Genomic DNA, 72089 nt, shown 5'->3' with positions numbered 1-72089 from the left:
CTCGTCGCGATCATCTTCTACCCCCCTAAAAGAAACAAGGTTACGTCCCCGTAACCATACATACCTGATTAAAAAGAAAAGGGTAACGCTCTTTCATAACTTCCTCTGGTTCCCATGTAGCTTCCTCAGTCTCGTGGTTAGACCAAAGGATCTTAAGCAAAACTGTCTCACCACTCCTAGTCTTTCTAACCTTTCAGTCAAGAATCTTCTTAGGCACCTCAAGATATGATAAGGACTCATCTAGCTCTAAGTTCTCTGCCTCTAACACATGTGACGGGTCACTCACATACTTCCGTAGCTGCGATACATGAAACACATTATGCACTCTTTCTAGCGCAGCTGGTAAAGCCAGACGATATGCAACTTCCCCAACTCGCTCTAAGATCTCATAAGGCCCGATAAACTTCTGACTTAGCTTGCCTTTCTTCCCAAATCTCATAACCCCATGCATAGGAGACACTTTCAAAAGAACCTTGTCCCCAACCTAAAACTCTATGTTCCGGCGATGTAGATCTGCATAACTCTTTTGCCTATCCTGAGCTGCCCTCATCCGTTCCCTGATCATCTTAATCTGTTCCACCATCTCATGCACCATCTCTGGTCCTAAAACCACTGCCTCAGCACTATCGTCCCAACAATTCGGACTCCTACATCTCCTCTCATACAAAGCCTCAAACGGTGCCATACCAATACTAGTGTGATAGCTGTTATTATAAGAAAATTCTATCAAGTCCAACCTCTGTTCCCAGCTACCACCAAAGTCCATCACACAAGCTCGCAACATATCCTCAAGAGTCTTGATTGTTCTCTCAGTCTGTCCGTCTGTCGCAGGATGAAATGTTGTACTCATCTTCAAAGTTGTTCCCAACGATTCCTGCAACTCTTTCCAAAACCTTGATATAAATCTCGCATCTCTGTCAGACACTATGTCCTTAGGGACTCCATGTAACTTAAGCACGTTCTTTCGATAGGCCATAGACAATTGTGCTTTGGTCCATGTATCTTTCATTGGAACAAAGTGAGCCGACTTGGTCAGTCGATCCACTATTACCCAAATCATGTTATTACCTTGTTGACTCTTTGGCAAACCCACGATAAAATCCATGGAAATGGATTCCCACTTCCACTCAGGTACCGTTAAAGACTGAATCTTACCTTGTGGTCATCGCTGTTCCCCCTTAACTCTCTGGCATGTCAAACAACGGGCCACAAACTCAGCAGTCTCTTTCTTCATTCCAGGGCACCAAAACGTGTTCTTCAAATCTTTGTACAACTTATCTCCACCTGGATGAACTGAATATGGTGTGCAATGCGCCTCTGTCATGATAGTCTTTTTCAACTCCTCATCATTAGGAACACACCACCTACCATCAAACCTCAAACTACCATCTGTGTGAATGGAGAATCGAGACACTGTCCCCTTCTCTACTCCAGCTCTCCACTCCACTATCTTAGGATCCAACGCCTGCTTACCTCGAATGTCATCATAAAACTCAAGCTGCACTGTCATATCACGCATGGCATCTCCTTTCTGCATCATATGTATCCCAAACCTCGCTACCTCATCTCTCAGCCTCATCAAAGATAGAGTGCGCATACGAGAATGTACACTCTTCCTACTCAAAGCATAAGCAACTACATTGGCCTTCCCTTCATGGTAGATAATTTCCATGTCATAATCGCCAATCAGCTCCATCCACCTCCTCTGTCTCATGTTCAACTCCTTTTGAGTGAAAATATTCTTGAGACTCTTGTGATCAGAAAATACCTTAAAGATTGCTCCATAAAGGTAATGTCTCCATATCTTGAGAGCAAACACCACTGCACCCAACTCTAGATCATGAGTAGGGTAGTTCTTCTCATAAGGCTTCAATTGCCTAGAAGCATAGGCAATCACTTTACCGTTCTGCATCAACACACATCCCAACCCGTTCTTTGAGGCATCTGTATAAACCTCAAAGTTCTCGATCCCTTCAGTAATGCTAAGACAGAGCTGGGTCAAACGCTCCTTTAATGTTTGGAACGCCGTCTCACAACTCTCATCCCAACGAAACCTGTTCTCTTTCCTCATCAACGCTGTCATAGGTCTAGCTATCTTGGAGAAATCTTTCACGAACCGTCTCAGTAGTACCCAGCTAAACCCGAAAACTCCCGATCTCAAAGAACATTCTTTGGTGCTTCCCACTTTGTCACTGCCTCAATCTTCGCCGGATCCACAACTACTCCCTCCTTAGAGATCACATGCCTCAGAAAAGCAACTTTCTCCAACCAGAACTCACACTTGGATAGCTTAGCATATAGCTCATGCTCCTTCAAAGTCTGGAACACAACCCTCAGATGCTCCTCATGCTCATCCTTAGTCTTGGAGTAGACTAAGATATCATCGATAAACACCACTACAAACTTGTCCAAAAACTGTCTAAAGATCCTATTCATCAAATCCATAAACATTGCCGGTGCATTGGACAACCCAAACGGCATCACCACATACTCATAATGGCCATACCTCGACGTGAAAGCTGTCTTTGGTATGTCCACCTCTCTAATCTTCACTTGATGGTACCCCGATCTCAAATCAATCTTAGAAAAGACTGATGCACCACTCAACTGATCAAACAAGTCATCTATCCTTGGCAAAGGATACTTGTTCTTCACCGTCACTTGGTTCAGCTCCCTGTAATCTATGCACAACCTCAAACTCCCATCCTTCTTCTTCACGAAAAGAACTGGTGCTCCCCACGGCGATACACTAGGTCTAATGTATCCCTTCTCTATCAAATCATCCAACTGTTTCCTAAGCTCCTCCATCTCCTTAGGACCCATACGGTACGGTGCCTTAGAGATTGGCCCCGTCCCTGGTTTCAACTCTACTGTGAAATCTATCTCTCTTCTCGGCGGCAACCCCGGAATCTCCTCTGGAAACACATCCTCAAACTCTCCCACCACTGGTATCTTATCAACTGTCGGACCCTCTATCCGGTCATCTCTCACATGGCACAATATCAAAGGACATCCCTTCCTCTCAGATATGACTTCAAAGTGACAGCTGCAATCAACTTAACTTTGGGTTTGACTAGAAACCCACGATAAGACACACTAACACCCTTAGGACCTCTTAAAGACATTTTCTTTTGATGACAGTCTATCTTAGCTTTATACTTTCCCAGCCAATCCATCCCAACTATCATCTCAAAACCGTCAAAAGGAAACTCTAGCAAGTCTACAGGGAAATCAACTTGCCCAACTATCATAGGTACATCCCTATATAACCTCCCACAAGATACAGACACACCCGAAGGTATAAAAACTGGCTCACTTACAGACTCATATACCCTCAAACCCAACCGTTTAACATGACTCGAAGATACAAACGACTGAGAAGCCCCCGAATCAAACAAAACAAAGGTATGAATACCATTAACAAGAAAAGTACCGGTGATAACGTGTGCATCCTCCTCACCGCTTTCTTCTCCATCATGAATAACTTTCCATCGGTCTTCCGTCCACCTCCCGGACAAGATCTTGGCTGATGTGGTCGGCTTAGCACCCGACCCTTGATTGTTGTTGTTGTTCGTTGGTGGTTTCGATAAGAATTACCGCCGTTGCGGTTGCCTCCACTCTGGTAGCTCTGACTTCCCCGGTTTGGCCATGACCCAGCCGGTCTATTGCTCGCATAGCTCTGCGCAGGTCTCTGGAAAGTTCCCGATGCACTTGTGCACTCATGTCTCTTGTGACCTACCCCACCACAACTATAGCAGGTCACTCCCCAACTACCACTAACACTTCCATGACCACGCCCAAAGGAAGCCCCAGCACTGAACCCTGACCCAGAAGAAAACCCTTTAGACTGATTGTGGTTGCCTTTCTTGTGATTAGATTGGCCACCACTCTCGCTCTCAGACTTCCTTTTCTCACCACCTGACCTCTCCTGAGCCATCTCTACCAACCTCTCAGCTCTCCCAGCCCTCTCATAAGCTTCCTTAACATCAGTAAGGACTCCCACAGGTAACTTATCCATAATCTTAGGGGTCAACCCCCTCTCAAACCTCAGCGCCAGATTCTCCTCAATCAAACCCATATCCTCAGCATACCTAGACTTGTCATTGAACTGCCTGTAGTACTCGGCCACAGACATCTCAGCGGTCATCTTAAAACTGTCAAACTCTTCCTTCAACTTACTCCCAACATGCCCCGGTACAAACTCTTTTCTCATAGCCCTACGAAACTCTTCCCAAGGTATAGCAGGTAAACCTTGGTTCACATACAACTCCTTAGCACTCACTTTCACTGTATCCCACCACTTACCAGCTGCCTCCCTCAGATAGAATGTAGCCTGTTCCACTCTCATCTCATCAGGGCAGTGAACCAAATCTAATATGTTCTCCATCTCTCTAAGCCAGCTATCAAGAAGGTTCGGCTCCCCAACTCCCCTTGTACTCTTTCGGGTTAAACCTCGCTATATAGAGGCTGATTTTAGAGTGATCAACCTCTTTCTCCTTATCCTTATCCTTATCCTTCCCCACAGTCTTTAAAGCCTCAGTAAGAGCATCCTGATGCTCCAACATCTTAACGATGTCATCTATGTTCATAAGCTCAGCTCTCGCATACAAAGCAGTCTTCTTGGGCGGCATCTTGAAACTATAACAGAAAAAGGGGTGGATATAAACATACGCGCCAAAACCTAAAAACACGAAAACACGATGCCCAGACCCTACTCGATCGAGTTCCCAAACGTACTCGATCGAGTACCAGGCTACTCGATCGAGTGCCAACTATACTCGATCGAGTGCCCCAACATCAGACCCCAAACAGACCTTCTGATCTCTAACATACTCGACCGAGTAGCTAGGCTACTCGATCGAGTGACCCCCTACTCGATCGAGTGCCCAAAAACACGATTCTGGACTCAAAATCGTCAAAAACCCACCCGATCAAGTCAGTCCCACTCGATCGAGTCATGCTAACTCAGAAACGCTACCCTCATGCTATATCATATGCTAACATGCTAAAAACTTTATAAAACCAACGTTATATCATAACTAAGCATATAACGCTACGTATCTTTTCATACGATCTACGAAATCATTATATCATGTTATTAAACGCCACATTGTAAACATCCAACATGTTTTCATTCCAACAGCAATTCTACATATATCATCAACCTTTCTTTCACATTCTCAACTTCCTACCGCAAACACCCAACAGTTACACACACTTCATCACATTCACACACAAGCTAACCAAACAACGCATTCGACCTTGACATACACCCCACATGTGACCGGTTCAAAATTGTAGGGCGAGTTCGCGACTTCAGGACGTCTCCCAAGCCTTTGCATTAGCTCCTACAACCTTTACCCCGGGTTCATTGTAATTGACTCCCTATGTTCATTAGGTTCATTGGTTACAGGTTTTAGGATCGTCGCTCTGATACCATTTGTAACATCCCATACTCCAAGTGCCTTACCAGGACCACTCAGGTATGAAGATATTACCATCTCGGTTACCCGAGGCATGATATTCATAAGACAATAACGAAACAACTTAAATAATATAACTTTAGTGAAAAGTACAACTGAAAACAAATCCCAAAATACGGGTACAAGTTCTTAAAACCAACTGTCTACTGAAATACTGAAATGTCATAAAACTAAAAGACTAGAGTGGAAGACTTCTATCGTCAGACGGTGGCACCTCCCAGCTATCCCAGTACTCAACTCAAACCTGCTCAATTACTGCTCACCATCCCCGAATGGATCACCGCAGGTTTACAAAACAACAACCGGGGTCAGTACTAATCACACAACTCAATATATATCAACAATAAGATAAACAAACAGCTTAACTGTCACACACACAACCATACCAATTCCAACAATCTCAATCACCGACTGTCCACTTGACCAGCCCTGCCAGTGGGGGACCGCAGCCGTACCCACCAAATCCCCGCTCCTCATAATGAGCGATAACCCTGTCCATCAGTGTGCACATTCCCTTCCGTGGCGGGTTCCACGAAGGACGAAACTAGGGCGTGAAGCCACTCCCGCAAGTGACCCCACTCAGCCGAGGACACGCCTCGAGAACCAGAGACAAACAATCACAATCAACAAACCGTCACCATACAATTACTATCTTATTTAATCAACCACAACACATCAACAATCATCCCATTATGGGACTAATACTGAGTAGGAAATCCTACCTGGAAAGCACACTATCAGACGGTCTCTACAGCTGTATCAAAAAGCTTCTTCTACGAAACCTCCTCCTATCATACAACAAACAAATGCTACCAAATCACAAACTACTCAAAAACCCCCAAATCCCTAGATTGGGGTTTAACCATTTTAAAGGAAAGACAACAAAAAGGGTACATAGATCTTACCCTCGACGCAAGGATCTCAACGGTATAACCAACGATGAAAACCGACCTTCCAAACTCCGGGATTTGCTAACAATGCGATTAAGATGATGAACGTACTTGCTTTCTCTCTTTGACAGTAAATTAGGTTTTGCAAAAGTGTTTAGTATAATGACGAAGAAGGTTATATATCTTAATCGCATAATTAACAAAACCCGAGAAAAACTCCCCGTAAACCGGCTACTCGATCGAGTACCCAAGGTACTCGATCGAGTACCCCCTTACTCGATCGAGTATCCTAGTTACTCGATCGAGTACCCAACAGGTCAGAAACTATTTTAAAACGCAACTTACCCTTACTCGACAGAGTAAGGCCTACTCGATAGAGTACCCAAAGACTCATAAATACGGAGTATTACAGTTCTATTTCGAACCTCCTTTATGATAGACCAGATATTAGTAAACTGAACAATCATGAGATGCTGCTTCTGATGTCTTACCTTAACCCGGAGCGGACCGAGAGGGTGGTCTTTAATGCTCCTGCCATGGTCTCAGGCCGGCCTTGCCTTGATGGCTACTTCCACTACCCGGTACTTGAGTTGTGGTGCTATCGCCACTCGGCTAGCTGAAAAGCTAGCCTCCTTTGAGGCTTCTTCTGAGTATGTTCCTCTGGCTACACCGGTGCTTATTATGGACCGAGACTACTACCTCGACCTGAAATGGTTGAGAACTTTAGCTGATGGCAGCCTAGCTTGGAGGGTGTGGGGCATGAGCAGGATGAATATTCCGGCTCCTAAGCACTTCCCACCGACAGAGTCGTTAGACCCGGTGGTAGTAGCTGTGGACTCCGATGAGGAGGAGGAGGATGATGATGGACCTCGATAGTTGCGGACGTACCTCATTGATGACACGATCCTCCAGGTGATGCCCGAGCCGAAGAAGGGGGAGAACGCGGCGGCAGTGGAGGAGAGGCTCAGGTTGGGGAGAGAACCCATCGAGTGAGGGAGAGGACCGCTGAGACTAGACCGCGACCGGCAGCACCACCGCAGCAGCACCCTTTTCCTTGTTACCCCTACCTCGACACCCCGGAGACGCGTTCGAGCTACTTGGCAGAGAGAGTGTCATCCACCTTGACACTCCGGAACATGCATGAGATGGCGTATGCTCAAGGGATTGGCACCGAGGGACCGCATCCGGTGTGGTGGAGCGGAGTTGGGGACTATAGTGGGGTTTTCCACTCTTACGGGGTGGATCAGTCAGCTTGGGGGACACCTCAGTCCTTTGCTTTTGGTGGCTTGACCCCATGGTATGTGAGTCCTGGAGCTGGAGCGGCGGTTGATGCGGGTATTGGGTCATCGGGAGCGGGCACCTCAGGAGGAGATGGTGGTGGAGATGAGCTGATGGAGGAGCAGCAGCAGCAGCAACAGGAGTAATACTCCTATTCGTTATCCTTGTTTATGGTCGATGGTGTTGGATGTTGGTAGTTGTTGTTAGTTAGAACTTTTATTTTGGATTTATACGGATGGCCATAAGGCCGAATTTTCTGGTTTGACCTTGTTACAGGATTGATTTTGGGGGTCGGGAAGTCATCCCGACTCGCGTTATGTGATGATTATATATATATGTGGTGTTATGACAGGATTTTCCAAGATTTTGACTTGTAGGTACTCGACAGAGTACCCCATACTCGGTCGAGTAGTTGCAGGTGTGACAGAAATGAGGTATTCTGATCTCAGGGCTACTCGATTGAGTAGCCAAGACATTCGATCGAGTAGCGGGCACTCGATCGAGTACCGCTATATACTCGATCGAGTATCACTATTACAGGAACGTTTCACTAACTAAAATTGTTTAATGGTTATATAATTACATGTTTGGTATTTAACATGGTTATTAATGATTAGTAACATGTTTGAACCGTTCATTTCATATGTTGGAAGTCGTGCTTGGTTTTTAGAGGCGTATTTGTAACGAATCGTGAAGTTGTAATTGTTTTATGGCATTCATTTTACATCCGTATTGTCTACTAGTTATATTTCACCGGGAGTGCGTCCTTTCATATATACAAATGCAAATGATACACACATGCCTTCTTGACGGTGGCTAGTTATTCGAATATGGTTGCATATATCTTTATGGTTTACTGGTTGTACGAGTAATATGAGTAATGTCAATAATGAATAATATAGTTTGGATATATGTCAAGATGTAAGTAGTAAGTAACATATGTGTAGTAATTTGATGGTGAACTTCAGGGACGGAGTTCCTTTTTAGAGGGGAAGAGTAATGTCGCAAAATAAAAAAGGCCGATTTTGAAATTATGTTGTTTGTTTATAATGTTTTTTTTACGACTTTGGTCACATTTCTTGTATGGGAGTATAATTGTTTGCACTTGTTAGTGGAAGTAACTTGTATGTCAAAGTAATGTTGTGTCGGTTGGTATTTCAAGTACTAGCTCGTAGAGGTCGATCTATATCAAGCGTTAGACAGTGATGATGATGACATGGGGGATGGTATTTCCGGGGAGTAGTAACCTATGCGAAAAAAAAAGAGATAGATAGTGATGTTGTTTCGTTTCCGTTTTGTGTGCCTTGGTTGGGTGAGTTTAACTTCGGGGACGAAGTTCTTTTTAAGGGGGGAAGACTGTAATACCCGCCCTTTTAGAGACTCTTTGACCAACGTTGACTGACCTCGGGAGCGGTAATAGTCCTTAGAAGTGCGTGCCAAAGTTACCTTGGGTTGTGAGTTATGTGTGGTACTCGATAGAGTAGAGGCTACTCGATCGAGTAGCTTGGATACTCGATCGAGTAGGGGACACTCGATCGAGTGGAGTATGTGGGCCACTCGATCGAGTAACGGGTTTTCAGCGAGGGTTTATAATCGCGTTTTGTTAAATCCGCAAATCATTTCCGCCTCATTTCTTCAGATCCTTAGGACGCCTCTTCCCCTTCCCTTCACCATATAACCTCCATGGAAGCCTTTGAAGGTTATTGTGCCTTAGGAGAGCATAGCTTGAGTCGGGTAGCGGTCTTTTGCCAGGTTTCTTCTTGTAGGTATGTCGTCATCATCATCCGTATCCTTGTCTTTGCAGTTAAGGTTTGTTTGGTAGTGATAGATGATTGTGGTGTGGATATAGGTGTTGCTTGATTGCTGGATATTTCGTATGTTGGCATGGAGTGGTTGCAGTTGCTTAAAGGTAGGTTCGCCTACTCAGTTTCTGTGGATAGTCTAGTGTGTCGATTGTCGTGTCATTGTTGTTGTATTGTGGTTGTGTTTGTGTGGCAGCGTATATGCGGTAGTCGGTTGGTATATACAGTTTGTTGGTTGTGGTTGTATTGCAGCTGTCTGTGATTGTTTGTCTCTGGTTCTCGAGGTGCGTCCTCGGCTGAGTGGAGTCACTTGCGGGAGTGGCTTCACGCCCTAGTTTCTCCCTCCGTGGAACCCGCCACGGGAGGGGATGTGCACATTAATGGGACAGAGTTATCGCTCGGTATGATGAGCGGGGATTTGATGGGTACGGCTGCGGTCCCCCACTGTGTAACGCCCCGAAATTTCGGATCATTAATATATTTCGAAAATAATTAATTAATCAAGTAAAATTTGACATTAATATATTTAAAGTAAAAATAATTCAAAGAAATATAATTTTATTATATTTTGAAGAAAAGTATTTATTTTGATAGTTTTGAAATGTTTAAAAATAGTTTAAACCGTGTAAAATCTTTTTTTTCGAAATAAGGGCGTATCGGGGGGAAAATGACAATTCTTTTGAACGTTGGGTAAACGAATTTGGAAATGGGTAGTATGAATATTCAATTTTCTTGTAATCTCGTGTTTAAGAACTTTGGTCTTGACGGAATTTGCGTTTGACTTACGGTTTTAATTATTATCGAAACGAGTCAAAACCGACTCGTAAAATCCCGACTCGATCCCGCTCTTTCCTTTCCTTTCTTCCTTTCCCGCGGACCAGCCCCCTTCCCCTTCATTTTTTTTTATGATTTTTCCCCTTATTGTCTTCCTCATATTCCAAAACACCATTTTCATACCTTCAAGCTTAAAATCGACACAATTCCTTCATTTCTTATCGGTTTTTCACGAAATTTACCTTTCCGGAATCCCCTCGTCGCGATCTACAACTTGGTATAATTTAATTTCAGTTTTCTTGAAGTTGTTTTAAGATGAAATTTCGGTATTTTCGGTATTTGTGCTTATTATTGTGTTTTAATTGTTTATTTAGGTGAAGGATTGGAAGACGAGTTCGGGGACTCGTATATTGTAGAGGATAGCGGCTAGTTGTTGTTAGGGTTTGGGTTTTGAGGTGCTAATTGCTCTTTTTCTAGCTTAAGGTAACATATTTCGAGTTACTCGACGAAAGATCGTCACATGCTGAGTTGTTTTTGTATGTTTGGTGATTTTTGTTTGAGTAGTAGTTTTCACATGTTAAAATTTGTTGTATGGATGCTAATTTATGCCTTTTGTTAGTTTAAATTAGCAAAGTGGAATTGGGAACGGTTAATTAGTGTTCAGACGGTCTTTTACTAAACAAAAATGGAGAAAAAATGGTGGTGTAGGGGACGGCCAGCAGGCGGCAGGCCCACGGTAGCCACGGCCGGCCTTGGGGTTGGCCCGGGTTGGTCCGTGCTTGTTTCGCGGTTTTTCGTACAATATTGGTCATTCTAGGTTGATTAATGCTATAATTAATATAAGTAACAAATGGGTAGTATTTTGGAATTGAATCATAATAGTAATAAAAATTATGTTAATGGTAAAATTGTGCTTATATTAATAGTTATCACATGTTAGGATAGTTTACAAAATGAATTTTATAGAGATAATTGTAATGCTTTGTTGATTGTGCCGAAAACTGAGCCTTAGTCCCTTTGACTGACGCGATGTCAGTTAATTGAGTGATTGGTCAGCCGCAATTTGACCCGCACTGCCGCAGGTCAGGGGTTGCGGGTAAAAATTCGGTTGAATGATTTATATAATCGGCCTTTTTCTTGTTTTAGGCCATTTATCAAGCTTTAGTTCACATGTATAGCTTATTGAATTTAATAGTGTCTTGTATTGTAGAAATGGCCCTAGTTTTCCCTAAAGCCTTTAATATTGTTAAAATTTCTAGAATTGGAAATTAGTATTGAATTCTTATTGAGGATTCTTTGGTTTATCTCATTTGAATAGACATTTATATAGCCTTTCACATGATAGAATGTTAGCATTTAGGTTGGTAAGTTGGACTTTTTGCCCTCTTATGGTTAAGTGGGTGTCTTACTTGACTTGTGTGGTGAGTCTTGTGTGGTGTGGGCTAAAGTATTCAAGCTGGGACTAGCTGGGACTAGGTCCTAGGTGAGTATTTCGGCCTTCATCATAGATAGGTCTTTATAGTCTTTGACGAGTATATGTTCACTGCTTGATAGCCTTTGTGTTCCTGACTAGTGGATGTTTATCCAAGTTGGGGCATGACCTTAGTTACTTATTTTGATAGTAAGTGGTCAGCTTAAGTACTAGCCAACCCTTTGGTGGTGTCCTTAGGGTACTCACTTCACTTTGTTTTAAAAAAAAGTTGTGGGTCTTGGGTGCGGTGGTGTGTATCCGCATGTCTAGGTCTCATGATTTTAGTCTAGGGTTGTGTTGTCTCTTGGCCATGTTTTATTAATATTAACCGCTGAGCCAAGATACCGGTTCGATTACCTTCCCTACCTCGTGGTATAGACTCGAGTTACAAAGTGACTATTGACGGGGCTAAGAACTTATGCCTGTCTTTGATATATTACCCTTTCTTGTATGGTGATTTTATGAACTGTAATAGGTGAGATGTAAGCGATTACTTGATAAAGTTTGGATTACTATTTGAATTATATGATTCACATGATAGTTTAGTTGGTCAGTTTAGGGGTCATAGGTCAGAATTACATGATAATTACATTGTTTATCATACTGCTTACATGTTTTACTACATGTTACATTAATTTTGACGATTCGTGGCTGGGAGGACTCGAAGTTACTCCCCACTGAATTGTGGCTTTCGTGTTTGTATAAAATGCGATTGACAGGTTGTTGATGCTTAGTTGGGGTCACAGACGAGCTAGTGAGCAAGGAACCTTGGACCTAGTTTGGCTTTCTTTTGTAGAAACCTTTTATCTTTTGGTTATGTATATAACCTTTTAACTTTTGGTTTTGTATATAATTTGAAGGGACATATGTCTCCCTTTTCTATTTTGGGTTGTATCATTATGTATTTTCTTACCTTTAGCGGCGTTAAGTAAGTTAGATTGTTAGCAATTGCAGGTTTTGGCACCCGTCTATTGGGAACGTTGGAAATGTTGTGAATGGTTTAGTTAGAATTTTTTTTGAAATTGCAGGTTTTACCTAGTTGAACCATTTACAAACATATCCTACCAGTTTTTCCGTAGAATCTACGCAGTTAAGTAATTAGATAACGCTAAGTTTTAAGGGTGTCACAGTTGGTATCAGAGCCTATTGCTCCCGACGCACGTTTGTGCACCCCACTTAAAATCACTTGACCTTTAAATAATAAACTTGAGAGAAGGGTAGGATGGGTAGAATTAGGATTTTATGTGGTAGTCTGTTTGTGATTGCTAATTGTTAGGTACTAATTAATTTTCTCTTTTGTAAGGTGGCTCAGCCAAGAAGGGACATTGATGATGCTATCTTATTAGTTCTTACTCAAATTCTCCAAAATCAATAAAATCAGCAGAATCAACAAGCTCCTCCTCTTCCTCCTTCCCATTTCTTCCTAAAACTTCTTTTGTTTTTCTTTTGGTGCCTCTTTATCCTTTATTTCAATCTCGTTGCCTATTCGTCTTTCTAATTCCTCTTCTCTCGCCTAGGTAACCATTCTTCTATTCTTTCTCCCGATTCATCCTTGGTTCGTTTTCTTCTTTTAATGAGGGTCCTTGAGGACACCTTCCTTTTATTCCGCTGGAAAGTACCCTCGGTCAAGAGAACCCGGTTTTGAGAGAATGTTTTTAACTGAGCCTCGTACGTTGGGGTGAGTGAATGTATCATTGGAGGGCGTGAACGAGTTGAGAAATTGATTGTTTAAGGTTTGAGTTGTATAGGAGAATATAACTTGGGATCCTTTGGTTAGTCTTGTTAGTTGTGTTTGATATGGGAGCCTAGTGAGTTGAGAAACACCTTGGGATTTATGACTAATGAGAGCTTGTTTGTTATAGATGATTGAGCATGGGTACTACCATAGCACATAAGATGGAATGAATCTAAGCTACTTCATTTGAGAGTCTCGATATTTCTTGTGGAGAATTAAAGGAATGATAGTTAGCCCTAATCCTTGTAGGCCTTGAAAGGAATACAATAGGACATTGATGTTGCTTAACGGATTGGTATTGTACTTTGGAATTAGTTAGTTTGTTAAACCTTTTAAGTTGACCAAATCTAGTAAAGAGTAGCCCTTGTTGACCTTTCGAAATTTGAGGACACGTGGTTGACCTTAGTAATCATATCTGGATTTGGGAATTATGGTGGAATGTTGTTCGATGTAGTTCGTGAGTTCAAGGATGTGATTCCAATTTATGGTATCGGAGATTAGAAGTATTAAGTGGTGAGATGATGGAGTAGACAAGCTATGGTACTTGGGGATGACATAGTAAGTGAAGTTCAATGACGAGAATTGTAAAGGAGATACTTTGGGACATGGGTAGTAACAAATGAATTTGTGTAGTGAATTGATTTTGGCTCTTAGAACCAATTGAGTTGAGGAATACCTACCATTGTGGAGCCCTTGTTAGTCTTATAATTTGGTAGACTTTTGGGGCTTTGATGAGCACCTTAGTGGTTTAACCTTATCATATCGATCATAAGCTTTGATGAGTGTTTGGTAAGCGGTAACCCTTTCATTGTGCCGCTTCTATTCTCCTTTCCTTCTCTTTAACGTTCGTTGAACCTTGTTTTTATGCCAAATTTTACGTATCTTCTTCTTGCCCGAGATATCTTCTTAACTCGAATACCTCTTATTTATGTCAACCGTTATCTTTACTGACCGACTCCTTAGTCTCTTAACTTGTCAGATTCATGCACCCTTCGGAAATGTTTTACCGTTACTCTATTCCTTTATCACTCCTTATCTCCTTAGTATAGTTGGTACTTTGTTGACCATGTTTACAGAATCAGTGAGATGTGACTTGAGGATATTGGATTGACTAAGTAGTCGAGTTTGTGATTGGCTTCTATAATCACTTTGGAGATGAGGGTTTGATAATGTATATGTTACCGTGTGAGAAATGTTAAAGGTGGGATTATTAGTTGGTCTTAGTGAGCGATATCGATTACTATTGAGGTAATGGATTGGTTGACACCAATTGTTAGGTTAAAGAACATAGTATCACTTATAGTTTTAGGAACTTTGAGGTGATAAAGTGTTGTTACAATTAAGACCTTGTTCCTTGGGAATTTGATGGTAAGTAAGTTTTAGGATGACATATTTGAAAAAAATATTCCTTGAGATGTTGATGACCATAATGGTTTGGTGATGTGATTTGGTATTTTAGTTGACTCTTGAGAGTTCTTGAGTTGAGAGAGACTTAGTGTGGAGAAGAATTTGTTAAACCTATAGATTTATAGACCTTGAGGTCGCATTGGGTACTTGAGATGATGGGAAGATGTTGTAGCTGAGTGTAGATCCGCTTTTGGCAATCCTTAATAAGCGAAAGGATAGAAAACTTGAGATCCTATTGAATTTTTCAGAGTTTGGGGTTGGTATGTTACTGCCTTGTTTTGAAATGAGAATCTTGTGGAATATTTGAGGAACTTTCTCTTGGAGTTTATAGCTTGGTATTGGGATTCTTGATTGAAGGTTTACTTTTGAGGAAACCATAGTTGACACTAGTTGGATACGAATATAGCTTTGTTGGAAGCTTTGACCTTAGGCTTGTGGAAGTTGCTTCTGGATGTTTGAGGATTTGGAACGATGAGATCACGCTTATAGTGGAATACCTTGTTTCAGGGAATGGATTAGGATGAGGTAACATAAGCAATTGAGGAAACCCTTGGGAGTATTGTGATTATGAGTTTTGTTGTTAGGAAGTTTTGGAACCGTTTTGGGTGTTGTTGTAGTTTGTGATAAAAGTGTTGGGCATTTCCTTGTTGTCTGATTTTCCTTCTTCCTTGATCATGAGCATTACTGCTCATACCTCTTTTCCTTACTTCATCAAACTCCCCTCATAAGTTTGATGTCGGTAACCTATGAAACTCCGTCTTTGACACCCATTTAGGTTCGACTTCAATTCTTACCTCATGATATTCATACAACTCTTTTGATTATTATTCATATTATAGAACTTTAAACTAAAAGTTTGAAAATGCTTTTATGATTTTCAATGGTTTTAACACTAGTGAATGTTAAATCTCGTTGTTGGAGACGTCCCAATAATGGGTTTTCTCATTTATTGGTGTAGAAATATTTTTATATCTTGATATGAATATGGATGTTCTTGTCTGATCAACAAGAGTATCACCGTTTCATTGAAAAGATACCTATATTTTCTTATAACTATAATTTCTCCTTCTAAGTTTCGAGGGCGAAACTTTTTAAAAGGAGGGGTGATTGTAACGCCCCGAAATTTCGGATCATTAATATATTTCGAAAATAATTAATTAGTCAAGTAAAATTTGACATTAATATATTTAAAGTAAAAATAATTCAAAGAAATATAATTTTATTATATTTTGAAGAAAAGTATTTATTTTGATAGTTTTGAAATGTTTAAAAATAGTTTAAACCGTGTAAAATCTTTTATTTCGAAATAAGGGCGTATCGGGGGGAAAATGACAATTCTTTTGAACGTTGGGTAAACGAATTTGGAAATGGGTCGTATGAATATTCAATTTTCTTGTAATCTCGTGTTTAAGAACTTTGGTCTTGACGGAATTTGCGTTTGACTTACGGTTTTAATTATTATCGAAACGAGTCAAAACCGACTCGTAAAATCCCGACTCGATCCCGCTCTTTCCTTTCCTTTCTTCCTTTCCCGCGGACCAGCCCCCTTCCCCTTCATTTTTTTTCTGATTTTTCCCCTTATCGTCTTCCTCATATTCCAAAACACCATTTTCATACCTTCAAGCTTAAAATCGACACAATTCCTTCATTTCTTATCGGTTTTTCACGAAATTTACCTTTCCGGAATCCCCTCGTCGCGATCTACAACTTGGTATAATTTAATTTCAGTTTTCTTGAAGTTGTTTTAAGATGAAATTTCGATATTTTCGGTATTTGTGCTTATTATTGTGTTTTAATTGTTTATTTAGGTGAAGGATTGGAAGACGAGTTCGGGGACTCGTATATTGTAGAGGATAGCGGCTAGTTGTTGTTAGGGTTTGGGTTTTGAGGTGCTAATTGCTCTTTTTCTAGCTTAAGGTAACATATTTCGAGTTACTCGACGAAAGATCGTCACATGCTGAGTTTTTTTTGTATGTTTGGTGATTTTTGTTTAAGTAGTAGTTTTCACATGTTAAAATTTGTTGTATGGATGCTAATTTATGCCTTTTGTTAGTTTAAATTAGCAAAGTGGAATTGGGAACGATTAATTAGTGTTCAGACGGTCTTTTACTAAACAAAAATGGAGAAAAATTGGTGGTGTAGGGGACGGCCAGCAGGCGACAGGCCCACGGCAGCCACGGCCGGCCTTGGGGTTGGCCCGGGTTGGTCCGTGCTTGTTTCGCGGTTTTTCGTACAATATTGGTCATTCTAGGTTGATTAATGCTATAATTAATATAAGTAACAAATGGGTAGTATTTTGGAATTGAATCATACTAGTAATAAAAATTATGTTAATGGTAAAATTGTGCTTATATTAATAGTTATCACATGTTAGGATAGTTTACAAAATGAATTTTATAGAGATAATTGTAATGCTTTGTTGATTGTGCCGAAAACTGAGCCTTAGTCCCTTTGACTGACGCGATGTCAGTTAATTGAGTGATTGGTCAGCCGCAATTTGACCCGCACTGCGCAGGTCAGGGGTTGCGGGTAAAAATTCGGTTGAATGATTTAGATAATCGGCCTTTTTCTTGTTTTAGGCCATTTATCAAGCTTTAGTTCACATGTATAGCTTATTGAATTTAATAGTGTCTTGTATTGTAGAAATGGCCCTAGTTTCCCCTAAAGCCTTTAATATTGTTAAAATTTCTAGAATTGGAAATTAGTATTGAATTCTTATTGAGGATTCTGTTGGTTTATCTGCTGAATAGACATTTATATAGCCTTTCACATGATAGAATGTTAGCATTTAGGTTGGTAAGTTGGACTTTTTGCCCTCTTATGGTTAAGTGGGTGTCTTACTTGACTTGTGTGGTGAGTCTTGTGTGGTGTGGGCTAAAGTATTCAAGCTGGGACTAGCTGGGACTAGGTCCTAGGTGAGTATTTCGGCCTTCATCATAGATAGGTCTTTATAGTCTTTGACGAGTATATGTTCACTGCTTGATAGCCTTTGTGTTCCTGACTAGTGGATGTTTATCCAAGTTGGGGCATGACCTCAGTTACTTATGTTGATAGTAAGTGGTCAGCTTAAGTACTAGCCAACCCTTTGGTGGTGTCCTTAGGGTACTCACTTCACTTTGTTTTAAAAAAAAGTTGTGGGTCTTGGGTGCGGTGGTGTGTATCCGCATGTCTAGGTCTGCGCAGATTTTAGGCTAGGGTTGTGTTGTCTCTTGGCCATGTTTTATTAATATTAACCGCTGAGCCAAGATACCGGTTCGATTACCTTCCCTACCTCGTGGTATAGACTCGAGTTACAAAGTGACTATTGACGGGGCTAAGAACTTATGCCTGTCTTTGATATATTGCCCTTTCTTGTATGGTGATTTTATGAATCGTAATAGGTGAGATGTAAGCGGTTCTGATTGATAAAGTTTGGATTACTATTTGAATTATATGATTCACATGATAGTTTAGTTGGTCAGTTTAGGGGTCATAGGTCAGAATTACATGATAATTACATTGTTTATCATACTGCTTACATGTTTTACTACATGTTACATTAATTTTGACGATTCGTGGCTGGGAGGACTCGAAGTTACTCCCCACTGAATTGTGGCTTTCGTGTTTGTATAAAATGCGATTGACAGGTTGTTGATGCTTAGTTGGGGTCACAGACGAGCTAGTGAGCAAGGAACCTTGGACCTAGTTTGGCTTTCTTTTGTAGAAACCTTTTATCTTTTGGTTATGTATATAACCTTTTAACTTTTGGTTTTGTATATAATTTGAAGGGACATATGTCTCCCTTTTCTATTTTGGGTTGTATCATTATGTATTTTCTTACCTTTAGCGGCGTTAAGTAAGTTAGATTGTTAGCAATTGCAGGTTTTGGCACCCGTCTATTGGGAACGTTGGAAATGTTGTGAATGGTTTAGTTAGAAATTTTTTTGAAATTGCAGGTTTTACCTAGTTGAACCATTTACAAACATATCCTACCAGTTTTTCCGTAGAATCTACGCAGTTAAGTAATTAGATAACGCTAAGTTTTAAGGGTGTCACACACTGGCAGGGCTGGTCCAGTGGACAGTCGGTGACGGAGATTGATTGGAGTGGGTGGGTGTGCTTGTGTGTGTGACTGATTGTGTTGTGTCGTGTTGATAGATGTTGTTGGTTTTGTCATGTCTTATCTCAGTACTGACCTTGTGTGGTTGTCTTGTTGTTTTATGTGTCTGCCGTGATCCCTTATGGTGAGCAGTCTGTCTTAGCAGGTGTTGATGTTGTCGATAGCTGGAGTCCGGGCAGGGATGAGTCTTCACGAGATTTGATAGTAATAGAGTGTAGCCAATGAGTTGTATCTTTATTCTGTTAAGTTGGTTGTAACGCTTGTAATATAACTATAATTGTTCTTTTATCGACTTTTGATGATTACTTACCTCGGGCAACCGAGATGGTAACGCCTTTATATGCTAAGGAAGGCCTAGTTAAGGCTCCTATGAATATGGGGGTGTTACAAGGTCGCTGTGAGAAATTCTGCAAGAATTGGCTGGCCTGTCTCCTTTGGTCTCGGTGGCACGTCTCTTGGCTGCTGAGTATGTCAGCCCGCTTAAGTTTGAGCCGACTGTTATCACGTTTATGATTTTGGTGCATGTGGGTGGGTTTGCAGGCTTGGTGGAGCCTACCTTATCCCACTGCTTGCCCCCACGTGGTAATAGGTGGCTCAACTTTCCTTGTTCGTACAGGCGCTTGATCTCTCTTCGTAATGTGTAGCAATCCTCAGTGTTGTGCCCAATATCACGGTGAAACTCACACTTCTTCTTGCGATCCTTTCTCCATGCTTACTCTCCCACTAGTGGCTCCCTGAGTGCCTTCAAGATTCCTCCGATACCTGTAGTGAATCCATATTCTACCAGAGTGGGGAGTTGCTGATTTTCCTCGATTCTGTTGACTCCCCTTCCATATGGCTTGTATCTCTCATCCTTCTTGCTGGTGGTTTGCTTTCTTCCCGATTTCTCCACGGCTGAGGTACTAGAAATACTTGGCGTACTTAGTAAGCTGGCTCTGGCTAGGATATCTTCCTCCAATCTGATTGCGGCAGCTGCCTTCTCCTGCACTACCTCGAAACTATGGCAGGGATGCATAGTTAGCTGCTTGTATAGGTCGGAGTCGTGGTGGAGGCCTCTTCTGAAGGCTTCTACTGCTGTTGAGACATCGCATCTTGTACTGCTACCTTCTCATTGTTGAATCTAGTATTGTACTCTCCAATGGTCTCTCCTACCCCTTGGACGATCCTGTACAGGTCTCCTGCATGTTTCTGTGATTTTCTGCTGCTTGCGAACTGTTGAGTGAATGCGTTCACCAATTCAGCAAATGTAGATATTGACACAAGTTGGGCGTGCTCACAAACCATCGAAGTCTTTGGTCTGTTAGGGTGGACCCAAACCCTTTGCACATGCAAGCCTCCTGACACCGCCCTACACCGTTACACAAGATCTTCTCGCTTGATCGGCTTATATGATCAAAGGGATCTGCTGTGCCATCGAAGAGGGGCATAATTGGATTTGTGAATCCCTTTGGCATGGCTGTGATGGATATGGTGTCCACGAATGGTGAGTCGGCAAAGCCGTCTAGTCTTTGCTTTCTCGAGTGGGGGTGGCAACCACAGGGACCCCGCTTCGCATTTCTTTTAACTCCAAATCTTCTTTGATTTGTTATCTTTGCTGAATCTGGGGTCCGCGTGTCGGCCGCTCTTTCTTCAGTTCAATATACTTGCCTCCCGATCCGAGTTCTTGAAGGTTACGATGTGTTCCACCTTAGAGGAGTTGTTGTAACGACCGTCCCCCGCCGATCCATTTCTTTGGTTTGACTCGGATCCTGCTCCAGGTGTCTGATCGACCGTGGCGGGGCTGCTGACGGGGATGCCACCTGCTCGTGCTTTCACACAGCTAGCCACAGGCCAGTTACCCGACGTGAGGTATCCCAGCCCTTGTGAGGTTATTCTTCCATCTGATGGTATTGTGGACAGATCCAATCTGGTCATTAGTTCAGCCGGTATCTGTAGAAGTGGATTCCTGCTGCCTGATGCCCCATGCGTCAGATCTATTAGTGGAGACCTTCCCACGTCTGCCCTGCTCGCTGGGGTGGCAGACTGCTCTTTCAGGATGTCTATCTTTGCCCAGAGCTCTCTGTCCCTCTTTCTTGCTTCAGCTTCAGCTTTCTTCTGGTCTTCTCTCATGTTTTCCATGGCTTTCTGAATATTTTCTACGCCGGTGAGTAAGATTTGTGTGGGACTAGGTGGCGGGGTGAGGCATGAACTTGCTGCTCCCTTATCTGATCTGGCTTGGGCCGCGACAGCAGGAGTCCTAGGAGGTAGAGAGGTTTTTGCTGTAGGTATGATTCTTGAGGTGTTTCCGGGAGCCTGTGCAGCCACTGTTGATGTTGAGTAGAGGGCGGTGGTGGCGATGGTTATCTGCTCCCTGATACGGCGTCCGATGCTTGCTTATCCATTGTGTATCTAGAGTATCAACGATTGACGACCACAATGCCCCACGGTGGGCGTCAAACTGTTTAGGTATTTTTTACCAAGTTGATTGATTTGGGTCAATGCGGTCTTACTTGTTGGCTGGTCGTATGATTGTTCGTGTGTTGATGCGTGAATAAAGAAATAAAGTACGGAATGTAAATTAACACGTGAGATTTGGTGACGCGAAAAACCCGATGTGGGAACAACCGCTGGAGGGACGGTACCCTGCCAAATATTGCACTATAATTGAATAGGAGGATGATTACAACTGAAACGTAAAGCTAATCCTACTGGCGTGAGGCGTCAGGCCTGCAAGATCTTGGACGGATGTATATTTGGGTAGAAGAATATGCTAATGCCGTGGTGTTGATGTGTGGATGCGTTGTTGAATGTCCTTCTTAATTTGCTTCCTTGGCTATTTATAGGGTAAGAACCCTAGATATGTCCTACTTTGATTATGGAAAGGGAATATAATTTCCATAAGAACTCTTTCCAAACTCGGCCGCCTTCTCCAATTCTCTATGATCTCCCTAACTTCTCCCTAACTTCTCTTTCCTTAATCCGGACATCTCCTCTGATGGGCCCGTGGTCTTCTTTCAGTCCGCTCCCCCTTTTCCCAATTACGGGCTTCCTTCCTCCTTATCACTCCTCCCATAGCCTTTTATTTCATTAAATGGGCCTTCCTTATTATGCTATTTTTAGCCCAAACACCGACACTTATCAAAAAGTTGGTCAAGAAGCTTACGTACTTTCTCTTTGGAGTAAGTTCTAGCCTTGGCCTTTAGATGATTTACCTCATTGTCGGAATCGGATTCGAAATCATCGGGATTAGTCATGAGGCATCTTAGGTGTTCATTTTTTGAAGTTTTTGAGACTTTGTCCTTAAGATGACTTGTAAGACACATTTTAGCCTCTAGCTCCTCCTCGATGAGTTCCTCATCTTCCTCGGAGTCCGGACATTCCCCAAATAGCACTCATGACTCTATGTTTATAGTCCTTTTTAACTTTATCTCGTCTTTCCTTGGATTTGATCTCATCCCACTTGGGACATTCCTTAATTTGGTGAGTTTTATCACCACATTTAAAGCATCCCACGGTGGAATTAGGTCGTTTCTTAGGAAAGCGTTTTTTTGAGTGATTATTAGTGAACCTTTTGTTTCCTTGACCATTGACTAACCCGGCTAGATTCCTTGAGAACATAGCAAACTCGTCTTCCTCCTCATCTTCTCCATCACTTGGAGAGGATGTGAGGGCGAGACTCTTTCCCTTTGAGGACTCACTAGAATGCTTGTCGAGATTAAACTCATGAGCCATTAGTGATCCCATTAGTTCATGAAGAGATAGGGTTGACAAATCTTTAGCTTCCTCTATGGCGGTAACTTTGGGTTGCCACTTAGAGGTTAGACTACGAAGGATTTTTCGAATGATGTCCTCAGACTCGAAATTCCTTCCTAGACTCTTTAGCTCATTAATAATACATGAGAAACGAGAAGAAAAGCTATTTATGGACTCGTCCTTTGACATTCTAAACATCTCATATTGTTGCATGAGAAGGTCAATACGGTGTTTTCTAACTTGGGAAGTTCCCTCATAAGCAAGTACAAGAGAGTCCCAAATAGATTTTGCCGTGGGACATCCAGAGATTCGACTAACTTCCCCCTCACCAACACAACGTTGAAGAATCGACATGGCTTTGGAGTTCTTTTCGGCAAGTTTAAAGTCATTTTCATTGTAATCCTTTTCCTTTTTTGTTTTGGTGAAACAGTTTAATATATCGGTTTCCTCAATGACAAGAGATCCATTTTGGATGATGGTCCAACATTGATAGTCTATATTTTTGATGTAATGTTCCATTTTGAGTTTCCACCATCCAAAATTCGCACCGGTAAAGACCAGGATCTTGGAGTGTTTCTCGGAATCCATTACCCACGAATCAAACTCTTAAGGCGATTAGCCTCGATCAAGAGCACGAGGCTCTGATACCAATTGAAGAGTTTATGGATTCAAGTACCTAAGAAGGAGAGGGGGTGAATTAGGTACTATTTAAAAATTTTAACTTAAACTTTATTGAATTAAAGTAAGTTGTTGGATGTAAGAGATAGAAAAATACTTCGAATAATATTGAGAGATTAAACGAGTATTAAAATGGACGTTTGCTAAAGTAGGAAGGTAACAATAGTTGTGACTGTTGCTATTTGTCTCAGTTTATGGAGTACAGACTGCAGACCAAATGTGACAGTTTGAGGAACTGTTACTTCAAGAGTTAAGCAAAGGAAATGCAAACATACTAAAGAGCAGCGGAATAAACAAATAAAATCAAACACGATATTTTTGAATTAGTTCGGCAAGAACTCAAGTGCCTACGTCCAATCTACTTTTTATTGATTAATTTTAGTGATCTACTCCGACTACTAAAAACCCGTACAATAAAAAGACCAACAACCTACTCTAGTTGTGACACAAGTTCAAGAACTACTCCGTCCTAGAACAAGGTGACTTGTAACCTACTCCGGTTGCCAAAGAGTTATAGACTACTCCGTTCTAAACTCTACACACTAACTTAGAACGTTATATGTATCAAGTTTCCACAAACTTATTCTTGACAAGAATTGATATGGACAACTTTTACAAGATCAAATGGTTCATAAGTGAGAGAGTTTAGTACTTTAAAGTAACAGTGACTATGATTGTAACACTTGAAGACTTTTTAAGACTTTGCAAAACAATGACTCGGTTTTAAAACTTTGAAAACAATTTTTGCAAACTTAAATGAATTCTCAGGAAAAACTCTTGAGGAAATGAAGGGATGAGGCACGCCTTTTATAGGGAGAGCAAGCAAGGTAGGTGTTTTGTGTGGATTTTGCGCAAGGCGAAATCAGGTCAGGGTAGACATGTGCAAGGTTAACTAGCTCTAGATAGTCTGTTGGTCAAGTCGTCAGGGTATAATATAAAGCTGTAAATAAAATAACAACAACAATAATAAGACAAGTAATTTTGTACGTAGAAAACCATTGAATGGGAAAAAACCACGGGCACCAAGCCAGGAGAGGATTTCACTATGTAATTTGGGAGAATAATTATATGATAATAACAATGCTTATTTTTCTCTATGTATTGCGTATGCTTCTTCTTGTGTGTGAATGAGCCATCTCCAATATCTTCAAAGTATTCTTTATATAGGCTTCTTCCCTGAACGGCTGCTTGATACGGTATTAAGTGCAGATTATTCTCCATTATTACCAGTAATAATTGCCAATTATTCCTCCCTTAATTACTGCATTTACTGCGAAATCTTCACACTTAATGCTGCGTATATAATTCCTTTATAATACGCGTATATGGTCTAATATCGTCCTGATATTTTGACCGTTGTCCCTCTATGACCTGGCGCCTATCTTCATGTGTCCTGATAGCCTGACACCTTGATGGCTTGGTAGTCAGGTTCAGACGAGATACTGATCAGGAAGGTCTGCGGATTTCCATGTCTAATAATTGCCCCTTATCTCCTTATTTGCAGCGTGCCAGGACGAAAAAATGAGGAGATAACTTTATTTTTAGGAAGATTACCCAACGGTTAACTTTTGCCTAGTCAGTTTCCTGTAACGGCTATTTTACCGCATTTGATGACGCGTGTTATATTTACTGCAACTTCCTTAATGATCATCCACTTCCTTTGCGGCGAAACCCTAATCTTCCTCATTATAAATACTTGCGTGTTTCATTCAGTTGAACTCACCAAAGCAATTTCTTCTTATTTTCTCTCTTTAATAATCTCTCTTCAGTTTTCTTAATTCCCAACTCTTCAATCTTTAATCAATTCTTCACAATCTTTCAAATAATGGCTGCAAAAAAGAAGTTTACTAGGGCAGCGGTTCCTGCAACTCCTCCTCCTCATAATCCTGAGGAAACTTCTTCTGAAAATCTGCCTACTTCTTCTGCTACTCCATCTCCCACAATTAGTAAGCCGAGTGATTCTCCATTGGAGATGATCTCAATATTCCATGGTGATTTTCAATTCAAGCCTACGAAGGCTTTAAATGAGGATCAGTCTCCTGCAAACCGTTTGAAACCTGAGTTTGAGAAGATTTTGTAGGATAAGGGGATCATCCTGCCGATCTTTGAAGTCCGGATCCCTGAGAATTCTCCCATCAGGGCCGACTGGGCTTGTCCTGGTTGGTTCTGTATTCATGATTGGGCTTTCAGGGCAGGCTGTAAGCTTCCTTTTTTTCCTCTTATGGTTGAGGTTATTAAGGAGATCGGTGTTCCATCTTATCACTTAATGCTAATGGTGTGGAAGGTCGTATGTTCCATTGAGAACCTCCGTAAAAAACACAATATTTCTTTTTCTCTTGATGATTTGAAGACTTGTTATGCTGTTAAAACAAACAGTCCTGGCCGTATAAGTTTTAAGGTCAGGGCGTCTACTACTTCTCTTTTGAGTAACTTGGACAGCGACCATGATGAAGGCTGGGCTGCTGGGTACATGCTTGTCAGGACCAATTCTGTGGGTCCTAACTTGGCGTATTTGAATCATGAGGCTTGCGTTGATGGTGAGTCTTTTGGTTTCTCTCTTTGCCCTGCATATTTTACTTGTTAGTGAAAAATAAAATGAAATTTATATGGAGTCATACCTCTTATGTGTGCAGTTGATGATTGGGTTACTGAAACTGAGTATCCCACTCCCAATATTTCTGCTTTCCTTGCTATTCCTCCTTTGGAGAGGTCTTGGCCTCTCTGTTGTGGGGTCGGTCACCTTCCTCGTTGTTTGAAGGCTGATGGTGCTGCCAGGGCGGCTAAACCTTCAGGGGCACCTCAGGCAGTAAGTCTATCTTAGTCTTTCTCTTATTTTTGCCTCGGCTTCCTGGTAATGTTTGGTTTATATTGCTAATATAGTATTTTGTGTTGTAGCCACCAGGTCATCTATTCGCATTGCCGGTTTGGTATGGTCGACCTTTCGGCCAGTGGCTAAGATCAAGGAGGAAGGTTCCCGGGGAAGCGGAGATGCTTGAGCTTGTTATTGACTTGATCAACAGATCCCGATGCTACGAAGGTCTCTATCAGACTGCTGCCCCTGCTGAAACAAGTTCAAAGACCCAAAAAGGAAAATTGAAGATGTTGATGTTTACGCCTTGGCCTGGGAAGTGAGAGCCGGGGTGGACAATATGGAGGTCGCTAGGGTGAAGATCGGGGACTACGCCGCTTCTAAATCGGATGTCATGCTCACCCTTGACCCTGTTGAGACTGCTACTCAGGCAATTGCTTTGGTGGATCATTCAGTCAGCCTCTTGGCTGGTGCCTTGGCTGCCGTAAGGGGGGTAGGTTGGAACAATTTTTATATGTGTTTTTTTTTTGTAGTTTCTATTATTAGGGTAAATTACTCATACTTTTCTCTCTGTTTTTGATCGGTGTCTTTGCGACTGTCTCCATAATGCCTATCGTGGCTACTTCTTTGGTAGCCGAGATTGATCCGATGAGATCGTTATGATAGGCTAAAGTCTGAGCTGGATTTTGCACGAGCTGACCTGGCTGCTAAAGCTGCTGACTTAGTGAGGGTGCAGGCTGAAAGAGATGCTGCTAAGACTGAGGCATTTTCGAGCAAGCGGCTGTTGCAGGAGGCCTTGGACAGAAATGAGGAGCTCACCCAAGAAAGGGATGATTTGGAGTTCAAACTGGATGATGCTTCCCTCTACTTCTATATCAAGGGAAGGGCGGCTGCTATGTCGGAGCCTGTCGAGGCCAGGGCGAAATGGAACCCTGAAGCTGAGATGGCTTTCGCTGCTTCAAAGTATCTTGACCTGCATAACATGGAAAATGAACAGGAGGTCGACTCTCCAGGGGAGCAGGATGTTGATGCTGATCCGGCTAAGAGCAGGGAGCAGGGCGTTGATGCTGGTGCTGTTTCTAAGGAGAAGCAGTAATATATTTTTCAGTTGGTATTTTGGCCATCCAGGGGAGATGTCCCTGGACAAACAATATTTTTATTTTCCTGTCTTGGGTCAAGGAGACTATCCCTGACCTTTATGAATATTTTGGCACCTTTGCCCCAGGGGGTGAAGATTTTTATTAATATAGGCATGGTGGCCTTCTTTTGGCTGATTTTGCTTTTGACTTTTGCTTGGCTTGTGAGTTTCATCCTGTTGGGCCTGTCAGGCATTTTGTTTGAATAACCTGCACATCATTTTCGTTTTGTTTTATTCATGAGTAATTCAACCAAGTATAGTTTTTTGCTATAATGGTTGAAGGGGTAGGAAAACCGGCCTGTCAGGAGGGCTTATGTCCCCTACCTAGCTGGAGGGCTTGGTATTCGGCCTGTCAAGAGGGCATTTTAGACTAAGTGTTTGGGAGAGAACACCCTTACACCTGTCTTGCTGCGTCCAACCGGTTGTAATCCGTGGCAGTAAACCTATTCAGGTCAGGCAATTATTTCATACCTGATTGGTCCTGACTCTTTAATGTATCTGGTGGCGGTTACCAACTCGTCAGGCACAGTTAGGTGCAGAATTTTTGTTTCAGAAATATATAGTTGAGTAGCCCTCAATCCTGAATATTTATGCATATAATCTTTTATTATGTATAATTGTTCAGGATTCAAAAAGTAAATAGATAGGTTAGTTGAACAGATATAAAATACAGATAAGGCATGTAAAACATATAGTTCATCACATAGCATGTTAGGTTGAGTAGTGATTGAATTGATACCTGATTGTAGCCTGATCTTTACATATGAAATAATTTTAAATGAGTTACATTCCAGGATCTTGGGATCATTTCCCCTTCTAGCGTTTGGAGCCTGTATGCTCCTTGTCCAACAATTGAATCGATTAAGTAAGGGTCTTCGCATGTGGGAGCCAGTTTGCCTGCTGACTTTTCTTTTTTATTTGGAAATACCTTGCGTAGGACAAGGTCTCCTTCTTTAAAGACCCTGATCCTGACGTTTTTATTGTAAGTCCTGGCGACTGCTTGTTGATATGATGCCATCCTGATTTTAGCACCGTCTCTTAATTCTTTTGTTAGGACCAAGTTGTCTTGTATTAGGTCTTTGTTTGCTTCAACATTGTTCAGGCTGCATCTAGATGTTGGTACCCGTACTTCCGCAGGAATGACAGCTTCACAGCCATACACCAGGGAGTAAGGTGTTTGGCCTGTTGCAGTTTTTGGAGTTGTCCTGTCTGCCCATAGTACTAATGGAAGTTCTTCAGCCCATCTTCCTCGTCTTCTTCTTAGCTTCTTTTTTAGGCAGCTTATAACTACCTTATTACTTGATTCGGCCTGGCCATTGGCTTTTGGATATCCAGGGGTTGAAGTTATCAGGTTGATATTCCATTCTTGGCAAAATGCTAGGGTCCTTTTCCCCACAAATTGAGTTCCATTATCGCATACTATTTCTGATGGGACTCCATATCTGCAAATGATGTTTGTCCTGATGAAGGATATTACTTCCTTTTCTATTACTTGCCTGAAAGAGTCAGCCTTAATCCATTTGGATAAGTAGTCAGTCATAGCTAACTTGAATACTTTTTGTCCTGGAGCTACGGGCAGTTTTCTCATAATATCCATGCCCCACTTTATGAATGGCCAGGGCGCGGAGATTGAATGGAGGAGTTCAGATGGCTGATGTATGATTGGTGCATGAATTTGGCAGGCTTCGCATTTTGAAGAGTATTCCGGGCATCGGCCCTCAATGTAGGCCATGTAGCTTTGTCCTGAGAACTTTGCTTGCCAAGCTCTTTCCTCCTTTGTGGTTGCCACAGTGTCCATCGTGTATTTCTTGAAGTACTAGTTTGGCTTCGTTAGGCTCCAAACATCTTAGGTAGGGTCCAACCTGCGATCTCTTGAACAGAGTGTTATTGATGATAGCATAAGTTGAAGCTCTAATTTTAAAAGCCCTTGCCTCATGTCTACCCTGAGGCAGTATTCCTCGGAAAAACCAGTCATAATAGGGTTTAGTCCAAGAGTTATTGTCCTGATTGACAGGACTGACTTGTTCAGGTTTGCTGATGGCTGGCTCTAATAGGTGCACAATTGGTATTTTGTCGAAAACAGTGGGGGTGAAATTTGAACCTAGGCTGGCCAGAGCATCAGCCTGGGTATTCAGGTCTCTTGATATTTGATCTATGTCAAATAAAGCAAATTTAGCGGCAAGGTTTTTTGCATATTCTAAATAAGAAATCATTTTTGCATCCTTAGCCGTATAAATTCTCTTTATTTGATTAGCAATTAACAGTGAATCAGTTTTTACCTTTATGTTTTGAACACTGAGGTCTAGACATACCTTTAAGCCTACTATCAGGGCTTCATATTATGCTTCGTTGTTCGTGCCTTTGAACTCACAGCTTACAGCATGTGCTATCATATCTCCCTGGGGCATTTCAGTACTAGTCCTAACCCTGTCCTCCTGGCGTTGGATGCCCCATCTATGAATAGGATCCATTCTTGGTCTAGGGTTTTATTTTCTAGTTGGTTGACCTCTTTTATCAGGTCTGGTTCCAAGTTAGGGCTGAAGTCAGCCACAAAGTCTGCTAGGGCCTGCGATTTGATCGCTGCCCTGGGTTCAAAGGAGATGTCTTATGTGCTAATCTGTACTGACCATTTGGCCATCCTACCTAAAAGTTCAGGCTTAAGCAGGACAGATTTTATGGGTAAATTGGTCCTGACTATAATGGGGTGACTTTCAAAATAAGGTCGCAATTTAGTACATGACATAATTAAAGCTAAGACATATTTTTCAAGTAGTCCATACCTCAACTCAGCATCTAGCAGGCTTTTACTTACATAGTAGATTGGATGTTGCTGACCGTCCTGTTCTTTTACCAGGACTGCTCTGACTGCTGTGTCTGTGACAGATAGGTATACTGACAAAGGCTCTCCCTTCTCTGGCTTAGCCAATAAGGGTGGAGATGATAAGTAAGATTTTAGATCCTGAAAAGCTGTCTCATGCTCATCTGTCCACTGGAACTGTTTATTCTTTCTGAGAAGGTTATAGAATGTTTTGCACCTCTCAAAGGATCTTGATATGAAACGGTTCAGGGCAGCTACCCGGCCTGTCAATTTTTGGATATCCTTGACAGACTTGGGTGACTGTAGTTCCAGGATAGCCTTTATCTGTTCAGGGCTAGCTTCTATGCCTCTCTTTGTGACCATATATCCAAGGAATTTTCCTGTAGAGACTCCAAAGTGGCATTTTGCAGGGTTCAACTTCATGGTATATTTTTCCAATATCTCAAATGCTATTTCTAGATGTTTCACATGATCTTATGCATTCTTGGATTTCACCACCATGTCGTCTATGTATACTTCCATGATGTCACCTATTTGGTCTTTGAACATCATGTTGACCAGGTAGGATACGTTGCCCCCGCATTCTTCAGCCGAAAGGCATAGCGATGTAACAAGATATGCCTCGGTCTATAATGAATGCAGTACTCTCCTGGTCAGCATGGTGCATCTTTATTTGATTGAATCCACTGGAAGCATCCATGAATGTCAGCATCTTGTGGCCTGCTGTTGCGTCTACCATGGCATCGATATGAGGCAGGGGGAATGGATCTTTTGGACAGGCTTTGTTCAGGTTAGTGTAGTCTACACAGACTCTTCACTTTCCATTCTTCTTCTGCACAACAACTACGTTAGCTAGCCACTCAGGGTACATTATTTCCCTGATCATCCTCATATCCAAGAGTTTCTCTACTTCCTCGTTTATTATGGTATTTCTTTTAGCTGCAAATTTGCGCCTTTTCTGCTGTACAGGCTTAAAAGATGGGTCAACATTGAGCTTATGAGTAATTATATCAGCGCTAATTCCAGTCATATCAAAATGTGACCAAGCAAACCAAGATGATTTATTTTTAAGGAATTTTACCAGTTCAGGCCTGATACTATCTGGTGCGTCAGATCCTATTAAAACATACCTGTTAGGGTACTCAGGGTCTAGGATTATCTGATCTGTTTCCATTCTGGGAGGTGCCACATAAGTGCTCCTAACAGGGTACTGTAATTGCTATGCCAGGGACTTACCTGCCTTGGAAGGCTTCAAGGCTGCGGTGTAGCATTCCTGGGCTGTCTTGTGATCTCCTTTGATCGTGGCTATGCCCCAGTCTGTTGGTATCTTGATGCACTGGTGATAGGTTGATGGTACGGCCTTGACATTGTGAATCCAGGGTCTGCCCAGGATAGCATTGTAGGATGACAGGCAGTCAAGGACTCCAAATTTCTCATAAGATGAGACTCCTTCCACGTAGGTTGGGAGGTGGATTTCTCCTAGAGTGCTCCTGGTTTCACCACTGAATCCTACTAGGACGCTGAATTTTTTTGATGATTTGGTCTTCGTTGATCTTCATGGCTTTTAGTACGTCAAGCATGATCAGGTTCACTGAGCTGCCTCCATCTACCAGGATCCTTCTTACCGTGGCTGCTCCAATCTGCATTGAAATTACCAGGCCATCATGATGAACATCAGGGATGCCCACTAGGTCACAATCATTGAAAGTGATTGTTGGAACATGATCCGGCTTGCAGGGTGACGCAGTCCTTGGTGTCCTGGCTATCTTTTTTGCTGCTGAACTTGTTAGGCCCTCAAATCTTCGAACCGCCAGATATGAATTTTACTTCATAGATTGGTGGTGGTGGAGGGAGGCTACGATCCTGCTTATGCTCCTGATTCTCTTTATCCTGGTTTGCATTCCTACCTTTCGTCTTAATCAGGTCTTTCAAGTATCCTGATTTTAGCAGGTAGGCCACTTCCTTCCTTGGGGTGAAACAATCATCCGTGGTGTGTCCAATATCCATGTGAAATTCGCACCATTTTGAATTTTCTCTTCTGGGATTTGGATTTTCTGACTTCCTGGGCCATCTAACAGTTGATCCCATGTTGTCAAGTCTCTGGATCAATCCTGCAATATCAACACTGAAGTTATGTTCGGAGATAGGTGGATAAACTTTAACCTTACCTTGATACTCGTGAGCCAGGTTGACTTCTGACTGATCTGGCCTGGAATATGGAGTAGGTCCATAGTTGTTTCCTTTGTTGCTCTTCCTACTGCTCCTTTCATGATCCTTTGGTCTACTGGGTGATCCAAGTTTATAACTTTTATCTTCTTCCAGCCTGATGAAAGCGAGAGTTTTGGCCTGAACATCTTCGAAGGTGTGGCAGGGATACTTAGTGAGTTCACTGTATAAGTCACTATATGGTAGTAACCCCTATCTGAATGCCTCAACTGCTGTTCCAACGTCACACCTGGGTATGGATACTTTCTCTTTGTTGAATCTTGCAATAAATGTCCTGAGAGTTTCATCAGGCTTCTGTGTAACTCGGTAAAGGTCACTGGATCGTTTCTCCAACTCCCTGCTACTCGCGAACTGCTGGTTGAAGCTGTTGATCAAGTTGGCAAAGGAATGGATGCTCCCAGTTGGCAGGTTGATGTACCATTACAGAGCAGGGCTAGTCAGGGTCGTTCCAAATCCCTTGCGCATGCAAACTTGTCTGAACTCGCTGGGAATAGATGCAGCTAGCATTTTCTGCTTGTAAAGAGCCACATGATTTTGTGGATCCGTGGTTCCATCATAGACCCTCATGGATGGAATTGTAAACTTCTTGGGTAGGTCTACCTTTGTTATTTCGTCTATGAAAGGCGAATCAGCATAGCTGTCAGGGGCAGCTTCTTCCATGCTGGCAGGTACTCCGGGTATCTTACCAAATTTTTCATTGAGTTTCTTGATCTCCTGAACCACTGCCATCATGATGGCTGCTGCGGATTCATCAGGTTTATCCTTATCATCTTTTAGCTTATCATCACCATCAACATTAATGGATTTAGGAATACTCGGGCTCCCAAAACTGGAAAAATCAATATTTTTAATGATTGATGAATATGGAGTTCCTGGTTGGAATCTAGAGCCTGCTCCTTGGGTTTTTTCTAATTTTTGTTTTAGAGCTGACTCAGATTCTTTCGGTTCGATTTCTCGCCTCGATTTGGGCTACTTTTTCTTTTAGGCTTTCCAATTCAGCGACTTGTTGCAGAGCTGCATTCAATTGTTCTTCAACGGTGGGTTGGGCCATTTTTGTAGGATTTTTGAATTTTTGTAAGGTAAGAAAAAAGGTTTTAAAGAGCTAGATGCCCCACGGTGGGCGCCAATTGTTTTGTGTGGGTTTTGCGCAAGGCGAAATCAGGTCAGGGTAGAGTTGTGCAAGGTTAACTAGCTCTAGATAGTCTGTTGGTCAGATCGTCAGGGTACAATATAAAGCTGTAAATAAAATAACAACAACAATAATAAGACAAGTAATTTTGTACGTGGAAAACCCTTGAATGGGAAAAAACTACGGGCACCAAGCCAAGAGAGGATTTCACTATGTAATTTGAGAGCAAGCAAGGTAGGTGTTAGGGTTTTTGAAAGTCAAAGATCATCACATGTGATGAGGTTCAACACTTTCCCAAACTTGCACAAAAGAAGGTACTTCTATTTAGAGGCAAAGCAAGAAAATGGAGTTTGTAATTATCCAAAAGGAGCCTTTGGTTTTTTAGAAAACAAAGGGTGGAAAACAAGTCACAAGGTGACAAGTTTTCACCAAAATGGCAAAAAGCAAACCTTGTTTTATAAAAGACCAAGGAGTCAAATTGACACAAAGAGGAAACAATTTGAATTGATAATTAGCTAAACTCTTTTCTAGAAACCCAATTCTTTGAAGAGAAATCTGAAAGTTTGTTTATAAAATCCGAGTTGCTTTAAAAGAATAAAAAGGATTTTCGAAAAGTGAAAAATAACTTTCAAGTGTTACGGATCATAGTAATGTGATCCAGGCTATTGTCACTTTTAAGGATAACAAAGAGTCTTAATCACTATTGCTTTTAAGTACTCTACTCCCTAACTTGTACATTAGATGACACAAGTGACTCTATACTTTGGGTGACCAACGATTCAACACATCTTAATCCAAGCTTAATTTGATCATAAATCTTGAAAAGGTAAACTAAGATAACACACATTAAATGAGCATGTTATCATCAATCAAAGGAACCCAACATTAATCATCAGCAGACAACGGCTTTAGCAACCTCTTCACCAACACAAGCTTCCTCGGGAAGTCTGAAGCTTAAGCAAAACATAGCCTGAGAAATGCATTAGTTTAGTACCCCGTTTAATTAATCATGTAGGAAAGTAAGAAACGAGGTACCTTGAAAAATTACTTATATTTACAGCAAAAATTAGATTACTTGTAAATTAGCCACATTACTCTCTAGAGTCTAGACTCTAGTGCCTCAATGATTATCACAAAACATTGTGAACTGGGATTAGAGGTTGCTAACGAATGATCCATAATGAATATTGTGCGAAAAATTGGTACTTCTTGCTTCACAATTGACTAAAGTGTGGCTAATTTACAAGTCTTTTTACATTATCTCATCATAAGGAGTAATCTGAACCAAAGCGCGCTTATTTGGCTCCACTATCATCGATAGATTGATTACACATGCAAAAGAGGTAAAAACAAAAGGTTTATTTTCCCTTGTTAGGTGCAACGTCCCTAACTCTATGGAACACAGGGTCGAGTATCTTAGCACCCAACCTAGACTCAGCCTCCTGCAAAATTGTGGGAATTCTTGAAGAAGAAAATAAAAAAGGCTAGCAGCTAACTTTGTGCTACAAAGTTCATACATGAACAAGTAATTTTGTTACAGTAAATTCTAGGGTAGCAAACATGGGAATTATTGGATTAACAACCTTTTCTACTTTTGTTCATACGTAAAGTCGTAAATCGTAAGGACTGCTGATATTCCTTGAAAGCTAACTTCACTATTCATAATAACACATGACCAGCTCACTTATTAACTAACCTTAACCATCCATCCACTAATAGAAAGAATAACACTCCAATTAGTCCTTATTCGGGTCAGCTCAGCATAGTATTATCATGAGATCATCTAACGGGAATTTGTGTTCACTTGCATTACTTTAAAGAAAAGTACTAAAATTTCCGTCATATTCCAAGCAAAAAAGGACACAATAAAAAATGCAGTGTGGACAAAAGTATACAGAATTAGTAAGGCATAGATACTCACTGAAATAATAAATTCTTCAGTTTCGCTCGCCCGGATGAAGCAGTAACAGTGAATCCAGGGCAGAAGCCCCTTCCAATATTTCTTCTGTATCCGGCATTTAAATGCATCTGCAGGTTGGTTATTCATAAAAATGTCTGTGGTTATTCATAAAATCACAAGTGACCCTTAGGTCTAGAACGCATGTCATTAGGGTCCAGTCTCTAGGGGTGGGCTATTACTTTATTAATTTCTGCATTGATTTTCAAATATCTGATGCTATCCGGGTTGAGATCATTTCCATACACAGTGCAACCCTTTAGTGCTGCTGGAACGGCAAATGGGCCAATGCCAGCAAACATAACGCAGATGGTCTCTCCAGCTTGGAATAGAGACACCATTCTCATATGCTCATGTTCTAATCTGGAGTTCCAGTAGACCAGACCGTAATCAAGCTTGAATCTTGCCCCATACTGCCTCACCTCTGTATCCATATCACTTTCACCAGCGAGGACCTCAAATTTTGGAACCCGAAACTCATTACTGATGCTGCCAACTTTGTTCACTACAGTTTTAATTCTTGGATAATTTTTCTGTCAGCAACAGAGAACATCTCTCAGATGAAGCACTAGACAACGTGACAAAATCCCAAAATAAAAAATTCGAATACTAATCAAAATCCTGCAAATGAGACATTTTAAAGCTTGGAAAGCACAGCTAAAAACAATTATACTACATAACAAATGCCAAACTTAATCATAGATAACTTTTGCAATAATGTCCTTGTAAGGAAGTAATTCCTCAGTAATATTGAGATGTGCAACATGACCTGCACATATTTTATAAACATCAATTTATGAATCAGAACCTTGAAGAGACTTTAACAACTCCACTTTTTATGATACTGAAATGTTATCAAATAGCAAAACTATAAGCAAATGAAATGTTGCACTACAAGGGAAAAAAAATCATTTGTGGTAGTCTCCTTGTCATTAGTATCTCACAAAATGATTGGTTGTAGCAGAGTTTCTTGTCAAATATCCTTATTTCTCAGATAAATGGTTTGATCTAATTTTCTCTCTATGAGTAAAATTTTCTCTCCTTATGGCCGCCCTTATTATTTGCTTCATTATGCTGCACATATAAGCTGGTCACCATATCAGTAACTAAGAAAGCCATTGAAAACAAGAAACAAAAAGCAGTACGAGTCATTGGAAACAAAATACATTGTAAATACTTAACTATTGTCTCAAAAGACGAAGGCACCTCGACTCCATCAGGCAAAATCTGCTTCAGAATGTGATCTACAAGAAACAGAAAAAGATAACAGGATCAATTCTGATGTAGAATCTACTATTTTGGAGGTAAGACAATAGCAGACAAATACACAAAATATTTTAAGCTTTTACCATGAGCTCGATGCATCACAATATGCTACAAAATGATAAAAAGCATGTGTGTCATCTCATTTACATTACAGAGTTTTATCAAACGAACAAATCAACAAGAAAATATCCGCTCTTTATTTTCTTTTTTGGGATATTCTCTCGTGTACCCCTCAACTTTTTTATTTTCTAGGATGTACCTTCTTTTTTTGCAAAAAAAAAACTTTGACCGTCAATAACTCTTGGCTATAAGTTCAGAATACGATAAACTGTTTTTCAAATTGACCGTCTTGAAGAGGTCTTCAGTTTGAAAAAGAATTCACTGACGTGTCACCTCGTAGTCGGGAATTATGGTCGGTCAAAGTTTATTCGTTAAAAAAGCTTTGACCAACCATAAGTACCGGTTACGAGTTCAAAAGTCGGTGAATTTTTTTTTTTCACATTCAAGGCCTTGACGAGATAATTGGTTTGAAAAAAAATTATCGTTTTCTGAACTCGTAACAGAGAATTATTGTCGGTCAAAGTTTTTTTTAGAAAAACAAGGGGTATACCTTAGAAAACGAAAAAGTTCAAGGGTACACGAGAGAATATCTTTTTTTTTTTGTTTCATCTCATTTGGATTACACAATCGCCTGTTTTTTTTTTTTTTTTTTTTTTTTTTTGTTTCGTGTATGAAGCAAGAGCGTGACAGGGTTATTTGTACAGCATCACTTTTGTTTTGAACCATCGAGTTTCAACACTATTGGACTCCCATGGAATAAAACTCGAGAGTTCAAGTCTCTAGTTAGCCTATCTCCGAAAAGGCTACGGATACATATGGTGTACAAAAATTTTGTACACCAACCAATAGTGGCGTGACACGTGGCAAATCGTGGTGAACTAGGTTAGATTAATTTAGGGTTAGGTTAGTCATTTTGCTTATATAGTTAACTAATTTATGGTTAGTTTTATTTCCTATTTCATTTATTTTGTTTCCATTTATATTTAGGCAATTACATAAAAATTAAATTATTTATTATTCAATTACATTAATGTTTGCAAAATGATTAACTTTTGCATCAAACAAATTTTTGCATCAAATTAACGAAACCCTAATTCAATTACACATCTGACTAAATTAGGGTTCATCCAAAAATTGAATTAGGGATCAAAACAATGAATTTCGTATAACATTTCCCTCTAATTTAATTGTATTAATAAAATTAATGGATTGATTTTTCAATTTTATCGAAATTGTTCATCTTTTTCGTCCTAAAATAAGTAATTCGAATGTAGCCCTAATCCAATATTCAATTAAACAAAAAAATTGTTTATTCAATTGATGATGGACCCTAATTGAAATCTTTCTATTAATAATGACGAAACCTAATTTATTTCTATGTGAATTTCATTGGTTGGTTTAGAATTAGTCGAAAAATTGAGGCTAAAAAAAACACAAAAGATGTTGATATTGAGGTTCAAAACCGCGTTTCATGAGAATGGGCTAAGTTAGTTTTTGCAAGTATACTCGTAACCAGTTAAGCAAGGGGTATCAGCACGTCTACTATACAATTTAATTGCATTTTATAGTGTGAAATAATCTCAATATAAAAATAGTCAAAACTTTCGGAATATATTGCCTTAATATTCGTTCATTATAGTTTCCTATTTGGGTGCCCTAAATTTCGACCATTTTGTTTTTTTATATTCATATTCTTTATTTTTGTAAATAAAGTATTTAAGGAATATTTTCTATACCATTTATTTATTTAAATTTATTCTGAATTGATCTTATAATATTGTGTAATCTTATATTTTTATTTTTAATGGATTGTAAATTTATTCTTAATGATTTGTTTTTCCTTAAACGTGGGTATTAGTGGTGGTTAATTTTGGAGGGAAATTTTGGAGGGAAAAAATGGAGGGAATTTTGAGTTAGAATTGTATTTAAGTTCATCCCTTTGCTCATTTTAACTCGCACAAAACTCATCCATAACACACAAAAATTCTAAAAGCTTATCAAACTAACCCTAAATTACAAATGGATAAACGAGTTGTAAAAATGGCTGAACTAATGCTACGAAATCGGGTGTTGGAGTATCAACTTGAAAATGAGAAGAAAGGTCACGCACAAGATGTGTTGGAAACAAGACGGTTCGTTCAAGCAATGATTGAAATTGTTCCACATAAGCAATTTGAAAAATCTCTTTATGGTATTCCTTGCCAAAATATCGAGTACATATATGAAGAGGAGTTTAATGCGAAAAATGCTCCAATTCTACCCGATGACCATCTTAAATGGCGTCAAGTAGGTGACTTGGAGTATCTCCCCACGCCCGTTGTGGACGATGCAATAGTGGTTCGGGATGAGTTTGGCTATAATCGTGATCAACCTACACCTCCTCCTCCTATCCATTTTGGATGGAGGTCTAGGGATCGATATCGATTGCCGGCACACGCTATTAGACGCCTCCAGTTTTAGTTTTTTTATAGGTTTTGTTTATTTATTTTTGTCAGTTCACACGTTTTTCAATTTCAGTTTTGTAATCTTTAATTTCATTCAGTTTATGTTATAAAATTTTTAATTGAAATAAATTTCATAGTCATTTCATCAATATCCTTTTAATTATTTGTTTGAATTAAGAATATATGTGAACATCGAAAGGAATTAAACGAACTATGGTTCAAAAGCAATTAAACGACTTGAAATAAGTCTTAAACTAAGTTGAAATGGTAAACCCTAAATTGATGGACATGGTGAAAAAAATGTGGTTAGTAGGATTCAAACCCACGATGCATAAGAAGCCGTAAACGGATACACATGGTAAAAAAAATGTGGTTGGTAGGATTCGAACCCACGTTGCATAAGAAGAGATTTATTGTTTGCATTTTAGTATAATGTAAATGGAAATAAATGGAATTAATAAATAAAAATAAGATCTCCCAAAAGAATATGATTTTTGAAACTTAAGTAAAGTTTCCTAATTTTATGCCCTAAATTTTGGCCGAAAATATAGTTTCCTAATCGTATCCCTATATTTCGGCCAAAATATCCTGGTATAATTTTTAAAATTAAAAAATGAATATATTATAGCAAGATACAATAAAATTAAAAACGGAAAAGATATGAAATATCGTAGTTGATTATGAATAAAATTTGAAATGTAAATTTAAGAATAATGATTCGAAGATAGAATATTGCGTGAATCAAATTAAAAACGGAAAATATATGTTACTAATTAAATAAATTTAAATTCGATTTAGTATATATTGCAATTTAATTGATTAGTAATCGTGCTAATACCCATTGCTCAACTGGTTTCTAATAGTAACGCATTGCATAGGCCAATCCGTGTTCGATTCTGCATAGACACATTCATTTGATTTTTTTTTTAATTGACCAAATTTAACACCATTGGCGCAAAATTGAATAATTTAAATTTAAACTAAGTTTGGGAAAATTTTTGAATTTCACACAATTGGCGGAAAACCGAATATACTTGTTTGGGTTTAGAATATAGGGTTTAGGGTATAGAATATAGGGTTTGGGGTTTAGAATATAGGGTTTAGGGTTTAGAATATAGGGTTTGGGGTTTAGAATATAGTGTTTAGGGTTTCTAAGTTTGATTGTATGGAATTATTTAATAATTATTTCTGATTATAGGTTAATATCGGCATTTTATGTAGTTAGGTACTAACTAGTTCCGACTATAGCTTACTATCGACATTTTACGTAAATTAGGAACTAACTAGTTCCGATTATAGCTTACTATCGACATTTTATGTAATTAGGCACTAACTAGTTCCGATTATAGCTTACTTTCGACATTTTACGTAAATTAGGTACTAACTAGCTAGTTCCAATTATAGCTTACTATCGACATTATACGTAATTACTTATTTACTAGTTCCGACTATAGCTTACTATCGACATTTTATGTAGTTAGGTACTAACTAGTTCCGACTATAGCTTACTATCGACATTTTACGTAAATTAGGAACTTACTAGTTCCGATTATAGCTTAATATCAACATTTTATGTAATTACGCACTAACTAGTTTTAATTATAGCTTACTATCGACATTTTACGTAAATTAGGAACTAACTAGTTCCGGTTATAGCTTACTATATATCGACATTTTACGTAAATTAGGTACTAACTAGCTAGTTCCGATTATAGCTTACTATCGACATTTTACGTAATTACTTATTTACTAGTTCTGACTATAGCTTACTATCGACATTTTACGTAAATTAGGAACTAACTAGTTCCGATTATAGCTTAATTACTATCGACAATTTATGTAATTAGAAACTAACTAGTTCCGATTATAGCTTAATATCGACATTTTATGTAATTAGGCACTAACTAGTTCCGATTATAGCTTACTATCGACATTTTACGTAAATTAGGAACTAACTAGTTCCGATTATAGCTTACTATCGACATTAAAAAATATTATACTAGTTAGTATATATTATTACTATAAAAGATAAAACAAAAAATCTTCTATTTATACTATCAAAAAGGAAAACCTAAAATCTTAAAATACTTGCTTGTTTACAATTTTAATTTTATATAAAAAAAAGTCCCTATAAAATACGGAAACTGCCGATCGTCCATTAATCTTCCTGCATTTCATCTTCTTCTTTCCTTCTTCCTCTTCCTCCCTTAAACCGCCACTTTAAAAAAAAAAAAACCCCATCTCTAACCCTAAATTATTAAACTCAAACAAAATATGACTCAAGTTGAAGATGGAGGCCTTGATTGGTCGATCTTTGCTCAACCTAAAACGGTATACCCAATCCCGCATGAAATAACTAAACTCGACAAACCGCCTGAAATTGAAGGGACTGATGAAAATTCATCCGCATTTTGGGTTGCTTCATGCAATGACATAATGTCATTTTACATCATACCTAGGTGTGGATCTTGGCAGAAAATATCAATGACTCGGGTTTGTAAGGCATGGGCGTATGGTTGGGCGGAATGCAAGAAAACAGTGGAGAAGAAGGCAGACGAAGCCGGTGGTAAATATTGTCCTTAATTATGTTTTTAATTTTCAGTTCATGCATGTAGGGTTAATAACGTTTTCTGTATAAATATTGTATTTGGTTTGGTTAGTATCGACATTTGGTTTGGTTGTATATGTGGGTTATGTTAAGTTTGCATGGGCGTTTTTTTTTTTGTTAACATGGTGATGAATGTTGATCGGGTTGGGTTTGATGATGTTAGTTCTTTTGATGATGAAGATGGTTCATGCAAACATTGTAAAGTCTGTTGTTTTTTGTGTATATGGGTTGCATGCACCCCGTTTTTAGTAGATGTTGTAATCGGATAGTTCTGATGAAGATTAGTTTTTACTAGATGTTGTAATCGGATTATTGTAATCCGATCATATTATCTAGTTAATGTAAATTACTTATTGTAATAAGATGATCTTATAATTTCTTCAATTGCTTGCTTCTTTAATTTCCGTCTTATAATCGTTTATCCTTGATATCGTATATAGTGGTTTCGTTTTTATGATATAACCTAATCTCGATCAGTTTATGATCATGGCACCCGACTTGATTATTTTTTCTGGGTTGTCTAATTCGATACCGATTTGATCATCAGTCCCTTCAATTTTATTCTTGAAATTGTTATTGTAATCGTTCTAATCGATCGTTAATTTCCGTTTTTAGTTTGACCATAGTTGTATAGTTTTCCATATTGTAAGTTTTATTCTTATGGTAAGTATTCTGATTTCCTTAATCGTTCTAAATTAGGGTTGCTTTCCTGTTTTTAATAAATCAAATTCGTTTAATTTAGTTTATTGCATAATTGGTTAATTGGTTAATTCGTAATATGATTCGAGTTTACGTTTTAATATTAAAAACCGTAACATAATGGAAGTAATCATGATTTCAGTAGTCAATGGTAAGTCATCATGAATTTTTTGGTGTTGTCATATGTCAAAGGTTGAGTAAGGAGATGGATAAAGTCATTTTGCATGCAAAATAGTGTAACCTGGTTTTTAACCCGACAAGTTCGACAATTCTTATTTGTAACCCGATTAAAACTACAACCGATCAAACACGCTTTATTAACCCGGTTATAAATACCTCCATTACCCATCATTCCCAATTTGAATAAATAAAATCGTCTTAAGTTTTACCAATTCGATTAACTCGAAAAACAGGTTTTACCAATTCGATTAACTCGTTTATATTAAGGACTGAAATTAACATAAAATTCGTCTAAGGTTATTAAACCGATCAAATTCGTTTAATTTGACGACGTTTGACAAAATTAGTCTCGTTTAATTTGACTAAGTTTGACAGAATTCGACTTCTACTAATTTTGACAAAATATGTCTAAAAAGTTTAATAATTTGACTGAAATTAAAAACTCATAGCTATAACCCTATTGAAACCCCGTTTTTAACCCGATCATAAATTTAACCCTATTGCAAACCCGTTTTCTAACCCGACATTAGAAGTCACTAGACAACTTACACAATCATAATTGCCTATAAATGTAACCTCTCATTCATTTAAACCAACCTACCCTTCATCAATTATTCATCTCCATCCATAATCTCCATCTTCTACCACTTCAACTTCCCCTTTTTCTTTGACAAAAAAAAACCTATGGAAGACGACCGTATCCGTGATTGGCGATGGTGGCAACCACCCCCCAGAAGAGTTTATCCAGTACCCGGTGTTATTAAAAATATGACTGAAGCACCAACCATTAAAGGTACAGATGAAAGTTCATCCGCCTTTCAGGTTGCCTCATGCATGGACCTCATGTCCATTTACATCTTTCCTAGAAGTGGTAAGTGGCAGAGAATACATATGACCCGTACTTGTAAGTTGTGGGGCGTATGGATGGGCTTAGAGCAGGAAAAGTGTTGAAGCGGAGCAGGAAAAACTTGAGGAAAAATACGGTGCAGAGGTAAAATATTGCCCTTAATTAGTCATCTTGATTGTTTAATCGGTCATCGTCTATATTATTGTATATTAACTAGTTTTTCGTATTGTGAAATATGTGATCTACTGTTAGCGTACTATGTCGATGTTTGATTTTCCTCCGTATTGTAAAATATGTCGGTTGTAATCGTCTAGTCAAGTGTGATGTTTGTATTATGTAATCGGATTGTAAAATTATGCCGGTTGTAAGTCGTATGGTTTTGGGATCACTTGTAATCGGATTGTATTCCTATGGTAATCTAATCGGATTGTGATCATTTGTAAGTCGTACTGTATTTTTTTTTTAGTTACAAGAACCGGGATTATGCCCATAAATTAAAGTCGTATTGTATTGTGATCAGACTTCAATCAGAATGCGTATGTTTACGTTTCACTAAATTGTAGCACAAACTTGGACTAAGTAAATATATTCAATTAATTTTTCAATTCGCCAATATCGACTAATTTTTATTCAATTACGATTTCAATTGGACTAAAATTCGTTTAGTTTACAAATTTTATTGAACTATGATGGACACAAAAATTGGACTAACTATTATTCAATTGGACTTACTCATAGACAAATTGGAAAAACTTTAGAAGAGTTTGACTAAACTGAATAATAAACTAACATAATTCGACTAAATTAACATAAAATTGATCAAATCGAATAAATTAAAAATTGGACTAAATTAACATTGTCTACAATTCGAATAAACCAAATCAATTCAACTAAATTGACAAAAAAACAATTGAAATAAAATCGTCTCAAAAATTAATTAAATATAAATCTACTGCGTGTTACGAGCTCTGCTTCTAGTAACATAATTCTTGAAGAATCTGTTCGTCTTCTCACTTCTTTGTGTGGATGACATACCTGCGCAAAACATGTGCCTTCAATACAACGGAAGCCATGTCTCCCTTTTTTCATACATCTCCTTGATCTAGCATGCCGTCGTATCCCATATTTATCGATAAAAATTTGCCAAGATGCCTCAAAATCATCGATGTCCTTACTCTCATAAACCACATCCCTTAGGTCAGCCTGAATTTCCCGGAACCTAGCAAAGCACCCCAAATTCTTAAAACTATTTCGCATTATGTGCCAAAGATACAAATGGTGTGGCGTATTAGAAAATACGGTCTTCACAGCCAAACCAATCCCCCTACACTGATCGGTGATTATAACTGAAGGAGCTCTACCTATACAGTCTAACCATCTCCTAAACACCCAAGTAAAGCTTACGGCATCCTCGTATGAAATCAAAGCGGATGCAAGTCCAACAGTACAACCGTGATGATTTACACCAACAAACGGAGTAAACGGCATTTTGTACCTGCAATTTAAACATAAGTATAAGCATATTAATATAAATTGAAATCGTATTTTAACCTAAGCACGGTTTTCCTACCAAAATAGCAATCAAGGATCGATAATTGCAATTATATAATTGCAAACCCTAAGTCGATTTAAACCATACTTCGACTCAAATCGTAGTACATTAATTCAATTTTACATGATCGATAAATACATAATCAACTTAATTTTTTTTAAAAAAAAACTCGAATTCAATAAGAAAAAACCGTAATACATTAGGGTTCTTACGTATTTCATGATTCTAATTAAACTACTTAGGGTTACCTGTTACAAAGGCTTCTAATTAAACCACAATTCTCATGAATGACTAAAATTTGATTAATTAACTCAAGATAATAATGTTATCTGTTACAAAGGAACGTAGCGTCATAAGAAACCGCATCACCAAATACCTTTGGCATAGCCCTGCAACGTCCATCGGCCCAAAATACATTAACTAACATCCCTTTTTGATCCGTCTCGATTGCATAGTAAAAATTGGGATCGACTTCTTTCAACTTAATAAATCTTTCTTCAAGAGCATTAGCATCACCTTGAATTCTACTGCGCTGTCGTTCTTGATTGAGCATGTTCCTCAAATCACGCTCACTGGCAGTTAAATTCCCGTGACCACCAACTTCTCTGACCAAGGTGTTAAAGTTTTTAGCAATTGGGATACCGGCTTCATCATTCATTAAGGCTCGTCTCTTAAAATATTCATCCCATACCCTGTATCCGACCATATGACGACTATTTGCAGGATTGAGATCATCATGATTGTGGTCCAATCTAGCATGCTTGATGACGATGAAATCATCTAGTAAAGTGGCTTCTATGACACATTGGCATGGCTTAAATGAGGAAACTTCGATGTTCTTTTTCCTTGATTTAGCCGCCCTTGTGCAACATAATCTGACCCGTTTATACATGTAGAAACAAGGCTCGCTCTTTCCCGCACCATATCGCTTTACCCCTTTTCCTGAATAGTAATCCAGTAGTTTGCTAGTCCTAATATAAAATTAAAAGCCTTGATTATAGGCATATTGGTAACAATATGCACCAAACTCATCACCATTTACAAAATGCATTCTTTGTGCTGGAGGGTCAAGTTCCACATTGTCGGTGTATCCGCTTTTTAGGAACTTAGCGACCTTCTGCACATATCCCCCTTCAACAACAGGAGGTTCATGCAAGTCATCTATAACAACCTCATTTTCGATGACATCCTCCTCGTTCCCGACACCCTCATCGTTGACGTCATCCTCATCGTTGTCTTCACCTCCATTATTGACAGGTTCACCATCAACACCGTCATCATATAACAATTCATCTAAGCTAAACTCGTTAAAGCTAACAACATCCTCTTGATCATCCCCGTCCTCTTGAAGTTCCACGTTATTATCAACATCTTCTAAACTAATATTGTCAAGATCGTCTTCCCAAGGCATATTAAGCTCGAAATCCATCTTCAATAACTAATGCTTGTTTTTTTTTTTTAAAAAAAAAATATAGTATCTCTTTGTTTTTCTGCTAACACTTCAACGTTAAGGTACAAGAAAATAAAATAATGCTACCTAAAAATCTCAACAAAAAGATAAGATTTAGAAAATGGTATTAAAAATTATATAATTTAAGAATAAATTTGAATAAATAAATTTAATTGTATCAAAAAAGATTCTTAAAATCAGTTAGTTACCAAAAAATTCTAATGTGAAAATAAAACAATAAAGGAAACAATAATGGGCGAAATTTAGGGCAATATAGGAAATTTCAACTATTTTATGAATTAAGACTATTTAACACTATATAATGAAATTAAATTGACTAGTAGATGTGCTGATACCCCTTGCTTAAATGGTTAAACACACTTCTACTGCATATAATGCATCGCGTGTTCGATTCTTACTAACAACATTTATGGTTTTATATTTTATTTTCCCCTTCTTTTTTTCCCCAAATTGCACGAATTAGGGTTCATCGACACTAACGATAACAAAAATCTAATTACATACTAGATCAATTTCACCAATTTCACCAATTTAATTACGGTTCATAATCATTTGATAAATCGAATTAGGGCTAAATTTATGCACCTATTGACGAATTAGGGTTCATCATTAATTATTCTGAAAAAAAAAAATCAAATTCAAGTTCAAAAATTTTGCGAATTGAATTAGGGATGGTATTTCATTGCATGAACGATTTTGATTATTGTATATGGATTATTAATCAATTTTATTTATCGAATTCAAATACCAATTGATTATTCGGATAGAAATTAGGGTTCCAATAATTACGGGTTTTTCGAAAAATTAAGCAATTATAAAAAAATGGTGAATAAATCCACGTCTTTGGCAGATAATGCGAAATGGAAATTTAGAAAACTAAATTGGAAATTTAGAAAACTAAATCAAATATAGCAAAAATAAACATAAATAATGTTAACCAAGTGTAGTTAATTAATTAACTATATATGTAAAATGACTAACCTAACCCTAAACTAATCTAACCTAGTTTACCACGGTTTGCTACGTGTCACGCCACTATTGGTTTGTGTACAAAATTTTTGTACACTATGTGTATGTGTATCATCTTCCACCTATCTCATCATAATTAATTTCACGGACATAAATAATGGCCTGAAGTAGACAACAAATGTAAGTTCATCCTATACATGCGTTCCAGAAGAAGTAGGTGCATCATGTTAGCTTTCCTAAACATGCCAATTTACATTCTCAAATTACAAATAAAGAAACAACCGGGAACACTTTCAAACTAGGCGAGTACCCAAAATTCTGAAAATAAGAACTATGGATGAACCTTTAAGACAACAAATCAGTTACAGAAAAGAGCTTATCTTAGGGACTTGCAAATTCTGAAATGCACCGTGAAAATTGGTACAACCATGTACTAAATCTAGGCCACCACCATGATCCAAGATTTTAAAGGTTACCGTCATCGCAATTTGAGTTAGTATTGATACCAAGATCTTGTTGTGACAACCTATCCCGAGATTAAATCTCAAACAATGGCGTAGGAATGTACAAGGGTGTGGGATCTCATGGCCCCATAGGTTTTGAAGCTTTACGTTATAAAACGCGAGTTTTGAGTAAAAATTACCCATTAATAAAAACCCATAAATTTGATTGGTATTTCTTGAATTAATGTTTTAAGAGATCACACTCTAAGATTCTCTAGCTTTGTAACTGATCTCAAATTGAGATTTAATATCATGGGTGTAAGTACAACTGTTTTATTAAGGACAGAACCAGTAGCATAAAATCATAGATAGAACTCTACAAGTATTATGAATTGATCCACAAGGAGTGCAAACACTTGTTTCTTTGTCAAGGGTCAAGGGCAGATAACTTCCAACAAATAATGTACGAGGAGAAATAGATATCATTTAATATATTTATAAACCATTCACTCACCTGCCCTCCAGTAAGAATATCCAAGGGTCAACGAGTAAGGAATTACTTCAATTTGACAGAGCTTTCAGAGTTCTTCAAGCTTCTTCTTAGGTACATCCGACAAATCTGCTAAGCAATCAATTTACACTTGCATGAGATATTACTCGAAATAGAGAATTGGCTTTACAAAAATCACTGCAGTTTTAATGTGAAATAGTAGTCATTTGATTCAACATTTGGCACAGTGTTCATCATGTCATCCAGAAAGAGTCTCTTTTAGTGCGTTTTAAGTGCACTATACGACGTTTCTGTTGTTGGCGAGCAAAAATTATTGTTTTTAGCTCATAGTAGGGGAACTCTTGCGCTCCTCACGAGAACAAAAGGAGAGTTATTCTCCATATGCTCTTAAAGTAAATTGGGCCATACCAAAAAAAAAAATACGAGGCTGGATTTTGTTTTTTAATTTTCCTTAAAGAGATTCAAAAAGAAGAGGTGAGGATAACAAGTAATATGAAATTATGTGGGAGAGTTTTGCTATTGTGGGCATAAAATTGTTTATTGGGCTCAAAGAAGAGAGGGTAAATGGAATGCAAAATGAGTGCTCTTCTTTTGTTGCTATAGTACATGCTCTTATCGTTTTATATGACTGGAAAACGATGATAGGTACACGATCATTTAAAGTGTGTAGGCACTGGAACAGGAGTTCAACCTACACATCACCTTGATTGTGAATTCTCTCCGATAATATCATGTAGCTTTTCTTCTCTGAAGCTGGATCCTCTGTTATAACTAGGCTTCACACGAGGCTTATCCAGCAAGTATCTGCATAAGTACGACAACATCTAAAAAAACTTAGTAACACCACACACAAATAAAAGAACCACATTTGTAGGAAAAAGAACAAGGGAAATGCTGTAAGATATGGAATCGATACTTAATAGGACCAAATAAGATATAATGCCTCAAGCACAACATAACATCTCTAAGAGAGTGGTGAAAGACCAGATGTTAAAGGACAGAGCCACAGAGCCAGACTAGAGGAGCAAAGGGTTAGAACGTGGCAGATATATATAACAAATTCTCACATCAGATTGTCAATTAATTGGGGTAATTTTTTATTTTTTTTTGTAATAAGCGGGGTAATGGGTGAATAATTAAGGACAAGGTTGATAGTCAAATGGGTTGATTCAAGTAACATCAACATGAGTTTGTCTTTTAATAGATTTATTCAATATAGATATACTCTATATTTACTTATCGCTCCAGGTTTCAAAGTATTTCACAAATCATCAAATGTCTAATATCAAGGGATCTAGGATCGTATAGGATACATGTCTTCTTATAAAAGAATATTAGATCCCAAAGCTACTAATTATGACTCAGATTTAAAGCATGATCCAAAATACCCTATAAAGAAAATCATAAAACCCCACTTAGTGTTGATTCAGTGGAGGATAGCTTGGTATGGAATTTTTCAAAAGATGGTAGATAGCTTAAATCAGGATATCTTTTCATACGATGGCGGAAAGAGCAAGATTAGGGGGATGGCAGTGCAAGCACAGAGTCTTGATCTACCCCCGAAGGTGAAAATTTTTTTAATGGCAATGTGTGTATGTTAAATCGCTCTCATGTGGTTCTAATCTATATTACTCCGACGCTTCACTTAACCGCGTGTTAGACACGTATCGGTGTCCGAAACGACACGACACTTTGACACTTCAATTTAGACCACAAAATAGGAAAATTCACCCAAAATAGCCCTGTCCTACACTCAGACACGCGTCAGACACGACACCGTGTCGGAGTAACACAGGTTCTAATTTGCAGAAGTGAGTTCAAGACATAAACCCAACTTATTTCCGATGTCAGGTAGCTAGTGGGAGTGATATTCACACTTAAATCAGGATGTCATTATATTTTTGATTGGTATTGATCAGGTGGATTGAGTAATTCAAAGAAACAAAAGGGGAAGATCAAGCAGGTTTTTTTATGATGCTATGGGCCTCCTAGAAAGTTCGAAATAACATGTTCCGTGAAGGGGTTTAGACTGAAGTTGTGAGGGTGGTTGATAATGCATGGTGTTAGAACACACTTGGTTGATGATGCCAAGTTTCATTGTTATTTAAATTGTCTGCTTCTTAGTTATAATATTTAGCATTTGAAGCACTCAATGAATTTCCAAAGATGGTTCAAGAATGATAGAGATGAAGTTATGACAAGAAATCTCTTAGCCTCAGTCAAATGTTGTAAACGATTACAAATGCTTAGTGATTGAAGCAATCAAATGGACTCCCATTGATGACTTAACATGATCAAGATGAAGCAATCAAGAAGTCAAGACAATGATGTTATCATAAGCCTTTGTCGAATGTGGTAAGAGTAAGTGTAACATTCTCATTCAAGTCTAGTTGTGGCAAAACCATACAACAGTACGTTGTACTGTGGTTTCTGATACTCATAAGGAGGAAGGTATTATACGAAATGTTTAAGTGTCAAAATCTTTACAAATTTCATATTCTCAAAGATTTTACATTTGAATTATCCCAGTTTGAAAACAAATCTGAAAAAATCAATTTGCAAATATCATATGTTGACTCCTCTAAAGTTGTGCATCTATTTTTACATAAATGGAAAGTTGATTTAGTCAAGTACTAAAGTACTCTTCCATTTGTGGTAAGTTGTCACTTGTCAAATGTGTTGAAGTTTTAAAACTGAAATAAGAAGCAAAGCAACCTGGTTGTTGCACTCACATGCAACACCTAACACTTACAATCAAATAAGGCTAGTTATTTTATTGTGTGATTAATTAATCTTAAAGTATTCACCTTAAGGCCACTACTTCCACTATAAATAGCAAGTCTTAGCATCATTTAATTCCCAAGACTTTTATGAGCATTAATTGTTAAAACACTTTGCAAAATTTCAGCTCTTGTTCTTCAACTTATTTGCAGAACTGTTTTCTATTTTAAAAGTCTTCAATCGTTTTTCAAAAGAGTTGTAAATCTCCATGTATCAGTTTACTGCATTGTGGCATATGAGCTTGTTCCATGATTCTCGTGTTTATGTCTTAATTGTGATCTCCATGTCCATTAAGTGAACGATTGAGATTCAAAGACTTTGTAAACCTGTGAGATAGAACTTAAGTCTTGAAGCGGAGCAACTTTGAGCAAGTGAAAGTCTTGAAGCGGAGTAGCTTCAAGCAAGTGCAACCGGAGAAGGTTGGCGAGTTATTTTCATTGTAAGGGGTTTAGTTGTTTGAGTAAATTTCTAAACAAACAATAAAATAACGGTTGGACGTAGGCCTCAGAGTAGAGGCTGAACCAATTTTTTAAACATCGTCTTGTTTGTTCATTTACTTTTACGTTTATTCTCCTTATTTATATCTTATTTATCTCGCCATCTGTCTGTGTCACAGTGTTCAATACTGTGTCTCAGACCTGCTGATTGATTCAATTCTTGTGAACTTAAAACGATTAAGTATCTCAAATTTTCAACTTAAAAGGGATTCACCTAAGATTTTCATTGCTAAGAGTATTAAACTTAAAAAGTATTTACTTTATATCTTCATTGTTAAGTTGAAGAAAAATACTCTTTCATTCATACTTTTCTGACCTGTGCAACAGTCGACTTTACTGTGACATATAATAAGCCGAATTCGTGTGTATATACTTAACTTAAATAGTTCTAATTATAAACACCTTTATCATTCAAAGTAGTGTCCATATCAGTTTAGTCTATTGTCCTAGATTTCAAAGAAGCTTAATTCAAGCTTAAAATTTTAATTGGACACCTAATTCACCCCTCCCCCTCTTAGGTGTTCTCGTCCTTGACTCTTCAATTGGTATCAGAGCCTCGTGCTCTTGTTATTGGTTAATTACCAAAGAGTTGATCCTATAATCATGGACGGGAAACATACTAAGCATCCTATCTTCATTGGGGATAACTATTCATGGTGGAAAAATCGCATGGAACACTATGTTAAGAGTACGGATTATGAGTGTTGGTTGATAACCACAAAGGGCCCCTTGCTATCACGGTTACTAGTGCTAATGGTACTAGTGCCCCAAAAAGTGAGGATAAGTATGTCGAGGCTGATTATAGAAAGGTCGAGAAAAACTCAAAAGCCATGTCCATTCTTCAATATGGCATTGGTGAGCAAGAAGTTAACCGGATTTCCGGATGTACCTTGGCCAAAGAAATTTGGGACACCTTAAGCCTAGCTTATAAGGGGACGTCTTAAGTGAAAAAGCATCGTATTGACCTTCTCATGCAACAATATGAGATGTTCAATATGATGAAAGACGAGTCAATTAATAGTCTTTCCTTTCGCTTTTCTAGTATTGTTAATGACCTTAAGAGTCTTGGTAGAAATTTTGAATCAGAGGATGTAGTCCGTAAAATCCTTCAAAGTTTAACAGAAACATGGCAACTGAAGGTTACGGCTATTGATACGTGCATTTTATATAGTCTTTTTGGCCTTTTTATGCACGTATTTCTATGCTATTATCGTAGTTTTATGCTACGAAATGCCCCGAATATGCTACTTTGTTTTGTTTTGTTCTATATGCAGGAATGGACCAGAAAGTAGTGAAATCGAGCCTTTTACCGTCCGTTTAGCATGCATTTGGAGGAAGAGTGAATTTGGAGCGGGAATGTAGTTGTCTTGAGATGCGCAAAGAAGTAAAATAGCTAGGCGAGCAAAGGAAGAACTTCAAATTGCTAGTGCCTACTTTGAAGAGCTATATATCGAGTTCTACAACCGATTTTCAGGTGATTCCAATTGGAGAATAAAGTTTGTCCTCTTAGCTTTCCAACGCCACCGGAATTGTGTGTTGGAAAGTACTCGATCGAGTAGAGTTATGTTCGATCGAGTCCTTTTTCTACTCGATCGAGTAGATTCAATTTAAGGTTTACTCGATCGAGTAGATTTTCTACTCGATCGAGTTGTTTAAGCTTAATTTTACTCGATCGAGTGATTTAAAGTTACTCGATCGAGTGGTTTTGATGTTACGCGGGATTAATTAACCCGTGTTGGGCTTAATTTCGGGATAGACTTTTGTTTTCCTATTTAAGCTTTCATAATTAGGTTAAGGGGGCTCTCTTATCATACTACACACATCACACATTACTTTTTCCTCTGGTTACTTTTGAATACTATTTTTCTCTCGTATTTTCCGGATCCTTTTCTACTGTAACTTTCTTCCTTTCCCTTTTTCTCTTTAATTTAATTAATTCTTATTGTTTTTCTTCCCGTTATTCTTGTTCTTTATTTATTTATGTCTAGCTAATTCTCTCTGCTAGGATTAGGTGATTCAATGGACTAATGTTAAATTGCTAATTAGGTTTATAGGTTGTCGTTGTTGTTTTAGTCTATGTTGTTGATCACTGCTATAATTGTATCCTGCTAGTTGAATCGATGCAATTAGCCTTTTAATTTTGGTAAGCCTTGACCTAGACCGAAAGGTTGGAAGGGGTGAGACCCGCAGTGAACAATAAGATGCTTTAGTGAGGGCGAAAGTTAAGCTAATAGCATTTTAGGGCGAATTGAGACCGAAAGGAGATATTCATTGCCCCTTAGACCGACTCATCGACTGATCCGTGACCTTAACTGTGATTGACTGACGTTCATTGATGACCCGAAATCCTAGTCCTCTCTCCCTTGCTTGTTAATTCCTCTCATTTCTATTTCTCTTGCTTTATCTTATTTAGTTTAGTCAAACAACTCAAAACCCCCAACTTGTGACTTAGACAGACCGAATAGACAAGTAGATAGTGACCGCCTCCCTGTGGAGATCGACCTTACTTACCGCTGACTTCTGTTAGTAGTACTTAGGTATTTATTTTTGGTACATAACGACCGTATCAGCTATTAAGGAGGCCAAAGCCTTATCCACTTTAAACCTCAATGAACTAATGGGCTCACTTATGGCTCATGAGTTAACTCTCATGAAACGTTTTGGAGAAAGCTCTAAAGTAAGAGGGATTGCTCTCAAATCAACCTCAAGTAATGAGGAAGATGATGGAGACGATGATTTTTCAATGTTCACAAAAAATATTGCGGATATTGTTGATGGTCATAATCCTAAGAGGTTTAAAAACAATTTTGTAAGAAACATTTTTCAAAGAAGAGATCTACTTCCATTGTTGGTTGCATTAAATGTGACGAAAAAGGTCACCAAATGAATGAATTTCCAAAGTGGGGTGACATCAAATCTAAATAAAAATGTGACATGGCTAAAAAGGAATAAAAGAATAAAGTAATGTGTGCTATTTGGAGAATGTCCGATTCCGATGAGGACGAGATCCTTGAGGAAGAATTGGATGCCAAGTTGTATCTTACTACTCGTCTTAATAATGATGCCCTTAGGTCTTCAAAAAGAGAAACATTCAAATGTCTTATGGCTCATCCTGATGATTCTGAATCAAACTCCGAAGATGAGGTAAATCATATCAAGACAAAGGTTCGATCCTTCTCCAAAAACAAAGTATGTTTACTCTTAGATAAATTCATTGATAAATGCTGTGTTCAAAACAATAAACTTGAAACTATGTAAATTGAAATTGAAAACATAGCCAAGGAAAATATTGGTCTAATAGAGTGTCTAAATGAGCTTGAACAAAATAACATTTCACCTTGTCTTGATAAAGAAGTAAGGAAATTGAAAATGCAAAATCTGATTCTTGTAAATAAGGTCAAACTGTTGAATGTCACAGAGACACCCACTGTGAAATATGATGCTGAAAATAAAAATGAGTCTTTAATCAAACATGTTTCTATGTTAACACAATAACGAGACTCACTTTTAATTAACCTAACCTCTTGTAAAAGTCGTCTTAAAGAACTTGAAAAATTAGCAGAAATGCTAAACAATAAAACAAGTCATGCTAAGAGTGCCTTTGAAAATGTGAAAACATTAAATCTTGACTATCTTGCCAAAATTGAGATTTTAAACAAAGAGTTAAATGATGCAAATGAGTTGTACAAGAAAAAAGAAGAAAGTCAAACTGTTTTAAGCTTTTTTACAAGTCAATCGCAACAAAGTGAAAAGAATGCTAGACCCAGTTTCAAATGCAACAGTAACTTGCACTGTTGCATTCGAAACCAAGAACCAAGCAACACAAATTTCCGAAGAAGAAAACATATTGGACTTCCTGAATATGTCATTTGCAATTGTTGTGGCAAGACTGGTCATGTATTTAATGGTTGTACAAAAGAATAAATGGCATTAAAAGAAACATTAAGGTTGTCAAGCAAGTGTGGATCTGAAAAGACTTGGTAAAAGACATGATTCACAAGAAGGGACCCAAATTCATTTGGGTTCCTAAACTAAATGTTTGATTTGTTAAAGGCATTAGTAAGAGGCAGCAGCAATTGGTACTTTGATTGTGGACGAAAGTGAAAGCCAATCTCTCTCACTAGAAGCTTACAAAGGTGGCACCATGACGTTTGACCATAACAAAAGAGGTGAAATTGTTGGTATTGAAAAGTTGGTAAGTCATCGTCACAACGTGTCGACAAAGTGTTGCTTGTCAAAGGTTTGAAACACAATCTTCTTAGTGTCTCTTATTTGTATGATCATGATAATATTGTTGAATTTCTTGTTAGTATGTACAAGTCTTGATGCAAAAACAAGGGAACTTGTTCTTGAAGGAAAACATGCTAATGCATGATGTTTAATTGAGTAATTTTTGTTCATTGTCCGGTCCAATCATGTTTTGTATGTGCGTCTTAAAGAATGACTCATGGCTTTGGCATAAACAATTAGGTCATGTAAATATTAGAACATTGAACACCCTCAGAAAGCTTGGCCTTATCGATGACATTCCTAACATTAAAATTTAATTTTAAAGAAATGTATGATGATTGTGTTAGAATAAAATAAGTAAGATGCTCCTTAAATCCAAAAATTAATTTTTTTTACTTCTAAACCTCTAAAACTCTTTCGTATAGACTTGTGTGGAGCAATGTATATTAAAAGTAGAGGTAGAAGTCGGTTCTTGTGCATGTGTGTTGATGGATTTTTATAATATGTTTGGCTACTTTACTTGATCTTTAAAGATGGAACATTTGATGAACGTCTTATTTGGTTGAAAAGTGTCTAAAATAAATTTGATTTTTTTTAGAGCCGACCATGGAACGAAGTTTGAGAATTCATCATTTGAAACCCATTGTGATGAACATGGTGTTAGCCATAACTTTTTCAACGTAAAACATCTCAACAAAATGAGGTTGCTAAACGTATGAACCGTATCTTGAAAATATGGTTAGGACCATGTTTCTAAGTAGTAAGTTGCCAAAGAAGTTATTTTTTTAAAAAAAGTCGTCAACACTTTTATGCTGAATTTATAACCATGTTATGATACGTAAAATTCTTAATAAAACTCCCTACGATTTGTTGAAAAGAAGAAATCCCAAGATTCCCTCTTAAGATGTTTTGGCTGCAAATACTTTGTTAAAAAAAGGGAAAGACAATGGATAAGTTCGATGTTTATAGTGACGAGGTCGTCTTTATTGGATATTCAGATAATAACATGGCTTATAAAGTGAACAATAAAAGTACCATTAAAATGGAAGAAAGCATTCATTTTATATTTGACGAATCTAGTCCTTTTTGTGTCTGATGAACAGGTTGAAAAAGATTAGGATGATGATTTCGAGATTGGGATGATTTGTTAAGATATGGGTCAAGTAGATAACAAGGCTGAGCAACAGTTAGAGCCACTATTGCATGATGAAGCTGGCCAAAATTCAGGGGGAACTAACCCTCCCGCATCTCAAGATGGTGTTAGTTAATCTAGGGGGAATGAGGATGCAAGTGAGCATTCTGCTCAGAGAGAAACTAATAGAGAAGAAAGTGAGCAACTCTATCAAATAGAAATTGCCCACCATCACCCTCACAAAATAACTTTGATGCAACAGTGACATCCACTGTGACGCCAGAACCAAACAAAGCCTCAAACACTCTTGTTCCCGAAATATGGAAACACCATAGTTCTCACCCTCTCTCAAATCTAACCAGTAACCTAAATTTTGGAATGAAAACTAGATCCACGCTCCAAAACTTTTGTGCCTTCAATGCATTCCTCTCTCAAATTGAACTTCTCAATGTCACAGTAGCACTCACTGTTGCATACTAGGTGGCAACCATGAAAGAGGAATTAAATCAATTCTAAAGAAATGAGGTATGACATCTTACCCCTAGTCCAATGTACTCTGTATTGGTACAACATTGGTCTTTCGCAATAAGCTTGATGATTTTTGCGAAATCGTAAGGAACAAAGCTAAACTAGTGGTGCAAAGTTTTAACCAATAAGAGGGAATCGATTATGATAAAACTTTTGCACCGGTAGCTAGGCTTGAAGCCATACGTATGCTTATAGCTTTTTCATCTCATGTTGACAAAAAACTTTTTCAAATGAATGTAAAAACTGCTTTCCTAAATGGATATCTTGAAGAAGAAGTTTTTGTCGAACAACCACCGGGCTTTATAAACAATGAGTTCCATAACCACGTTTTAAAACTTGATAAAGCACTTCATGGTTTAAAACAGGCTCTTAGAGCCTGATAGAATAGGCTTTCAAAGTTTCTATTGGAAAATGTTTTTTACGTGGTTTGGTTGATAAGACATTGTTCATCAAGTCACAGTGCGAGGAACTGTTGCTTGTGAAAGTATATGTCAATGTCATTATTTTTGGTGCAACAAATGACGTCCTTTTTTGAATACTTTTTGGATCTAATAACTTCTGAATTTGATGACCATGATGAGAGAACTTGGATTTTTCCTTGGTCTTTAAATCAAACAAAGTGAGAAAGATACAATGATTCATCAACAAAAGTATTTGAAGGAAATGCTAAGTAAGTTTGGGTTGACTAATGTTAAACCTCTTGCTACACCAATGGTTTCTAACATCAATCTTGACACAGACGAAAATGGTAAGAGTGTTAGTGAAATCATGTATCGAGGTATGATTGGTTCATTACTTTATTTAACCGCTAGTCGACCCGACATACAATTTAGTGTATGCTTGTGTGCCCGCTTTCAATCAAGTCCTAAGAAATCACATTTCAAAGTCGTCAAAAGGATTTTTGAGTACTTGATTGGAACACAAAGCTATATATTTGATATCTATCTCATTACGATCTTGATCTTATAGGTTTTTGCGGGTAGCACGGTGGATAGGAAGAGCACATTAAGTATTGACACTTTCTTGGGTCCTTGCCTCATTTAATGGGCCTTCAAGAAGCAAGAAGTTGTTGCACTATACACGGCTGAAATTGAATACAACAATGCAGTACTCTACTGCGCACTGATTCTTTAGGTACGACAACAATTGCATAACTATGGTATTATCTTCGACACAATTTCTATCTTTTATGATAAGACTAGTGCAATTAACACCTCAAAGAATCCAATACAACATTCTAAAACTAAACATATCGACATAAGACATCATTTTTACGTGATCAAGTTGTAAAAAGGAATATTTGTCTTAGTTTTTGTAGAACGAAAAATCAATTAGCGGACATTTTTACAAAACCGTTTGAAAGAGAACAATTCGTAAAACTTCGGTTGGAAATTGGTTTATTGGGTGATATGTGATTCATATTATTTTATTTTCCTTAATTATTGACTAAAGATGAGGACATATATGTGATTACCCTAGTTGTTAACTAGTTTACTTCATGCAAAAATATGGTTCGAAAAATATGAATAATTATGCTTGCATTTGAGTTGTTGTTGCATCAAGACACTCAACCCACATTCAAAAATCAAACCTCTCCACCTCCAGCATGTCACTAAAACCATCCGAATCAACACTTCAAAAATGCCTCCAAAACCCTCATCCGACCGAGACCTCAAAATCTTCAAGATTCTTATGACTCAAAGAAAAGAGAAAATTCAAAGACATAAATGACTTCTCCCATTAAATCCGCAGCCACAAATGAAACGTTGGGAAGGTCATATGTTGAAGTACCCATTTCCTCTAAGAAACTCAAGGTTATTTCTCCTGCCAAAACTGATGCCACAACCTGTGCCACTGTGACACGAAAGAAAAACCACTGCTCTTATTGAGGGAGATGGCCAGAATATTGGGGTTAAAAATGAATATTAAATCCATGAAGATGTTGGTAATTTGAATGAAGATGGTATATTTTATAATAGTCTTGGCCCATTGCCCTTACCACATGCTACAAATGAAAAAATCTTTGAAATCCTTAATGATGACTTGGAAGAAAACTAACATGATAAGCTCATTGTCACCAAGCCTTTTCAAAACAAAAGAAAAAGGGGTTCAAGTTCAAAGATTCAAAAAAAAAAAATTGATGGAAGAAGAAGATCTATGCCACTGTCAAGCTGAATATTGCATCTGATACCCAATCCGCAACCATTAATCACCAGCTCTTTTCTTAATCTTTGAAACTTGGGTAAGATTCTTGTAGCCATCACTCAATTGGCTAGTGATAACATGTAGTCTCATAAGGAACTTGAGAAAATTCGAACTTGAAATGAATAATTTTTGGAACTTATGCAAACTTTGAGGAGGAAAGCTCCAAGAAAATTGATGATGCCTTGATTAACCACATTTCTATCCCTGTTATCCATTACCATAACCCATTTTGGCTTAATGTTTTCCAAATTCTTTTGCAAACCATACTTATTTTATTTGTCTAATATCAAGGGATCTAGCATCATATAGGATACATGTCTTCTAATAAAAGTATATTAGATCCCAAAGCTACTAATTATAACTCAGATTTAAAGCATGATCCAAAATACCCTATAAAGAAAATCATAAAACCGCACTTAGTGTTGATTCAGAGGAGGATAGCTTGGTATGGAATTTTTCAAAAGATGGTAGATAACTTAAATCAGGATATCATTTCATACGATGGCGGAAAGAGCAGGATTAGGAGGATGGCAGTGCAAGCACAGAGTCTTGATCTACCCCCGAAAGTGAAAAGTTTTTTAATGGCAATGTGTGTATGTTAAATCGCTCTCATGTGGTTCTAATTTATATTACTCCGATGCTTCACTTAACCGCATGTCAGACACGTATCGGTGTCTGACACGACACGACACTTCAACACTTCAATTTAGACCACAAAATAGGAAAGTTCACCCAAAATAGCCGTGTCCTACACTCAGACACGCGTCAGACACGACATCGTGTCGGAGTAACACATGTTTTAATTTGCAGAAGTGAGTTCAAGACATAAACCTAACTTGTTTCCGATGTCAGGTAGCTAGTGGAAGTGATATTCATACTTAAATCAGGATGTCATTATATTTTTGATTGGTATTGACCAGGTGGATTGGGTAATTCATAGAAACAAAAGGGGAAGATCAAGCAGGTTTTTTTATGATGCTATAGGCCTTCTAGAAAGTTCGAAATAGCATGTTCCGTGAAGGGGTTTAGACTGAAGTTGTGAGGGTGGTTGATAATGCATGGTGTTAGAACACACTTGGTTGATGATGCCAAGTTTCATTGTTATTTAGTTTTTTTGCTTCTTAGTTATAATGTTTAGCATTTGAAGCACTCAATGAATTTCCAAATATGGTTCAAGAATGATCAAGATGAAGTTATGACAGGAAATCCCTTACCCTCAGTCAAATGTTGTAAACGATTACAAATGCTTAGTGATTGAAGCAATTAAATGGATTCTCAATGATGGCTTAACATGATCAAGATGAAGCAATCAAGAAGTCCAGATAATGATGTTATCATAAGCCTTTGTCGAATGTTGTAAGAGTAAGTGTAACATTCTCATTCAAGTCGAGTTGTGGCAAAACCATGCAACAGTACGCTGTACTGTGGTTTCTGATACTACCGTAACGAGGAAGGTTTTATACGAAATGTTGAAGTGTCAAAATCTTTAAAAATTTCATATTCTCAAAGATTTTACATTTGAATTATCCCAGTTTGAAAACAAATCTGAAAAAATCAATTTGCAAATCTCACATGTTGACTCCTCTAAAGTTGTGCATTTACTTTACATAAATGGAAAGTTGATTTAGTCAAGTACTAAAGCACTCTTCCATTTGTGGTAAGTTGTCACTTGTCAAATGTGTTGAAGTTTTAAAACTGAAATAAGAAGCAAAGCAACCTGGTTGTTGCACTCACACGCAACACCTAACACTTACAATCAAATAAGGCTAGTTATTTTATTGTGTGATTAATTAATCTTAAAGTATTTACCTTAAGACCACTACTTCCACTATAAATAGCAAGTCTTAGCACCATTTAATTCCCAAGACTTTTCTTAGCATTAATTGTTAAAACACTTTGCAAAATTTCAGCTCTTGTTCTTCAACTTATTTGCAAAACTGTTTTCTATTTTAAAAGTTTTCAATCGTTTTCAAAAGAGCTGTAAATCTCCATTATCAGTTCGCTGCACTGTGGCATATGAGCTTGTTCCATGATTCTCATGTTTAGGTCTTAATTGTGATCTCCATGTTCATTAAGTGAACGATTGAGATTCAAAGACTTTGTAAACCTGTGAGATAGAACTTAAGTCTTGAAGCGGAGTAGGTTTGAGCAAGTGAAAGTCTTAAAGCAGAGTAGCTTCAAGCAAGTACAACCGGAGTAGGTTGGCGAGTTATTTTCATTGTAAGGGGTTTAGTTATTTGAGTAAATTTCTAAACAAGCAATAAAATAACGGTTGGACGTAGGCCTCGGAGTAGAGGCTGAACCAGTTTTTTAAACATCATCTTATTTGTTCATTTACTTTTACGTTTGTTCTCCTTATTTATATCGTGTTTATCTCGCAATATATCTGTGCCACAGTTGTTGAACCATATAGAATATACGGAAAGTTCACGTGGTACCCTCGAACTTTTCCATTTTGTATATGGTACCCAACTTTTTAAGTTTGTGTACATTATATCCTCCATGTTTGATTTTTATGCACAACATACCCTTTTTGTCGCGGTAAAAAAACTCAATTGCGTATAACTCCTAGACCGGAATTCAGAATCGACCAATTTTTTTTCCTAAAATGATTATCTCGTCATAATCTACGATTTGTGGAAAAAAAAATTGTCGACTGACATTTTATAGGGTTTTTTTTAGCAAAAATCTCAAATCAACCATATCTTCGATCTTAAATTTCCGAATGACCATTTTCGTTTTATCAATTTCTAGATCTCGATGGGATAATCAATTTGAAAAAAAAATTAGTCAATTCCGATTTATGGTCTATAATTTATGACCAATTTAAAATTTTAAAAACGATTAAAAGGCACGTTGTGCATGAAAATCAAATTTCAAGGATATTATGTGCACAAACTTAAAAAGTTGGGTACCACGTGAAAAATGGCAAAGTTTGAGGGTATCACGTGAATTTTCCGTAGAATATATGTTTATATTTTGATGATGTCAAGAGTGCTTTACGTTTTATATACTCGTTGCGCGTAATCGTTTGTTTAGTCCCTTCAGATTAGACTTAATATTTGTCCAGCTTAGAAAATTGTGATGAAAGTATACAAGACTATGTTATGATCAAGCCCTCAATTACGAATCAAGATTGTGGAAGAGATATTCAAGCATTATGAGAAGACGAAGCTCGTCTAAAGATTAATCAAGCTTGGATGTTGAAGTTGCCTATGCTTGAAGATCTCCTAAGAAGATTAGAATAGTATAGGTGATTATCTTGTAATGGTAACATAAGAATGAGTTTCTTATACTGGTAAAGTTATAGCTTGACAGCTATAACATTACTTCTGAAAGAGCTCAATGTTATAGCTTTTGTACTATAAAATTGAGATGTTGAGTTTATATTACACGACTTAAGATGTTTTCAAAATTGTTTTTTGAAAAATGTTTTTTTTTGTTTCTTTTAAATGTTCTAGCAAAAGTAATTAATTAATAAGGAAGCCCATATTCATATAGAGTGTGGTTTCATTTTAAACCTATGGTTAGTAATTATGTTGGATCAACTTATGAGTTGAGCCATGTTACTAATTAGGGTTTTAACAAAGCATACTCTTAAACCCTAAAATCTGACCTAACTTCAAGCTAGGGTTTTTAAGGAAAACGAGGCATATGGCCGTGTTTGTTCCGTGTAGACCTAAGGGATAGAAGCTACTGTTGTTAAGATTTTATTCTCTTAACATATCTTTTATGTTTTAGCTTGATTTGGTAATTTATGATAAAAATATTTTTGTTATGGAAAATCTTATCATATCTTAAGATTTATGGAAAAGATAATAGAAGAATAATTTATATTTTATCTTTTGGAATATTCTCTATTATCTCTTAGGGTTTTAAGGTAAGAAATAATAAAGATATGATTTGTTTACATATCTATATTTCGGCCTCTAGGGTTTTTGAGAAAACCGTGTGCCTTGCTTCCTAATCTACTGTAAATACTTTACACTTTGAAACATTTAAAAGTAAGACCTAAAAGCATAAATTAATTTTAATTTTTAGAGCAAAAACCGTGTGTTTCAAAACAAAGAAAACCGTTTTGCTATTTTCGAAAAAGGTCTTGTGTTTATAAACTTGTGCATTCGTTCTTTAGTTATCGTTATAAGATAATAGTGCTTAATTGATTTCTTACTCGTTCATTAACGTGAACTTTTAGTAGAATCATTAGTGCTTTCTTATTAGCGTAATTTAGTCACTCGAGTATTTAACGATACTCACTTGAGTTACAACTAGGGTTAGTTGTACGAGTTGGGTTACTAAATTTGTAATCCGTAGAGAGGTACTAAATTTATTAATCGAGAATACTGGACGTAGGTTTCGACTTGTGAAACTGAATCACTTCAAAAATCAGTGTGCCTCTCTCTTTCATTCGTTTGTTTATTTCGTTCTTATTCGTTAATTAGTTATTTAGTTAAAGTTTAATCAATAAACTTTAAATAATTAACTATACATATACAATCGAAAAAGTAGGTATAAGTTTTAATCCTCAATTCACCCCTCCCTCCATCTTGAGTATTTCGGATCGATAGACTCTTCAACAGTGTTCAATACTGTGTCTCAGACCTGCTGATTGATTCAAATCTTGTGAACTTAAAATGATTAAGTATCTCAAGTTTTCATCTTAAAAGGGATTCACCTAAGATTTTCATTTCTAAGAGTATTCAACTTAAAAAGTATTCACTTTATATCTTCATTGATAAGTTGAAGAAAAATACTCTTTCATTCATACTTTTCTGACCTGTGCAACAGTCAACTTTACTGTGACATATACTAAGCTGAATTCGTGTGTATATACTTCTAACTCAAATAGTTCTAAGTATAAACACCTTTATAATTGAAAGTAGTGTCCATATCAGTTTAGTCTATTGTCCTAGATTTCAAAGAAGCTTAATTCAAGCTTAAAATTTTAAGTAGACACCTAATTCACCCCCTCCCCCTCTTAGGTGTTCTCGTCCTTGACTCTTCACATAGGGATGTTGGCGAGGTGGAAATAGGTGCAGGAAATCACCATGGCAATGTACGCGGTGTTTGTGGTGTGCAGCGTAGAGTGGAAAAGTGGAAGCTCTCTAGTTTTGGCTACCTAAAAATCAATTCAATGTGGATGTTGTTTTATTGGGGGATACAGGGAGTTGTTTGGGACTAATAATACGGGATCACGAGGGGTGCTTTGAAAGCGTGGGAGTTAAGCAAATAAAAGCGAAGTGGGATCCGGATATTGTGGAAGCAAAGGCGGCTGAGTTTGCGCTTGAGACGGCTAGACAAATGGGGTTAGAAAATGTAATGTTGGAGTTGGATTTGTTCACTTTGATAACTATGCTGAAGCCGAATTCCTTTCCAGCCAACTACTTTGGCATTTTCGGTAGAACTATCATGGATTTAATAGCTTGCTTTCATAGGATTATTAAGTTTAATTTGTGAAGAGGGAGGGGAATGTGGTTGTGCATGCTTTGGAAGAAAAAAGATTATACATCGGATGTATTACATCAAACTCCATATATATTTGAGTTTTTGTGTATTTTTTCGAGCTTTTATAAAGTTTAAAAATTATATGTTAGTTTTTTGACGTCAAAACTCAAATTTTTCCGAGCTTATATGTAATGTTTTTAAGTTATATTGTAATTTTTTTAGTTTTATGTTTAAAATAATGAACTCGAAAACTTTCTAATAAAACTCATAATTTTTAAAACAAAACTCAAAAACTTTATATTAATGCTCAAAAACTATACCATCTGATGTAGTACATCAGATGTATAATCCACTTACTGATGCTTTGGCTCATCTATCTCAAATATACTACTCGACTAATATTGGGTGAGATGGGGTCCGGAGTCCATTGTCGAGCTTGTACAGATTGATATTGTGTGGCTTCTACTTAATAAAAAAAAAATTCTTAACTAAAAAGAGAACCTATCAAAAAAGATGATTTGATAAAGAAAAAGAGCAATGGAAGTGAAAACAGGAGCATAGTAGAATAGCGATCAAGTATTCGAGTGGCAGCTTTGCAAATTTCATGAGGTACTCTAAGCGCCCATAAATTAAATTTGACATCGAACTTACTCTCATCCACCATGTCTAGTTTAAACAACCTGCATTTACGAAAATGATTAGGAAATTATGATGCGTGATCAAGCCTAAGACAATAGAATAAACAAACAAAGTGATTAATCGAAAGATTAAACTTTGACTTACTCTGAATATGCAACCGACCGTCTAGCTCTACTGGAAACTTAATATTTTGGGGTTTACTTATTGATTATCTAATAACAGGTTTGATCAAAACATAAAAACTAGAAATTAATTGCTAAGAATTTATGGTTTGGAAAATAGAAAATAATTAATTTTGCATTTGTGTAATTTGAAGGAACTTATAAGTTTGGGGGGAAAAACATTACCTGAAAGAGAACAACTGAAGCGTTTTAGCCACCGAGAAGGAGAGAGTCCGGCAAGTGTCTCCGGTGAGGAGGTCGGAGGTAGGAGGCTGAGATAGTGAGATAGGTTTAATGCTATTGTCCCAAATTAGAGGTTTTTGTGTTACAACTTCATGGCCTTAAAAAGATTGGGGGAATGGTTTTACATGACACTTCAAATTTCCCACAAATAACATCCCTCCAAAGCAAGTAGATTACCAATACTCGGAGTATCCATATTAAAGAGGATTGTCCATCCTTTTAGATGGAAGAGAGTGCTACAAGTACGGCCCTGATCTTTCTGGCTTTTTAGAGCTGAACTGAACTGAATTGAACTTAAAGGAGCTAAACTGAATGGAGCTGAACTGAACTAAAGTTGATTGGAGTTGAACTGAACCAAAATAATAATAATAACGAATAATAAAATATAATAATTATTATATTTATTAATATTAATACTGTTTTGTCCATATTTTACGCAAGGCTGGAAATATAACCAGGGTAGAATAGTATGTGGGTTAACTAGTATTATCCTATTTTGATGTTATCATGATCGTACCTAGGCTTGGTTGATTGTAATATAAGTGGAAACGAATGTAAATGTTATAGAAAATATAATAAAACATGACACAATGATTTATACATGGAAACCCTAAAATGGGAAAAAACCACGGGCACCAAGCCAGGAGAGGATTTCACTATGTAATTGGGAGAAGATACGAGTGACAATGATAATGCTTGTAATATAATCTCTAAGTATTGTTTAGCTCGTAGTATGATTCTTGTGTAGGATGTGTTGTGTATGTTGGAGTATGCCTTGTCTTGCCAAATAATCTTCAAATGCTCCTTATATAGCCAAGTTGAATGGCTGCCAAATCTTTGTACTTAATGCTGAATATTCCTCCTTAATTGCTGTCTTTATTGCTCTCTTTATTGCGCATTAATGCCTATTAATGCTCTTTCTTTATGACCAAATCTTCCTCTTTAATGACCATATTTATGTTGTAGAAATCTTATATATAATTACCCTTGACTTGGTCAAATGTTGACCTTACACTTGACCGTTGTCCTCTCCGGCCTGATGCCTGTCTTCTTATACCCTGATGGCCTGACGTCCTGACACCCTGGTGGCTTGACGTCCTGACACCATGATTGTTAGGCCAGGGTTGAACTTGATCCTGAAGATAATGCGGGAGTCCAGGCTCATAAACTGGTGCCAAACTTGGACTACCCTGACGGACCTGCCTTGATCGTCAGGCCATGGTAGAATTCTATCATGTCAGTAGTGCGAAATTCCAGGCCCAACAATTGCCCCTTATCTCCTTATTATCGCTGGGTCAGGCCAGAAATAAGGAGATAACCTTCTCTTTTCATCTTTGGATAACTTCTCCAGGACGATTCAGTGTGCTTTATCATTAAGAAAACGGCTACTTGTAGTAAATCCCAATCTTTACCTTCTATAAATAATTTCTTCACTTGATACTTTATTATCCACCAAAACTTGATCAATTCCTCTAAATTTCTCTCAATCTTTCTTCCATCTTTATCTTCAACCTTTGTCTATTTTCCCAGAAATTACCTGAAAATCTAACTATCACTACTACAAATCCAGGCAACTACAACGCCCCTTTAACAACGATTATTCACGAAAATCACAATAGACGTTGTAGAATGTATGGCGCGAATTTTACTAAAATCAATTACAACGGGTATGGTTATAAAAACCGTTGTTATTCGTTTTAACAACGGGTCACACATGAACAACCGTTGTTAATAATTTGGCGCAAAATTGGCGCAAAGTTAGTGAAAAGTAATCACAACGGTTATTTTTGAAACCCGTTGTTAAAACTTATTTAACAACGGGTGTTTTCTACAACCGTTGTTAAAACATATTTCACAACGGTTGTTGTTTAATAACCGTTGTCAATACCTTCCATACTATAAACCACACAAACACAAGTCTGCTGCAGCCACAAAACACAAACCTTAATACACAAACACAAACCCAAAGCGACCAAACACAAACACAAACAAAAACACACACTTTCTCATCGTCTCTTTCTCTCTTTCTCATCGTCGCTTTATCTTCTCGCCGTCACTTTGTTGATTTCATCGTCTCTTTACGTACGTTACTGTAATTATCGGGTTTGTTTCATCGTCATTATTTTATTGTTCTAATTATTTCATTTCAATGTATGTGTTTTTATCGACCATTAGGTTCCGTTCAAAGATCTGCTAATTATTTCATTTCCATGTATGTGTTTCTAATTATTTCATTTCCATCTTCTTTGGCATCCTTGATACGGATCGAGCATGTTTTAGCATTAGGGTTTGGAGAATATATTGAGATAATGGAAATGCATGTTAGTTGAGATAATGCAATGTATTTATACTAATGTGTGGGTTGAGTTGTTTTTTAATTAATATATATGTTAGGAAGTTGTGCCATATATGTTAGGAAGTTGTGCCATAATCGGATCTTGATGATGACAGATAGATCTATGGAGTTGAAAAAATGGAAGCAAATCAAACAAGCATAACTCAACACTTTCAAAATGATCATTTCATTTAATTTTAAACCAAATACATTACAGCAATTATCAGAAATCAAAAGATGTATAATAAGCCGGAACAACCCCGGTTAAGCGTAAAAAGCGCTTCTCAACCTGCCACCAATCACGCCACTCTGGTATACCGCTAACTTCCGGGTCATTGGCTTCATATTTTGCAATAACAGATTGAATATATGCAAGGACACGACTTGCATGTGGAGATAAGGTTGGAAGAGTACAACTCAACATATCTCTGGGTCGACCAAGTTGCGAGTAACAAAGCCGACTAGGGTATGAAGATGATGATGATGATGAGGCTTTGTTGACAAGCCGGACTGCTTCACGCCTCTTAATCCAATAATTCCGTTGATGTTCAAGGGATGCTTTGATTAATGGGTGTTGATCGGCGGGAAGCCCGGCGAGAACCTTCCCATCATCTTCAATCGTTTGTGTAAGCCATTCTTCGTTGTTGATAAAATTAGGGTTCATTGCCATGTTGTTTCAATTAATGAATGTTAGTAAAGGATGCTTTAATATGTTGGTAGGATGCTTTAATATTTATAGCTAGTAATATTTAATTTAATTTTTTTTTATTTTTTAAGAACAAACAACAACGGTTATTTACAAACAACCCGTTGTCTTTAGTTATAACAACGGTTTTGTATATTACAACCCGTTGTTATAACTTTCCCCCCAAAATTGAGTCACACTTTCCACAACGGGTTTTTATATTTAAAACCGTTGTTAATAGTTTTAACAACGGTTTCCGTAAGAAAACTAACCGTTGTTAAAACCTTCTACAACGGACGCTTTAACAACGTCCGCTTTTTTATATAACAACGATTTTTGACCGTTGTTATAGCCTGTATCTGTAGTAGTGTATGGCTGTAAAAACAAAATCAACTGGGGTTGATGTTGCTCCTGGCACACCTTTCGTCCCAATCCCTGAAAATAAGCCTGAATCTTCTAGAAATCAACCCATCACTTCTGGAGATGCATCCCTTGCTCTAGCTGTTGAAAAGGTCACCATCTTCTACAATAATTTGAGTTTAAGCTGATGAAGGCTCCCGACGAACAACACTCTTTCCCCAATCGTCTCAAACCCGAGTTTGAGAAAAGTTTGAAGGATAACGGGATCATTACTGCTGATCCTGACATATGGATTCCTGCAAATTCTTCCATATGGGTGGACTGGCTATATGTATCAGGGCCAATTCGGTTGGGCTTGACCTGGCGTATCTTAATTTCGATGCATGCGTTGGTGGTAAATACCCTTCAACTTTTGTTTGTCCTGCACAAATTCTGTTAGTACAAAGGAAAGCAGAAAATATTTAACAGGATATAACTTCTTTGGAGTTGTTGATTTAGCTGTCAATAGTTATTATCCCTCTGAAAGGGTAACTACTTTCCTGGCAATTCCTTCTTATTGAGAGGTCGTGGCCATTCTGCTGCAGGGTGGAATTCTTTCTTTGTTGTTTGCAGGCTGAAGGTTCCTTCAAGGTTCCTAAGCATGTTAAGGCTGCTTGGGCTACAACTTTTGGCAGTAAGAGTTTCTTTTCTCAGAATTGTCAATTTCGGCATAGAGGACTTGAATGTTAGGCTTGCCAAAGTCGAGCAGGAAAGTTCAAAGGTGGTTGGCCTATCTTCAGTACTGGAGCTGATCTTGATAAGCTAATTGATCTGACTGATGCCCCTGTTATTCCTACTCGGTATATTTAGTATGTTACCCTGTTCGTATGATTCAGTCATGTAGCCTACGTACAGTTAACCTGGCTTGTCTTTGCCCCACCATATGAATTAGTAATGTTTGATTTTTGATCAAGTGTATTCGCGGAGTGTGTGAGTCAATGGTCATTGCTGCGATAAGGCAGGGTAAGACAAGGATTATATTGGAAAAGTATCTTGAGCTGATGAAGGATAGTATGTTTCTTGAGAAAGAGGAATTATGGCGCTCAGTCAGGCGAGGAATAATTTCTGATCGGTGTTAGTATCTAGCTCTGACAAGAGGGATGTCATTCGCAGAAATGTCAAGCAATGGTATTTTATCCAACCAAGGAGAATGTCCTTGGTGGAATCATTAATCATTTTGTACATTTGCCCGGGGGAATGTCCTTGTAAAGACAATTTTATATTTTGTTGGTCCTAGTCAGGGAGATTATCCCTGATAGGATAGATATATATTTTTCTACCTTTGCCCTAGAGGGTAAGGGTTTTATTAAAGATATAAAGATCATCTTTCAGGCTTGCTTTGTTTAATCCCGTCATTCTTTTCAAACCTGTTTAACCTGTTTTCTTCAAACCTGTTAACCTGTCTTCTTTAAACCTGTTAACCTGTTTTCTTCAAACCTGTTAACCGGTCAAAATCTTTATTTTGTTAACCTGTAAGACATTTTTGAACTTGTCCTGTCATTTGGCCTGTCGTGAGTAATTCAACCAAGTATGGTTTTTGCCATAGTGGTTGAAGGGGTGGGAAAACTGGCCTGTCAGGAGGGCTTATGTCCCCTGGCTAACTGGAGGGCTTGGTATTCGGCCTGTCAGGAGGGCATTTAGACTAAGTGGTTGGGAGAGAACACCCTTGCACCTGTCTTGCTGCGTTCAGCCGGTTGTAAATATTGGCAGTAAACCTAGTCAGGTCAGGCAATTATTTCATGCCTGATTGGTCCTGAAATTTATTGTATCTGGTGATGGTTACCAACTTGTCAAGCACAATTAAGTGTAAAGTTTTGTTTCAGAAATTGATATATAGTAGAGTAGCCCTCAATCCTGAATATTTATGCATATAAACATTTATCATGTATAATTGTTCAGGATTCAAGCAGAACAAATTTGGTTAGAACATCCAGCATGTGAAACGCAAACAAGTAGGCAAGAGAAGAATGCACATTGTCACGTAACATATTCAGGAAAGGCACGACATAACACACATTCGGATGAATAAGTTTGGAATTTTTACCTAGAACATGCAGAGCAGAAATTACCACAAGTATGATTGTGCTTTTAGGTGGATGATATTCCAAAATATTAGAATCATGTCTCCTTGCAGTGTTTGTAGCATGTAAGGTTCTTCAATCTGTTGGGTTCAGGCTGATATTTGCTTCAAAGATATTCAAACCATATCTACACGGATTTTAAGCAGGGATGACTTCTTCATAACCATAAACCAATGAATAAGGAGTTTGGCCAGGCTGGCAATTTTTTTTTTATATTTTTTTTTATAAGAAACTTACTAATTCAGGTCTGAT

General features: G+C 38.0%; 2 protein-coding genes across 3 annotated transcripts; both read right to left on the bottom strand.

Annotated features, from left to right (window-relative positions):
* Positions 1–34226: 34226 nt before the first annotated feature.
* On the bottom strand, positions 34227–36878 carry LOC141629493 (tRNA (guanine(37)-N(1))-methyltransferase 1-like). Of its 2 annotated transcripts, XM_074442484.1 has the most exons (5): positions 36776–36878; positions 36609–36670; positions 35609–35959; positions 35391–35497; positions 34227–34439 (listed from the first exon to the last, which is right to left on the bottom strand). In XM_074442484.1, exons 1-5 carry the CDS (start codon positions 36789–36791, stop codon positions 34424–34426), a joined length of 552 nt encoding a protein of 183 aa, XP_074298585.1. In that variant the 5' UTR covers positions 36792–36878; the 3' UTR covers positions 34227–34423. The 2 variants fall into 2 exon arrangements, 1 of the variants encoding a protein (XP_074298585.1); XR_012537298.1 differs by lacking the exons at positions 34227–34439; positions 35391–35497; positions 35609–35959 and adding an exon at positions 35970–36195.
* Positions 36879–44375: 7497 nt separating this feature from the next.
* On the bottom strand, positions 44376–46511 carry LOC141640727 (protein FAR1-RELATED SEQUENCE 5-like). The gene is made up of 4 exons (XM_074449410.1): positions 46106–46511; positions 45508–46024; positions 44566–45025; positions 44376–44390 (listed from the first exon to the last, which is right to left on the bottom strand). The coding sequence occupies exons 1-4, from the start codon at positions 46509–46511 to the stop codon at positions 44376–44378; spliced, it is 1398 nt and encodes a 465-aa protein (XP_074305511.1).
* Between the last annotated feature and the right edge of the window lie 25578 nt (positions 46512–72089).

The sequence above is a fragment of the Silene latifolia genome, chromosome 2 (assembly GCF_048544455.1).
Source record: "Silene latifolia isolate original U9 population chromosome 2, ASM4854445v1, whole genome shotgun sequence".
Taxonomy (NCBI): Eukaryota; Viridiplantae; Streptophyta; class Magnoliopsida; order Caryophyllales; family Caryophyllaceae; genus Silene; species Silene latifolia.
The sequence above is the reverse complement of the archived record's forward strand: the minus strand, read 5'-3'. Positions and strand labels throughout refer to the sequence as shown.

Coding starts and splice junctions, on each gene's coding strand:
- LOC141629493 (XM_074442484.1), bottom strand. Junction 35,960..36,608: donor CTTCGTCTTTTGAGACAATA/GTTAAGTATTTA, acceptor TGTTGCTGACAG/AAAAATTATCCAAGAATTAA. Junction 35,498..35,608: donor TCAATGCAGAAATTAATAAA/GTAATAGCCCAC, acceptor ACCAACCTGCAG/ATGCATTTAAATGCCGGATA.
- LOC141640727 (XM_074449410.1), bottom strand. CDS start 46,511: ATGGATTTCGAGCTTAATATGCCTTGGGAAGACGATCTTGACAATATT. Junction 46,025..46,105: donor TGTAAATGGTGATGAGTTTG/GTGCATATTGTT, acceptor ATTACTATTCAG/GAAAAGGGGTAAAGCGATAT. Junction 45,026..45,507: donor GAGACGGATCAAAAAGGGAT/GTTAGTTAATGT, acceptor TTTAAATTGCAG/GTACAAAATGCCGTTTACTC.